Source organism: Plectropomus leopardus, chromosome 20 (genome assembly GCF_026936395.1).
Source record: "Plectropomus leopardus strain MGB_pleo_1.0 chromosome 20, ASM2693639v1, whole genome shotgun sequence".
NCBI lineage: Eukaryota > Metazoa > Chordata > Actinopteri > Perciformes > Serranidae > Plectropomus > Plectropomus leopardus.
In genome coordinates, this window is record NC_142195.1 from 24118730 (window position 1) to 24179182 (window position 60453).

The following is a 60453-nucleotide window of genomic DNA, read 5'->3' on the forward strand; positions in this document are numbered from 1 at the left end:
TATGCAAAAGACCTCACCACCTCTACATAGCTACATAGCTGGGAGACACAGAGATTTTGGGGTGATTTTGCATCTCTTATTATTCAAGATGCATCTTTTTGTTGTTGTTTTGCCCCTTTTGTGCCTATTTTGTGTGTTTTTGCAGTTAAATTGCATCTTTTTTTGGTCATTATGAGTCTTTTCCTGGTCGATTCACATTAATTTCAGTTACATTTTGCAAGCAAAGGCCGGAGGGACCGGGGGGGCCTGACCATTTAGGTACCTGGGCCTGTGCCAGGTAAACCCGTTCAGTAATGTATCCATGCCCGTATGCCTGATGTATGCAAACCAATGGGTCACACCTTGAGACATCAATCTCTTTATAGCCTGCATCAGAAAACCTGTGTCACAACTGTGTCTTTGGAGTATGAAAGCCATGTAGATTTACCAGGCATGAACTGGGAGTTGCACCATGGGAAATGTAGGATTTGGTGTTCTTGAAGCTTGGCCCTTATTCAAGACTAAAAGTCAGAATATTTCAGTCACTGCTGCTTGAATTATTTTTAAAAAATCAATTTCCTGTAATTTTCCAAACTTAACCGAAGTGCTATTCTACATCAGTTTTTTTTAAATTTTATTTTGAACATAAAACCCCCAAAGAAAACAGACAAATAAACGTAAACAAGTATTACCACCAAGTGCAATGAACAAAAACAAAACGTCAAAAAAAGACAGCCCATACAAAACCTATACATCAATCTCAATAAACAAATACTCAAGCCAATCAAACTCCATGTGCTGATGAAGATGTGGTACAGTTAGAAGCTCCACATTGATAGGAAATGAATCTATCATGCAGACAGGCCTATGTGCTTGCTTTTTGCTCCTCTCCTCTTCCTCTCTGCTTTGTGAACTCACTTCACTTATACAGGCCCGACATTACTGCCTGCTGCTCGTTCAACCAACAGATGTCAAAAATTTACATGTCAGTTGATTCAATATGTGTCGGGCAAATCTATCACCTGTCACCACCTAGAGCTCAGTCACTGGACGAGAGGCAGTCATTCAGCTTTATAGTGTGGCAAAGCCTTTAAGCATTATTCAGCAGACTATCTGTCATGATCTGATCTCCTCTTGGGGTCATGTTTTTTGTTTGTTTGTTTAATTCTTTTCTGCAGTGTAGTGACCACAATATCTTTTTGTTGAAGTCCTGTTGTGTAAGTCACTTTTCGGCTGACTGAGATTTCTTGTGTGGAATGACCAGAAGCGATTCAAAAATAAAAATATTTGTTTATTTGCCACTTGCTTTACACTGCTTGCAAAATCAAAACTGAAATATAAACAAAATTACATTGGCTGATACGTATTGCAAAATCAGATGATGCAAAAATAATAGGCGAGTGAGATGAAACATCAAGCTGCACAGGGTCTAAAGAATGTGAGCCACACCACCAGGAAGCAGCACTTGCTATCTATCACCTTATACTTTTCCCTAATTTATTTCAAATTTTGTGTAATTCTTTTTGAAGTTGCCTTCTTCACATGTTTTTGACAGAAATCAGGCTAGTTTCCTCAGGTTTTAAATGGTTAAAAATTTGTGGCATTTACATTTTGGGTCTTCAATATGCCAAACTCTAATCAGAGGTTAATGTAATGCGGATAGTCACATTAACAGAGTATTTGGGGGGTTTTGCTAAATCCAGCAGATTGCAAAGGATACAAAAATGAAAATGAGCCCCGTGAGTGACATGGAAAAGAGCTCAAGCACAATATTCAGAAGCTCCTTCAAAATGACTCATTATATATTCTGCTAAATTTAGCCTGTCAGAACAGGATTTCAGCAAAAATAGACTTTAAAAAAAAAGTTCATGTACAAAGAAAGTATAGGCCTCTGGTGACATTTCCATGCTTTTAGTTAGGCATTCAAATGAGGGTACAATTTGCAAGTCAGGTTTGGAGCTGCATCCATTCACATGCAAATACGAGACTAAAACAACAACCAGCTCTGCAGCTCCTTCACAGCCTACAATGTGGATCTGTGCCAGCCCAGGCCACCCCTTTTTTCCCCATTAATGATTGAATGAATATGAATCAAGTGATTTTCTCGTTCTGAGATAAACAAGGAAGTGATTAAGTGAAATTATACTGTAGCTTGAAGCCGGGTGCATCTGAATGAGTTTGTCCAGCAGCACGATAAAAACATTTTTCCCTCCATGGCAGCAGTAGCCTTGGAGCTGTTTCCATTCAGTGGCCGAGGAGGAGCAGGTTTCAGGCGCATGGAGGAGGACTTGGCTGCGCTCGGGACATAAATTCAGGTCTTTGCTATCTCGTGTGAAATGTAAAACAGGAGGCAGGCAGCAGGTGAAGCGTGAACCACGGGCGGCCAGCGGGAAGCCATAAGACACTTCTCCCACTTGGCCGCTATTAAAAGTGTGCGTTCCGACTTGCAGCCGGCGCAAAGACGAGCTGCATTTGACACTTTGGCTTCATGGCTCAGCGCGCAGCTCTCCCTGTCGTCCCCATCGCGCTGCTGGTGTTCGGACTTGTTGCCATCCTGCTCCTGACGATTCCCACTCAAGACGTCCAGGAGGCGCCGGGGTTCATGGTAAGGTCGGTTCCGTTGGGTATTTTTGGATCAGTGTTTGGCAGCGCGTGGAGTTGTAACCGAAGCCAGTGCGATTCAGACAGGGAGAAAAACGTGTTACGCTGAAATCGTTGGCACTGGAGGACTCTGTGGCAGTACTTGGAAGTTATTTACCAGTATTTGTTTGTATTTTGCATCCTATTCCATTTTCTGAATCACGTGTTCTTGTTTGAATTTCTCTGCACAGCTGTTTACCTGAAATGTATGGAAGTCCAAGTGTGACGAAAAGAAAACACCAAGTCTGCTTTAAAAAAATATATATTTTATTTGCCATGGCCTATTTAATACAGAGCTTAGGAGGTGTTTATAGTGCACTTATGTACTGTATCAGACTGGACAGTCTGTGGGGATTTTATTGTCACTGTTATGGTATTGTAGTCATTGTCATTGTAGTGACTATTTGTTGTTTATGTTGGTTGCTGTAGCAATGTGGCACGTTGGACTAAGGCGTGGATATATTTCAGGTTTTGGACCTTAAACACAAAACTGTGTTGTCTTTGAGATCCCTTGAAAATCTTTTACATGATGGCAAACTCTTTGGTCATAAAACCTTTTATGATCCAGTTTATAAAAAACAGGCTTTGAGCGCTTCACAAATGTCTTTTTTGTCATCATCTTCAAGCTTCCAGCTGACTGAATGTGACGCGCCATGGGGGGTTTGCTGTCACAAGATATTAAAACAACAAATTACTAAATGGTGCACACTAATTAGCTTTTTTTCCCCTCCATGACTCCTCCTGGGGTCTGCATTTTATGTGGGAAACATTTTAATATTGGGAAACACACCACAACCTTGTAAGCTCTGATATTTGGATGAGAAGATAACAAATCTCCAGTTTACACATGATTATTGTTTCAACAGAAGTTCAGTAATTATAGATCAATGTTTAAGTATGACCTCCTCATTCATAATCAGTAGTGGAAGAAGTACTCACTCCCTTTATTGTAGTAAAAGTACAAATATCACAGTCTGAAAATACTCTGTTAAAAGTAAAAGTCCTGGATTTAAATCTTACTCAAGTAAAAATACAGAAGTATTATGGGCAGAATGAACTTCAAGTATTAAAAGTAAAAGTACTCACTTCAAAACTGCTGCTTTCGCAGTGTTTTGTTATTATAGAATATAATATTATTCGGTTTCTGTCTTCATCACTAATAAATACATGTAAAAGTATTTTAATTAGTAGTGAATTTGCAGCCAATTATAGCCTATCCCTTGTATACTACTGTGTATATTGGTTTCATTGTACTAGGTCATGTTATTTTTTAATGTAAAAAGTAACTTATGTGAAAAATGAAGTGCAGTAAAAAGTACAATATTTCCTTCTGAGATGTCATATAAAGTATGTTAAAGTATGTCATGTCAAAATAGCACTTAAGTACAGTTTTTGAGTTAACTTTACTTACTTTTCACTGCTGTATATATCGAAATATAGCCATTTAAATAACAGTGGCATGAACCAATTTTTGGTCTTGTTTTAACACTTTTTACATGCAAATCACCACATCATATTGTGGATGCCAAAATTGAAACTGAAATTCAGATACAATATTGAAAAAGAAAAACAAACCCCAACCCCTTCTTATTCTCAGGTTATCAAATACCAGGCTCGGTCACGCCCCTCAATGTCTCATAGCGACGATACAAACTGTAGCATATCTATGTGACACACAGCTAAAACACACTGAAAAATGTGGTTAATGTTGTCAAATGGTCAAAATTTCCTGGTTAGCTGAAAATAGATCATGTTTTTGGTTTAATTAAGCACGTTTGTTACATAAATACGTCATGTGATTGACATCAGGGCACCAAGACTGTACGTAAATTGCGCAATGTTACGCCCCCCCAAACCTTAACCAGACTTTCTTGCTCTTTGCATTACGTGAGTTGGTCTTGATGTCAAGTTTTGCAATGTACAGGTTCACATCGGAGTTTGTTAAAAACCCAATGTGTCTCATCAAGACATTGAGGGCTGCTTTTGGCATCGATATTGCATGCTGAGGGTGGCAAAGCTGTGATATTTAACGTCTTCAGAGTAACAACAGGATGGAAAACCCCATCAGAATGAAATGTGAAATTGACTTTACATCCTAATTTTCAAACTGTCTGTTAAACATAATTTCTTTACCAGTCCTCTGTTTAGTTTCTCATCTGTATATTCTTGGTAACGGCTAAATGTCACTCTCCCCTCTCTAGCTGAAGTTCAGCTAAGGACAGCATGTTGTGTTGCCTAACACGAAACCGTCATCAGAGTTGACCTCAAGGCTTAAAGACTATTAGACTCTATAGTTTCCTCCTTGTAATAAAATGCATAAAATTAAAGCCTTTACCTGTGGAGCAACCTGCTGATTTAATAAGAGACTTCTTTTCTTTCAGAACGGAAATAAAAATTTAGTGGCATTCAGAGCAGGACTGCTGCACGTCACCTACTGTTCCCTTGTTTTTGTTAAAAAAAATACCCCATGGTTCCTTTTTTTAGTATAATGTAGCCACTCTTCGACTCAGTCTCAGTGTGATCACCCAGTCATAAAAAAGAATACAAAAGGCGTTTTCTCACATTTTGGAGGAAGAGAAGTACAGCAGTTCCCATAGTTGACCAAATGAATGGACAAAACAGTTCATTGGAGCTGCTCTGTGTCTTTGGCAAAGTGTTAGAGCGAGTCGTTTCAGCTCGCTGCACAGCAATAATGAGACAATATTATAAGCAATAACGAGGGGCACTTCCACATGATGCTGCTGTTCACCTGTTGGTCTGATTGTAGAAAATGTGTTTCCACAAATGCATGAGTGTGGAATAATGTGCATCTATTGCTGCACGTGGATTTATGTTTGTGTGTGTGTGGTCCCTTTTCCTTTGGATCTGCAGCCACATACCTTCTTGCACGACCGGATCTCTACACATTCTGAGTGTCTCCTTTTAATTAATCAGAGATTAAAGTTGCTACATGGTAGTGAAAGTGGAGGCACTGTCAGGGCAACAGTGTATTCATCACAGTGAGTCGTAGGCTGTTGCATTTGAGGAAGTATTTTATGGAGGACAGGTCACCCCAAAATAAAACAATATATATTTTTACTCTTACCTGTACTGCTTTTTATCAGTCTAGATTGTTTTTGGTGTGAGTTATCCAGTGTTGGAGATATCACTCATAGAGATGTCTGCCTTCTCTCCAATATAATGGAATTAGACGGTACTCGGCTTGCGGTGCTCAAAGCGTCAGAAAATACATTTGAAAAACTCAACAGCAATGTCTCCTTCCAGAAATCATGACCCGCTTACTCAAGATAGTCCACAGACCTTGTTGAGAGCAGTTTCATGTAGGAACTATTTTCTTTATATCGAACTTCATCCAACAACCGCACCACCACACAGAAGAAAGCGTGCAGCTACTCATGCTTATGACAGCGTGAGATGTAAACATTCATGGCATCCTTCTCGGCTGAGCTGTAAAATTAGCTTGATCAGTGGTGCTATACAGTAGGCAAGACATTACCATTTTTTAAAGTCTAATTTTAGGAGAATATCATATTATAAAGAATACACCATGATATGCATAAAACAGTTTGCCTTTTTATGCAATCAGAACAAGGCAATCTGTATTTGTATTCATCGCAGTCACTGTAACATCAAATATAACAGCACTACTTATCATTAATCTAAGCCTTTATCGGTAAAAAAATAAAATAAAAGTGCAAATTAAAACTGGTAGACCATTAAAAACCTTTGGGGTTTTTGAGAATCGATACAGTATCACAAAATATATATATATCTCGATACTCAAGTGTACTGATATTTTCTTACACTCCTAAGATGCACCTTATCTCTACAACCAAAATTTCCAAAACCTGGCAACTTACACCACAACAGCCTAGATTGATAAATAGCACTACAGGTAAAGAGGAAAAATATGTATTTTTGATTTGGGGGTGAACTGTCCCTTTGGCAAAACAAATTCTGGGTTGAATTCATAGTTGTTATTGCAATCAGGTTAAAGTACTGCAGTCAGTACTCTTCCATGCGTTCTTCTGAGAACTGTAACTTATTGCCTATAAGATCCTCAATGTGAAATTGAAAAACAAAATGCATGTTTTCATGATGATTGAGACTGATTTGTAGAAGGTTGAGAGTTACAGCAAAAATCCAGGATTTCAGTGCTCTCGTCTGGGCTTTGATATCGGGTGGTCAGGAGAGTTAACAAGTTCCAGATCCTCAAGGTTTCCACGTTAAGCTGATGTTTGCCCTCAAGCACAAACACATTTCATGAGCACTCCCACTCTTAACGTAATGTGCACATTTTGATTCTTTGCTAAATATTGATTTTTGCTAACTTTAGACAACAACAACATGATCATCACATTTTTAAAACACTAAGTTTACTTAAGCACACAAAATTGACTAGATAGAAGATGTGGAGTGAGATCTTAAAGGTCATTACTTTGCTTTAGAATTAATATTTCTATGTGGGGTCCAATAGAAATTTGTAAATTCTGTATAACAAAAGGAACACATGTAAGTGCTAAAATCTTAATCAGCTATGTCAATAACTGAAAATTTGCAGAGAACAAATATGCCAATATGCAAAAACTGTGATCACATAAGGAAACATGTTCTTTCTGCAAATATCAAATAGGTTAACATAAATGTCTTCAAGTTAAAAAAAAAAAAAAGTTTGTCAACTTTGTCTAAACTATCTTTGCATGGTGTCAGTGTCAGTTGAATTCCCCCTAACATGCTCTCATACACACACACACACACACACACACACACACACACACACACACACACACACACACACACACACACACAACTGGAATAACAAAATTAATTTTTTATTTTTTTTAATTCTTATCGTGAAAGTTAAGTCAAAAAACATTTTCTGCCACACAAAGGTGGTTATATACAACAGTAAAATGTTTTATAGACCGGAGTGTTTACAGATAAACAATCATTTTTGTTCCATTAAAAATGTATACTTGTGTAAAATAACATCCTGAGGGCTTTCTTTGAAGTGCCACAGTGCTAGTTAACCTTGCCAAATGCCTTCCAGATGCCAAAATTCAGGTCACACAACCGCGATCGTAAATGTCTTTCATGCTCTTCTGTTTTGGTAATTAAGGGACTGTTAGTTAATTGTGAGAGGAAGGGGCTGGCAGGGCCGTGACTTTGTTCCTAACTCTCACCTTTTTTTATTTTGACCCTCCTGGGAGCTACAAATGTTTTTTCTTGAGCCTCCCTGACTGACCGGGGGAGAGCAAACAGCAAGGGGAGTTATCTTCAAAACAAACAGATGTAAAATGCAAATTCTCTCTGCAAATTGCATCATAACACAAGCTGTGTTTGCACTTTAGCAGAATATGGGTACATGACAGACTACCGTCATTGGTTCTACTTTTTCTCAAATAAACCATAACACGCACAATAGTTGCAGCAGTGGCCAGAATGAGTGCTGAATTTATTTTTTTTAAAAAGTGTTTATTTACTGCAAAATTTTAAATGACACATGTAGATTAAAGTGATATTTATGAAACATAACTATTATGAGCTTAGATTTTGTTTCCTGACAGAAGCATTTTTCTCACATGATGTGTTCAAGGGCCATTGAAAATATGAAAATAATATAATGATAATTTCAGTTTTTAAAGCTTCTGGCCATGACAAGGCATTTTTATAAAAAGAAAACACGCTTTTCAATTTTGCTGATAGGTTTTGGAGTTCAAGGACATTTTTAAGAATGACATTTTATCAAATTTGATTTATATAGTATCTTTTAAACAAATTGAATTGAATTCAAAGTGCTTTACAGTTTGAAGAAAGAAACACAAGAACAACATATCAAATAAGCAAAAAAGGATCTTGAAAAATATTATGTCTCTCCAGTACTTAAATCTGATCTGACATGCCTCCCCCATTTGGTGCACCTCCTCCCCTCTCTTAAATGATGAACGGTCCCTAAGGAGTTAGAATTTAACCCTAACCCCAACTCCCATTTTTAATGCTGTCATAAGTACTGCTCTTGATGTTTTGTTTTTCTGCCTGCAGTATGGGATCGTTTTGGATGCTGGATCTTCGCACACGGCGTTGTACATATACAAGTGGCCAGCAGATAAGCAAAATGGCACAGGCGTGGTCACCCAGCACAGCGAATGCCATGTTAAGGGTAAGTAAGGACAGCACATTCCCACTCTAACAGCAACCAAGATTCACAATAAGGAAAAAAGTACAAAACTCTGTAGATATGTTTCATACTACTGCTAAAAAACTGTTGAAAAGTAAAAAAAACTACACATCTCAGTGTCCAGGGCAGTTGGTGGTGGGTCGAAGAAGTATCTTGCAAAGTAGATTTAAGGATAAGGTTTATTTGCACAAAATAGAACAACAGAAATGCAAAAAAAACAAAACCAAAAACAAAAACCAACCAAAAACAAAACAAACAAAAAAAACAACCCAAAAGAAGACAAGGTTGTGCAGATGAGATAAAGAAACCCTACAAGGAATCTTACCTCAATAAGGATATTAAATTTAAAAAATAATAAAATAAGATGCAAACATCATATTGTTAAGAACAGTAAACAAACAAGCAAATAAAGTGTCAAGCAAAAATAAAGTAAGCAACATAAATCAACCCAAAACAATTCAAAAATCAAAGAATGAATTGAATAAAATAGTGACGTGAAATGAAATGAACATCTGCAGGTAGTGCCTGTGAGAAGGATTTTAAACTTTACACAGCAGTAAAAGCCTTTAACGGGAGCTATTTGGTGTGCGACTGTTTTTGTTTCCACTCAAATTGCAAGAAATCTGGTTTTAAATTTGGTTATTAGTGTTTTTTTTAACCAAAAAAATCTGTTTGACCCGGTAGCTCCCTATTTGCATCACAGTAACCATTAGCAGGCAGCTAAAACCATAGCTACAAATGGAAACTGTACTGTATATTTTGGCATATTTTAGAAAGAGTGTTTGGAACATACAGTGTGCGCACATGAGCAACAAAGAAGAAAAAGTTTTACTCTTCAGCAAGAGTGGGTCAAAGCATTTTTGTAAACATTTTAGCACTTGGTAACTGCGCTAACCTCAGCTTGAAGTGGAAGATGTAGCCAAATGTTGGTAAATTGTGGTGGAAATGTGAATAAGATGTAGTAGAGAAGCTTTGAGATTAGTTAATTAGTTAATTGTGATGCTGCACTCACATCCCCACATCATGTGGAAGTAATCAAGGTGTAAAAACCTTTGATGTCCAACACTGAAGTCTAATTATGATGATTAAAATCTGTAGCTTAAGCTTATTTTGGGAAGTTGTAAAAGTGTTACAGCATATTGACCATGCACAGTGTCTTTGACGCCCTTATGGGTCCAGCTCTGCAGTTATGCAGCTCTTTTGAGTTGCCCAGTGAATGAATGGGTATCTTCTCCGTCTCTGCTTTCATCCCACATTAGCTGCATAACTGCTGTGAATCATCTGATTGCAGCTGACAGTCTTTGTAAAGAGCAAGCAAACATTTCAGCCTCAGTTCAAGCCTGCAGGGTGTGAACTTTTATATTCAAAACATAGCTTTTCAGTGGATTATAGCTTTAATCTTCTGATCATAAATTATACCGGGTATATGCACTTAGTTTAACCCTTCCACCCCTTTTGTAAGAACACTCTAATGTATGTTTTGGTCACTTTAAAACTGACAAAGTATACCTTAGAAAATTACTTTTCTCTGTGTATTCACCCGTAGGTGGGATGTGATGCTTCCTGTGAACAGATGATATTATCACAGCACAGTGCAGCAAGTGAATCAGGAGTGAGTCAGGGCTGAACTCTGTGCTTCGCCACTCCTGTCCTGCCAAAGGGGCTTTATATGTCTTGGCTTAGATAAACAAATGCTCTTTTCCCAATTAGTCATCAGCATGGTGTTTACTCTGTCATGTCTCATAATCGTAAAAATGTCACAGTTAGAAGTGAACTTTGAGCCTTAGATGGATGTCTGAGAATTATATATATATATACGTATATAAGATTTAGGGATATTTAGTTGTGTGGTGAGGATTGCAGATTGCAACCAACTGAAACTTCTGTTTATAATTCTTTCCATTTTCATTGTGCAAGAGATTTGTACTTTGAGCTGAACTATCCCCAGAGGTCCCTTCCTCTCCAAAACAAAAGGACTAGGTGATGATTTAAATCAGTAAAAAAATTGAAATAAAGCAGTTTCAGATGGGCTGTTTGCGTAGCGACTGCTAATGTGTGCTTGTCTTTTTTCTCTGATAACTTAATGTTCAAGAGGTTTTTACAATGAACCGAATTATCCGCAGAGGTCTCTTACTCTCCAAAGCAAACAAACCAAGTGATTTAAAACTGCAAAAACACTGAATAATGCAGTTTCATGTTACAAATCAGTTGTTTTCCAATGCTGTTTGGCAGGTATGAGAGGAAGTCTTTACTGGGAGACAAATTATCTGCAGATGTTTCTTCCTCTTCAGAACAAACAAACCAGGTCATTCAAACCAGTAAAAACAATGAATAAAACATTCTCACGTTAAAAACAATTGTGTTTCTCCAACATTGTTTGCCATTTCAGAGATTGGCCATAAGCTCTGCGAATGTGTACTCACCTTTTTCTTTGATAACGTAGGCTCCAGATGTTCAGGAGGTTTTCATTAGGACACAAGTTATGTACAGATGTGTCTTCCTCTTCAAAATGAAAAAAACAGGTGATTCAGACATAGAAAAAAAACATTTGCCTCTGATTGTGAGGAGGGGCTTCTAACTACAATGGCCTCTTTGGTAGCACTGAAAACGCGACAACACAAATAGCCCTAACCTGAGCCAGAATCATGGCGATGCAACATGGCGACCTCCATAGATCATGTGTATAGGGTTCCCCTGAATCCTTAAAATGTCTTCTAAGCTAAAAATAAGGCCTTAATTTGTATTAAAATGTCTTGAACAAATCTTTCAAAAATCTTAAAAATACTTACGTATCAAAGGTAGGATTTCTTTTTATGACGTTACTTTTCTAAAATCTCAAAATAATTAATTTTTTTTTACATTATATACTTGTTATTGTGAAATTGGTCTAAATTCCATCCAAGTGGCATTAAAAAAGTCTTAAATCTAACATAGCTCAAGACGACATGCTTAATGTATTACATTCAATTTCTGCCAGTACATTTCCACAAATCTTAAAAACTTGACCTTGAATTCCCTTATCAGTGTCGTCCTTATGTAACAGCATAGAATAACGATTATATGTTCTTCTATTTTTAAAAGTTCATGCTCATTTCTGAGTGGATTGGCAAGGAGTTTTTTTTCCTAGCTGGGAAAGCTCTCATCTAGTGGGCGTGATCGATGATTTGCATCATGATGCATGTGCAGCGATCACAGGAACAAGATTCTACATGTCGATCATGTAATGAGGTGTTCTTCTTTTTCATCCTGTAAATCGCTCGCTCAGGTGGAGGGATCTCCAGCTATGCGGGCCAACAGGGAGCAGCAGGGCAGAGCCTAGAGGCATGTCTGGACCAGGCGGTGAAGGACATCCCTAAAGAAAGACACCAGGTCACACCTGTGTACCTGGGAGCCACAGCTGGCATGAGGCTGCTGCGGTGAGTCACTGTGTGTGTGTGTGTGTCTGTGTGTGTGTGTGTGTGTGACCAGACTGTCTCTGCCTGTGTTGATTTGGAGTTATTCTATGTGAGACTTTGTTTGTCTGTCACATGCAGAACTTAATCTCCAATGTAGTTGAATGAATATAAGAATGCCCCATGCTAAGCCTTTTAAACACAGGGAAAATAAAAATAAAATCCAAAGTTCACCTACAATAATGTGCTTTTAAAAACATCATTAAACCTTGTGCAATATGTAACCAGCAGTAAAACATATGTCATATGCAGACATCCGGTGTCACAGGGATCATACTGACATGTGACAGTTACTTGCATATCTTATCTTGTATTACATACTTCCACATTTTGCATCCAGAGCTGTCTGTGGCCTTTTTAGATATGAGACCTGTAGATAGCTTAACATAAGCAAAACTATTCAAGACATCAGTTTACAAACTCTCACACAGCTCATGTAGTATAATCCAAGTCTTATTTATCCAGTAATATGCTTAACATTTCCCAAACAGACAGCCTTTTCCAATCGGGAACTGAACTGATAGTTGGCTTGTGTTATGTGTTACTTTGGGGTTTTTTTCAGCTTCAGCAAATAACACAAACGATTTAACTGATTGAGGCAGCAGTAGACTTGCAGCTCCTGTGTTCAGTGAGGTGAAATTACTGTTAATGTCAACAGAGTCTGGCTGTGATGAGAGCATTCATAGGTTTCACTTTGGTTCAGTCGGCTGTCGAGGAGGGCTGTCTGTTTGAGAAGTACTGAGCATACGACTGGTGAAATGAGACTTGGATTATACTGCATGAGCTTTGTCAGAGTCTGCAAATGGATGTTTTGATATAGTTGGGCTGTTGTTAAATGCAGCCCCTTTTTACTTTAATTCATCAAGAATTTTCTCCAGTTTTTGATTTTTAGTTCACTGTGAAGACAGCGAGGAGAAGGTTTTCTTCATGAATTCATGTAACACAGGATCATTTGGAGCCAGAAGTATCCATTTAACCAACATTTAGAAAGAAGAAAGGATGTTAACACTGCATATCACTGCTAGTGGTGCTGCATAGTGTTACTGTGTTGTGTAGAGTGAAGTTACAAATTCCTGTGCGTATCATATTTGGGGATGATGTCAATAAATTTGAATGAAATACAGACATCTTTTAACCCGTGTAAATGTGCCGCATGAAACACAGACATGGGGATATAATTTCTTAATTACATAAGATCTCCTGGTAACACTAGTCCCAGTAGTGTCCCGTGTGAATAGGGCTTAACCAGTTTGACTGCATGAAGCTTTTAGAGCACAAAGAAGCAGTGCTGTCAGCGCTCACATTGTCACCATCCCTCTCTGTGAGGTTTGACTTGAATATGCAGCAGAAAACAGCTGCAGGTTCGCTCAGTCGGAGGTGAATATGTAAATCATCTGCTGAGTGCAAACGTGTCCAAAAGCTTAAATTTGAATGAGAGGCGAATCGCAGCAGCCTGTCTATTTTTATTTGTCTGTGCACTCAAAACATCCCTCTGCATTCATGAAATGTTGCCACTAATGTAACTCAATACAGTGTAAATAAATCGATTTAACCCTTTGAAACCTGGCTAAATTGGCTAAATTTCTTTCAAATTCATAGGTAGCAGGCAATGAGCACCAAAACAAGAAATGGCCCCAAAAAATAACAGGATATTAGTAAGTAGTAAATGAAAATTAGAAGGAAAACAACATGCACAAGAACAAACAAACAAAAAGATTGAAAAAACTGCTGCTCAGATTTTTTTCTTTTTTTTAAACCGATGGAATTTTTAGGATGAAATTGTAAACAAAGTCTTAAAGTTTTTGATGTAACAAATGTTTGAATAGTTGCATACAAAGGAGGATGTGGAATTAAATAATTAAAAAGTTAAAAACTACAGATCTGGGATGAGTCCTTGGAGGCTTTTGTGCAGTCGTGTAAGCTGGTTGAAAGTGATATCTGTCTGGTGCATCTGGTCTTGCAGACAAACATATGTCCCTGATTTCACTTTGGCGTCTCCTTGAAACTTCAAGGAGTAAACTCCAACCTTAACATCTGGTTTGTTAGAAGCTTTATAGTGTCAAAGGTCACGAGTGAAGGCTGAAGCTTGGGGCAGTAAAACTAAGTGAGTTTGACGTTGCAATTTATTCATTCAACCTCTGAGTGAGCGTCCATGAACGTTACCTGCTGAAGCTGTAACCTCCTAACAAATATATTTAAGACTTTTTCTCTCAAACAGCATCTCGAGCCCAGAGCTGTCAGTTCAGATTCTGCAGGAAGTGGGCCACAAAATCCAGTCCTACCCTTTCAGCTACCAGGGGGCGGCCATACTGAGCGGGCAAGAGGAGGGGGCGTACGGCTGGGTCACCGTCAACTATCTCTTAGAGAACTTTATAAAGGTACCATAACCCAGCATACATTCAGACCTTGAATGTAATTTGTTTGAACACCCATTCAAAAGGTCCCGTTACGGTTCAGAAATAGTTGCAAAATGAAAGTTAGGCCAAAGCAATCTGCGATCCTTACTGTTAGGTGCCACTAAATCCCCTAAATCTTACACACTGGACCTTTGACACAGTGAGACAGGAATATAAATTACATGTAGATATACGGAGATGAAATAACAAGGTTTGAATATTTGAAGAGCATTTCATAACCAAACATAACAAAACAAAACAAAACAAAAAACAGTACATTTGTTTTTCATAGCAATGATTTAATCTGTATTTCCTTGTCTGTAACAACAAATCTGATTGAACCATTATTGGAAACATCATCCGTACCCAGCTGTTCATATCATTTATAATCACATTGCACTTTTTTGCATCCAACTAGAACCATTTTTGGCCAACTGCATACAGCTGATGTTTGCTGGGATCTTGTATGATGTGTGTTTTGTAATCTTTATGAAATATCTGCCAATATTTTAATCTAAATCCATTTTACTCAGAGTCAAATGATAATTGATAAATTATCATTTGATAATTGATGATAAAAATATCTCTCTGTTTTTGCCCTTTACTGTTGCAAAGCTTATGGGACTGGAGGTGTTGGTTTTATTTAGAAGGTGACTGATGACATCTAGTGGCCTCTCCAGCACTTATTATCATAATCTAAATCACTGTTATCTCCTATTTCTGCCTGTAATCAAAATGAAACAGACAGCTGTTCTTAAGATAGTGATCAAGAAAAGAGCTCATCGTCTCATCATCTCCTGCTTCTTTTTTCCTTGTTTCTTTGCAGTATGGTTTCGTGGGGCGCTGGTTCAGCCCCGGCAGGCCCACAGTAGGAGCGCTTGATTTCGGCGGGGCGTCCACCCAGATAACATTTGCGACTCACGAGGAAGTCGAGGACGAACATGACATGATAAAGCTGCGTCTTTACGGCCACGAGTACTCTCTGTACACACACAGCTTCCTGTGCTACGGGCAGGACCAGGTCCTCAAGAGACTGCTGGCTCATATAGTGAAGGTGAGCGTGCCACACTCACTAAAACAGAAATTTAACAACCAGGTATTTATCATCATATATTTTTATGTAGTGGTTGTGTTTATAACACAGTAGAGTAACAGAGTGGAAATGTTTAATCTGAAACACTTATACCAGAACCACAAAGTTGCATGTTTTGAAGATATTGTGCCAAAATTTGTTACAGTAATATTTCCAACATGCTGGCAATCATGTGATGTGTTGCATACAGGAGATGGTGACAATGCTTGTTTTTTCTGGTCAGGATACAGACATTAACTGACATTGTTTTTTATATAACACACACACACACACACACACACACACACACACACACACACATATATATATATATATATATTTTTTTTTTTTTAATTTAACACCACATAAGTTCATATCTTTGAAAAAAATAGACATATGTTGTTGTTTTTTTATTTTTTAAAAACATATGAACTTATCTGGTGTTAAATAAGAATACATATAAACAATTTATCACATTAAAAACTCTTACTATTAGAGTTTGACCAATAACTAGGCCTACTAGATTTTTTTTTTGACCAGTTGTTTTCATCTATTTTCAACAAAACTTGTAGATATACATCAACCGATGTCTGCTGTCAATAACGCAACATACAAATATCAGGGCAATGAAAGACAGGTTAAATAATAACAACAGCAACAGGACACTAACAAATGACATACATATTTGACATTCTCTTAACATATAAGATAAACTGGAGATTTAATATTGGTGTAATTTCACAATAGTTGTATGACTGTATATACTGGTGCATTTTAAAAATAATTCTAATAGTCTTTTAATGGGTTTTCACGGGAATATGTTGTATGACTTTAAATGTCTCTGTCTCTCTCAGTCTCAGGGTTACTCTGCGTCCGTCACACACCCCTGCTATCCTGCAGGCTACAGCACAGTTTCATCGCTGAGCAGTATATTCAACTCTCCGTGCACAGAAAAGTACAAACCCAGCTCCTACAACTCTCAGGACTCTCTGACAATAAAAGGCAACGGACATCATGAGCACTGTCTGAGCAACGTGTCCGAGATCTTCTCCTTCGACAGCTGCCCCTTCTCCCAGTGCTCCTTTGATAAAGTCTTCCAGCCAAATGTCAGCGGCAGCTTCATGGTAAAAAAGGCTGGAGGCAGTGTGTGACACAGAGAGGGGTTATACACACTAAAGGTCAGCCTGTACAGAGATGCACACAGTGTTAGAGATGCTCACAAAGTTTTCATTTTCTGAACCACAGGCAGCCATACTGTGGTCTCTCAAAGGTTAAAGCTAACATAGCTGTACTGCACATAAATTGAAAATAAGAAAGCATACACGTAGATCAGCAGTATCTACACTTGCATCCTTTGAATGGAAACCTTTTAAAACACACAATGTGATAGTTTTTCTTCAGTAAAACAAGCAACAACACAAAATTAATCAAAAATATTCAATAAAAGTCCTGCATGTGAAAATATAGTCAGTTGAAAGTATTTGCAAAAAACACAATTAAAAATTTATGTTGGTGTTACGTGTGAAACTAATGAAATGCTGTATTTTTTTTCATGTCTTTATTTAAACAAGGGCCATGTATAAAAAACAAGACATGATTCATGCCAGATTTAGGGATTGGTTAGTTTACATGTGCAGTCCCCGGGCAGGTACAAAACAGGACAAATACCTAACACTAAAAAACACTTATCACACATGAAAAAAACATTAAATACAACAGACAATACAAACAAATACAAGCGCATCAACATACAAACCAACTTACACAACTCAACAAGTTAATGAATGAATATACTAAGGTGGCAAATTTATTTATTTGCTTAGACCAGGCTGCATACGAGTAAAGAGCCAACCTGAACACAATAACTGCACCAAAACTTGTGTTGTGACTTTGTACAATCATATTGAAAACCTACAGATTCTCACAAAAGACTACGCACTTCAATAAACACATTAGGGCCTTAATATATTAAGAAAAACATAGAAAAAGGCTGTTAACATTATTTTTGTCTATATGTGTTGTATTTCTCTCATAAGTAAATTATTTGTCATGAGCTGTTAACTACAGTCTTGAGTTTAATGATTTTTTTCTTCTTTCTGTTTCGTCAGGCGTTCTCTGCGTTCTACTACATTCACTCCTTCCTGCAGCGAACCACCAGCATCACTGTGAGCACTCCTTCACTACTGGAGGAGGCGGCCAAAACTGTGTGCAGCTTGACTTACGATCAGGTAATGTTCTTTTTTAAATTTATGTTCCATTTGTGTCATTTTTCTAAGGCCAAATATCTGCAAAACTATCAACACATCCACCAGCCTCGAGCGTACTATGTGTTCAGTGCTATTTTTTTTTATTTTAACTCAGTCTTGTTTTTTTGTTGCAGATGCTGCTTCTTGCTCCACAACAAAAGTCTCGTTTGCAGAACTACTGCGCTTCCTCTGCGTTTCTCGAGATCCTCATGTTGAGAGGATACGGCTTCGACGAGACGTCATTCCCGCGCATTTCCTTCCAAAAGAAGGTGAGAACTTCATCGTCATTTCACAACAAAGTATATTCTCAAGACCCATTTTCCTCTAACTTGCAGTAATGATTTTCTTATCTTCCAGGCAGGGGACGCCTCGGTGGGTTGGGCGTTGGGCTACATGCTGATTTTAAGCAATTTGCTGCCGGCAGAGACAGTGGGGCTGAGAAAGGCCCTGACCCCGGGAGCATGGGGGACGCTGATCTTTCTCTTTGTGCTCCTGCTCACAGCAGTCCTAGTCTTTATCATACTTCGAGCTCGTGATGGGAAGAAGAAAGGAGGCAGTGAAAGCACCATCTAAAATACTACGGCGCAGTCATAAAACAGTAAAACAGTAACAAGTCTGTGTTGGCTCTGCACTCTAGTACATCTGATCTAAACTGTAACTATGAAGTCATCAGGACAATAATCCTAAACATGGAAACTGCAGTCTATAATCACTGATTGCAAAGGATTTCACAGCAATTTTGAAGCTAGAATAACTTTTTTTGAAGACATCTTATACCTAAAATTGTAGAACTATGTTAAAAAATGACTGCAAATCATAATCATCATATTTTTTTGTTTTCATTACATATCCAGTGGACTGGAGTAAAGAGCAACACAATGAAAAACATGCCACTGACTCAAATACTGCGCCATAGGTTTAAGAACACATCACTCCACGAGTGGCACTGGCACTACACAGGAGGTATGAATGTAATTTTTATTCTTGAAAAGTCAAAACATCTTTTATTGTATAGAATGTAAAAAAAAAATAATGAAAAAATCCACCTTTTTGGGTTTTGTCGAAAGTATGACTGTGTTCTGAAGCACTGTTCAAGTAAAATGAAGTGCACTGTGGAGATAAGAGCCAATTTAATATGTAGTCACTATTTAATATTTTTGTATTCAAAGATTATTTTTTAGGTGGCAATTTTTTTTCACAGTTTAGTCTGCCTATGTTAACGTGAAATATTAACACACAAGTGTGAACAGCAGGCGTTTGCATAAAAATTAATAAATCAATTTAAAAAACAAATAAATTAAAAAATTGCTGACTTATACAAACTCTTTAAAGGCTCTTCAGAAACTGTCACTGTGAGGCAGATATATTTTTTGTAAAACATTGTGTCACACAGAGGAGTTTATTTTAAAAATTGTAGTCTGAAAGGACAGAAAATGGGATCTTTCAACAAACAGTATAATAAAACTTGTATTTTCATAATTCAGGTTTATGTTTGATAGAAAAGTGAGTCACTCACACACACGTTTTGTTTTCTTGATGTCTGTTATAAAAATGTAGGATGACGCAGTCATTTAAGATAAACCAGAATACCAAACTTACCTCTGAAAATACAGTAAAGAATGACACATCAAGTTACTGAACAAAACCTGCATCTGACTTTTTTCTTTTTTGACAGTAACTCATGTTTTAGTCATGAATTAACTTTAGACAATAGTCAGTTTTAGTCTACGTGTCAAACAGATGTTAATTCAACTCAGTGGTTGTTTTTGAATTTGATGTAGGTAATAATGTTGTATTGTATTATATTTAAGGGGAATATTTTTCACCATCAGACTAGTGATTTAATGTTGCTTTATTGGATTAATTATATACTAACTGTGTTATTATTGAGCACACCTCCTCTGCATAATAGGCTGAGATAAAACACGAAAACAGTTTAACCCTCCAAAAAATATTTGCATGCAAACGTGATCATTATGAAAAGATTCATTATGAAAAAGACATTCTAATATGTACTCAGGCGTGCTGAGATAAAAAGCTAAAGACAACTCTAAATTTGAATATTGGTGTCAATATTTCAGTGTCTGTGTACATTTTTAAGAACTTCCGAGACTCTTTCAAATCAATAAAAGTCCCTGCATGTTGAAATTTTTATGTTTGTTGTATCATCTTTCAAACTACTCTTGTGCCATTATATGTTTTTTTTTCTGAACAGAAATGATTGATTAATCCTGGTGAAAATTGGTGCTGTTAACTGTAAGTGGCTGTCAACCTATTCAATCAATGTTAGAGTAAACAAGTGTGACAAATAGATTTAATTCTTATTATTTTGTTTACCTTTAACAACAATTTCTCTCGCCTAATTATCCATCTTAAATGCTTAGTTAATATTAAGTCATTGTGATTTTTTAATTATAATAACAGTACATTGTGGTCGCATTGTATGTCTTACAATACACAACAAAATAAATATTTTGTTTTTTCCTCTGTACAACGAGTTTATAGTATTTGGGTCCTTTTCATTCTTGAGCGTCTTTCGTTTCTTGGTCTGCTTTGGACTTCAACTACCAGAATGCTTTGCTTTGTTGTTAGTTCTTATGACTTCCTGTATAGTCGTATTGCCTTCAAAATTAAAGCGAGGATTTAAATTTTATTTCACATTGTTTAGCAGTGATGTGATTTTTAATGTAATTTGCTGTTCAGTTATCCTACCAAGCTTCACCTCAGTGAATTCACAGATCAGTAATCCAAATCAGCAAAACAATTAAAATATTATATGGAACAAGTCAAGACTGCAAAAAATTGCTATAAAAATATTATTAGGTCTTTTGTTTGAATTATTAGCCTGCATAATAAAAATTGTAGAATATGATTAAATAAGCGGATACAGGGAAGGAAGCTAGCCAAAAGTTAAAAGATAAGTAAATCTAAGGTTCAATCGAGTGTAACTATATCAAATTAGAGAACAAAACAAAACAAAAAAGAATGACAAGGGCTGGCTAAAGTAAAGTGGCTAAGAGTATTTGGATAATGTTGTTTGCATGCTGTGAATTAGCCTTTATACTATTCGTTACTTCAAATGAAATTTGAAGACATACAGGAGACTGTAAAAGCTTTATTTATTAAGGTGTACTCCAGGACCTCATCGCTGTTGGTTTCATCACAGGTGCAACAGAGGACTCTTCTGACTTTGTTGAAACACATAGGTTAAACATTGCTGATATTTTGAACCAGAAAGGGTTGTAAACACTGCTTTACAAAAGCAGCTTTAAAAAGTTACAGAATGAGTCAAAAGCCAAAATGACGATCCTTTTATTTTGAAGCGTGTGACCGGATGTTCCTTAGTTGTTGCTGCATGGCGGAACAGGTGTGACTGTCGGAGCTGTGGAGCAAATGTTTTTAGTTGTAACCAGTTCATGTTGGCTCATTTACGTCTAAAATAGTGAAATAGAAACTCTCTGTAAAGCTGTTGTAGCTCTCTGCGTCGACAAACACGGAGTTAATTCATAAAATACGGGCGTTTTGTCTGTTAGCTTGTGTGCTAGCGTGGTCGGTGAGCAGTCTGGAGATGTGCACTCAGACGAAGGCTGCAGCTCTGATGATGAACATCCCGCAGGCTGACATCGACCCCTCCGGTGTCTTTAAGTATGTCCTGATCAGAGTTCACAGCAGAGAGCCGGGAGACGACTCGGAGGTCGACATAGTCCGAGGATACGGCTGGGCGGAGTACCACGGTGAGTCAGGAGCACTGAAACAAAGAGGGCTAACGAAAGTCCTCCTCAAAATATGACACCTGGAAGTTATATATATATATATATATATATATATATATATATATATTTACTAGATCCACCTGGAGAGAGACATTGGTTACATGAGTGTCTTCGGGGTAAAAGGCAATGTACAATTTGGAAAAAAGTGTTCCACAAATTGCAAGAACTTAGTAGCTTTGACAATGTTTTTTTTTTAAATATAGGAAAAAATGTCCAAAAAACTGCATATATATAATTTTAAGCCCCCCTTTCTCAGGTCATTTCCTTGTTTTGCTTTTTTTTCTGTCTTTCTTTCTTTTTTCTTCTTTCTTTTTTTTTTTTTTTTTTTTTCAATTTACTGCTATTTTTTTTGGCTTTTTTTCCCCAGAAATTGCCCTTTTCCAGTGGTTTTGATAGAAATCAAGCCCATTTTTTCAGGTTTCAAAGGGTCCTGCAATCAAACCTTCTGTTCTCGAGAGGTGATGATTAAACTTTACTGTCATTTTGGAGGATGTTGTTATTGAATTGTTTTCTTGAAGTGTTTTAAACATTCAGTCTACTCTCATGGTTATAAATGAGGTGGAGAAAATATTATGAACACTTCTCAATATAATGTCCTGCCTTCAAAGTGATCATGAAGTTAAAGCATTACCTCTCAAAAACTGTTACAGTCAGACCTGCAAATTTTGGAGTTACAGCATGTTTCAATTCTGCATTTTGACTTTTATTGCAAGCTAGCTTTAGTTTAGATATAAATGAGACATTATGTATTTAAATGTCCAAAATAAGGATTTAGTGGCATCTAGCGTGTGAGATTTCACAACAGAAATGTCTCCCTCCCTGTGCCAAGCTGGTGGGAAACTGTGGCAACTGAGCCAGGCCCCCAGGAAGTGCTGAATTTTTATGGTGGCTAAACAGTGGAAGTACAGCTTTGAAGACCGTTATGTGTTGTCTTTGAGCCCCAAAAGATTTTTTCCGATAACTTAACATTGTGAAAGAAAACCTCTAAATGAGTGACTCTGTATGCTGTTATCAATGAAAGGTAAATACAGCAAGGTGATTATTAACTAATGAAAACATAATTATAGAAATTATCTACCATCTCTGCTACTAGATGCATGTAAATCCTACACACTGTATCTTTTAAGTAATGATTTCATACTTTCATGGTTAGATATGGTAAATATGATGAAATAGTTACATACTACTATAAATGTACTTCCAGCAGGTTTACACTGCTCTCTGCTGGTCAACACTGAAGTAATACTCTTTATTTTCTGTGTTGTGATTTGCATGGAAACAATTGCAACAAATGCAAAATGATTGTCATTCAACAAATATTTTCATTTAATTGTGACAAAGTAAATGCACACATAAAAATTAAACACCCATAACAAGTTTCTATCTGACGCAGAGAACGTGCAGGTTTATATAACAAGTCAACAACCTCTTATCAACACCAGATGGAGGCTGCAGTTTGTGATTATGCATGAAAATATGTTATGGACAGTTGGTGACTGAATCACCAGCAGCTTCATTCACAACTTTATTACAAACAAATGTGTTCAAGCCAATATCTAATTCATGGTTGTTATTTATAAAAGTACACATTGGATGCCAAAATCTGTGGTTCTAATATCTGTAAGTGCTGAACCTACTGTATTTTCGATCTTGATAGATTCTATTTAGAAATGAAATATATTAGAAAGCACAGTGTTTATATGTTGCTCACTTTTTAACTGGTTTTCCTGTCAGCTGATATCTATGAAAAGGTTGCTGAGGAGCTGGAAGAGGGCGGCCTCCTGGACTGTGAGTGTGTGGGAGGAGGGAGGATCAAACATGATCCCCAAGATAAGAAGATTCACGTCTATGGATACTCCATGGTGAGAGAGAGCTGAATATAAACTAAATTTAGACAGTGACAGTTCATAAAGTAAATGAGCCATAAAACCAAAACTCTGAGATGAAAGCCTAAAAAGGTTTGTCACTGCAAGTAATCTATTGATTATTTGAGCTAAAATACCTGTGTTTTTTGTACCCTAACCCTCATGCAACTATTGATACATTTTTTAATTCTTTTTTTTAACTTTCATTTTTGGCTAATTTTGGTTGTGTTAATGCATACTGCATGCATTTTGGCAAAGGTGTTTCTTTTGTTTTTTTCCTTTAGATTTCAGCCTCAGTTCATATAATATGTCTATAATTCACTGTATAAATGAAAAACTCCCTCTTACCAATATTGGTACATTTTTTGTACCATTGAAACCCATAAAAACTACTTTTATCTTCTTTTACTTTTTATCTCACTGTCATTCCAGCATAAAAGTATGCATCCCATAATATCAGCCTTTCATGCTGTGGTCCTAGATAAGTTTTTGTAAATTTTACTGTTTTTTACCAGATTGGGTAATTTACCTGTATTTTTTAAAATCCTAAAAATGAATGAATATTTGGTAGTTATTATAAGGACTGATGTTGGTTGACAAATGTAATGCAGTGAAAGTTGAAAAAAATATTGATAGATAGTATTTATATTGCACTTTTTGACAGGGTACATTTGTCCCAAACATGTTAAGAGTGAAGTTTGAAAAAAAACAAAAACTGACATAACACAAAAAATATTAATGCAAAAAAATCAATATTACCACTAATTATTGACCTATCAGATACTGATAATCATATATATATATATATGTATATGGAAAATAACCATTTTTTTGTGTGTTTTTTTTTTTTCATTTTAAAAAAAAGTGTCATTGTGTAAACAAACTGGTATTTAAGGGGTCAAAATCTTGAAAATGAATAAATATTTGGTAGTTAGTATCAGGACTGATGTTGGTCGACAAATGTACTGCAATGAACGTTGAAAAAATATTGATTAACAGTATTTTTATGGCACTTTTCAACAGGGTACATTTTTGGTACCAAATGTGTCTGAAAATGTAAATGAGGGTTAATTGATTCTTATGGTACTTTTCGTTCCAGGGATATGGAAGAGCAAACCACGCAGTGACCACTGAGAAACTGAAGGTTCGGTATCCAGACTATGAGGTGACCTGGGACAATGAAGGATACTGAACTGAACTAAGACCAGACTCTGCTGGACACTCAGGACTGACATGGCACTTACCTGTAATTGCAAAATTTAGAACCATACAAAGTCCACTAAGGAGCTTTTGATACTAAATTACTAATCCGGGACTAAGACTGACATACAACACCAAGTCTTAAAAAAATAGAAAATATTATAATAATAATTGATATTTTTTACTCTGTTTGGACCTAAAGAAATTCATGATTATCTTTAGTTAGTGTGAATTACAGTTTGAATAATTGGACATGCCATGCAATCACTCACTGACTTGTTTTAGAGTCATATAGCCTCAAATCTTGGACAAATTACTAAGATATATGGAAAATTTAACCATAAATGATTTGTCATGATGTATGTTTCATAAATGTTTCCTGAAATCTGCTTTTTAGTTGTGTGAATACTGTGTTCCTGATTTGCTGATCTCCGTTTTGGCCAGCAGGATTAGTTTACAGTCTTGTCAGACACTGACAGGACCGTAAACTGACCGTAAACTGCACTTGAATTTTGCAACCTTTATTTGACCTTTATTTGATACAGATAGATAAGACTAAATAGACTTGATGATCTTCCAAGAGTAGTGCTGTGCTTAGGTATTTGGAAATCATGACACACTAGTAATGTTGCCAGATACAGGATACTGCAGTTAATATAGTTAATGTGTTAGTGAACAGTCTCCAGCAGAAATTTAAGTAATTGGGTAACTTTAATTTAAAGCAACTTGATGGAAAATTTAAGAGTGTATGCCTTGTATGGACATTATCCTCTTCATGAAGGTGGCTGAACCAGCAGCTAGCAGCTAAAGGTGCTAACTCCATAAACAGTGCTAGCAAAGGCAGCAGTGCTGACATAGTTTAGGGTGTTAACCAGGGGGGATACCAGAGGGTGGGCACTAGACTTCTGTGATGACGCCGTCCTGATATCAGCTGTAACTCCTGCATGAGTGCAGTGCAAAGTGGAAGCAATGAACTAACTAGTGGATGCACACATGCACGTACAGCCAGACTGGCTCACCAAAACAAACCACAGAGAAGCTCAGATTACAACACACACAGAAGGAGCTTCATTCTCTGCTCGGGAAGCCATGACTCCACTATATATTAACAGCAGACAGTTATTTACTGCTTTATTAATGTTCTTAATGGCACATACAAAAGAGCCTTTAAAGTCTTTAAATATTCTTAAAACAGCTGTCTGCAGCAACGGGAAACAACAATGTTAAGTAAAAAGTTTATTAAAATGGTCAAAAGCAAAACAATTACCTGAAAAATGTGGTCTGAGTGATCGAATCTCAAAATGCATTTAGAATACACCTGTATTTGGAGCTGTCCACATGTAATCTGATCACCTATTACACATTTTCCAGATGTACACATGGCCTAAGAATATATAACATGCTGTAAATATCCAATGATAGCTAATCTTCCAATTATCTAGTGTTAAGATCATGTTGACATAATGAATGAGTAACTCTTTTCTGTATTTTTTCCCACAAACATGGCTTGAATGCACCATGAAACAATCTAAAAGTCTGAGCTAAATTGAGTTCCTTTAAGTATGGCACTTTACTCAAAGTCAGTAAACTCATAACTGGAGCTAACAAAGCTAAAATTAAAGCATACTGTAGCATAAAGTGTGATTTTTGTGTAGACTACTCTGCAGTTTGCATGTCTGTCGCCAGCTGTTGTTATTGTGCAATACACGGATGTACATTCTGCAAAAAAATGTCATTTGGAGGAAATTGTTTTATGATGGTTTGTTGCAGTTGCATGCTGGGAGAATTTAAAGTCCAGATGTTATCTCTAAGAAATGGTGAAGAGGTCAGAGTCAACTAGCAAAGACTCTCCAGGTTGGGTTCAGACCTCTGCGCTGATCTGGTGGAAGAGGAGAACAGAAGATGTTGCTCTGGAGGAGCTCGGCGCCGATTCTGCTGTTGACTCTGCAGTTTGGTAAGAACACATTCAGCCAGACTCAAGTCAAACTTTGTGTGTTTTAGTTACACTTTAATGTAGAAATAATGCCGGTGGTGGCTGTTAGGCTAAACTTAGCTTGTGGTGTCACAGAGAGAAGTATACAACACATAGTGTTAAGAAAAGTCTCTAACAAGCCCCAAAAGTTTAACAAAAAATCTCATTGTCCACCTAATAGCTTTTTCTGAAACTCTCAACCACTTTAAAAAAAAAAAAAAAATTACTGCTGAAACCAAATCACTGAACCGACTGTCATCCAGGTCAAAAAAAGCTTTTCACACTCAAGCTGCAAAAGTGCTAAAAAAAAGTGTTTTCTCTGTTGAAGCCGATCACTCACATTTTGTCTCATATATTTATATATGAATTATGTCGATATTTTGATAAAGGCCTTGATAATGTCTTAGATTTTTGGATATTATAATGTGGTGTTGTCTTTTCCTGGTTTAAAGGCTGCATTGTGGGCCAGTGATGTAATTTTCTGAACTTAAACTGTTGTAGCTTTTCTATTATTTGCTTTTACCCTTAGTCACTACATCCGCATTACTGATGATGAATTATCAAAAATCTTTAGTCAAAGCATCAATAGTCAATCATGAAATATTGTTATAATATCAAGGTATTTGGTAGAAAATAGAGATATTTGATATTCTCCATGTCACCCAGCCATAACTACATGTCAGTCAATGATAAGTAAGTTACATAGATTAATTAACAGTTTCATTTTTGAGAATATTGAAAAACATGATGTAGACTTTAATGTCTAGAAAGCAAATTTACTGAAGCTGTAACTCGACAGTTAAAAACTAAAGACTGTCTTTTGTTTGGTATCCTTTTTGTTGCACCACTTATGTTCCATATCGTTAACAACATGTGTTCTTGCAACTTCCATTTACAGTGTCATGACAGTGTTATTGGATCTTGGATTGGTTGTATCATATAATGTTTTATTTGGGGTTTTTTTTGGTTTGAAGTCAAAGAAAAAGAGGAATTTAAAAAATAAATGGTCGCAAACGCAGTATATATGTTAAAAAATAAAAAATAAAGGTATTACCAAAACCGCAGTGATGTTAAATTCAATTATTAAATACTTTTAAGACAATTTAGGGAAAAAAAATACATAAACTAGATCATTACTCGATAATTCATATTGGCAAGAAACAAAACCATTTCAACATTGAAAAATATGCTTTGAAAAGCATTAATTTAATTGGCTCAGTAATGTGGGATTCCACTATTGCTGCTATTACAACATGCTCATATGTGATATAACTAAACGTTTTCGTCCGATGAAGCGTGCAGCGATGCGTGTTTCTACTCTGTGTCACGTCTGGTTTCCAGCTGTCAGATCGCTGAAGCTCAAAGTCTTGATTCTTAATCAGAGACCTTTGGATGGACGGATGGCATTTAGCTGGCGTTAACCTGATTGCTTCTGTCCGGCCTTTGAGCCTGTTGGCATGAGCTGTGCTATAAAACTTTGACTCTTAATCTTTGAGTGATTAGTCCTGATAAGAGAGTTTGGGCTTGAGTCAGATTTCATACAGCTGTCAAACAGAAAAAAATAGTTTTTAAGTACAACTACTTGTACTGTTTTGATGCTTTAGGTATTTGAATAATGAGACCTAAATTTTGATTTTTATTTCAGAGGATTATTTTGTACTTTATATTCCAGCACTAAATTTATCTGAGGGCTGTAGTGACTGGGTACTTTTCACTATTAGTCTGACAATTAATTTTCAACTTTGGAATCAGCAATCGACAAAACAATCTCCACTCAACGTCCACTTCCTCACTTGTTCTTGAGCTTTCCACCGTTGTACTCGGTCTTCATCAGCAGACAGTGTTTCAGTTTGTCCTTTTTGTTTTGTGATTTTAATATAGGTTTTTTGGAGACCAGCCTTGATCTAAAATAGACAAAAATATGCACGAAAAAGTCAGAAAATCAAAAAATCTGCATTTTATTTTAATTGAGCAGATGTCTGATGAAAAAGTGTATGATTCAGTGAAAAGTGCCAAGAACTGAGTAAGTGGACTTTAAGTGAAGACGTGAAAATGTTAATGCCACCCAGACTATCTGCGATATTTAAATACAGTGTACAGTTTACAGGTATTTATTTATTCATATTTGATACATGCTTTTTTTATGTGGTTAACATTGTGTGGTTTTTCGCACAGCGGCAGTCTCCTGGGCTCATCAGTGTCAGACTCCAGAGTGGAAATGTGACTTTGTGTGCGACTGTTCTGACTGCAGCGATGAGGAAAACTGTGGTAAGTTTAACCCTTTCCCGGGCATTGTAACCACACAGTTGACGTGCTTTGCAACATAATTGCTTCACTAAAAACTTGGCAAAACCCATTTTCATTTGAAACAGATGTTTTTATTCAATAAATTTAAGTCTTTTGATTAATTCTATTCAATTAAGTTTTTATCATATTAAATTGACTTTTTTTTCTAACATACATTTAAAACAGATTTTGTTACTAGATTAAGTTACCTTTATTTCAATTTTATTATTATTATCTTATTTTTATTACATAACATTGACACTTTTTGCCATATATATTTTATACAGATTTTGTTTCACAAGATGTATTTTTATTTTAATCCTTTTATTTTGGTTTATTTTATTTTTATATGCTTATTGTATAAAGTTACTTTTATTTACAGATTTCTATTACATTAGATTGACAGTTGCCCTTTTTCCTATAAATTGATGCATTTTGTTAATATATTCAATGTTGTATAATTTTTTTGCAAAGGCATTTCTTAGTTTAACTTAAAGATGCTATTTAAAGGGACTGATCGCCTCAAAATCAAATCTTCAAATTTTTCCCCGTACCTGAATAGTTATTTATCAGTCTAGAATGTCTTTTTGTCAGTTGCCGAGTTTTGGAGATATTGGCCGTAGTGATGTCTGCCTTCTCTCCAGTACAGCAGAACTCGATGACGCTCCACATTACGTCAGAAAAACTCAACAGCAGTGTCTCTTTCCAGAAATCATGACTTTGTCACTCAAGATAATCCACAGATCTTGTTGTCTTCTACCGAACTACACCTCACTGCATCACTGCACAGAGGGAGGCGTGCGTGCGTCTAAGAGACTAACTGTTAAAGTTATCGAGCTTGCTGTCGTTAGCAGTAGATGCACACCTCTTCTGCGCAATAACTCAGAAGGTGGTTGTAGCTCAGTAGAAAGAAAAAACTCCTCACAACAAAGTCTGTGGATTACCTTGAGTTACTGAGTCATGATTTCTTGAAAGAGGCATTGCTGCAGTTTTTTGGTGCTTTGAGCAACACAAGTCGAGTGCCATCTATTTCCATTATATTGGAGAGAAGGCAGACATCTCTACGGCCGATATCTCCAACACACTGCAACTCACACCAAAACAATCTACACTGATAAATAGCACTATAGATGACAGGAAAAATGTATATTTTTGATTTTGGAGTGATCTGCCCTTTGTAAATAAAATTGCTTTCAACTGAATTCTCAATTGTTAATCGTAAATACTCTCAGGTTTGCTTACTGAGATCTGCTTGCATGTAATTAATATTATATATAACAGTGCAACAGTTAACTATTTCTTTCACATCTCCAAAGGTTACAGCACGAAAGAATTTGAGTGTAACTTTGAGGATTCGGGAATGTGTGGATGGACTGATGCGTCCATCAATAAAGCAGAATACAGCTGGGAGAGAAGTCAGAGAGAAGCAAACACGCTGCCTGAAAGCGGACCGTCCTCTGACTACACCACTGGGACAGCTACAGGTAAAGTTCGACACTTAACCCTTTTTATTTTGTTGTGCCCTCATTTGTATATAGGCCCCACATGTCTGTAAGGGTATGTGGCACTTTTTGTTCAAATTATAAATACATTTAGTACAGTATTTCATTTATACTAGTAGAGTACATTAGTACAATAAGCTAAAAGTCTCACATTTTATTGTGTGTAGCAAATGGGACCACTGTAACCAAGAAGGCAGTAAATGTTAGAAATGAATTTTAATGGTATTTATATGTTTGTGTTTATATATTTTATGCTTTAAATGTAAACAGTCAGTGACTAAGGCTTTCTGCACAGGCTAACAGCACCATGCAGATATGAAATGTACTGAAAGAATGAGTAATAATGTAATTTTCACAGCCAGCTGCGACAGCCAGTCATTTCTCTGCAGCTGTGAGTCTAACAGTGATCTCTCCCAAGCAGTTAAATTCTCATTAGAGTCATCATTTAACAGGGGGACGTGTGTTGAACACAGATTCAGCTCATCTTCTCGGCAATATCAGATCATAACATGTCAAAAAAAGGGCAGAGGAACTGAGAATTATGAATTTCTGAAGTGTGATTATCAGGCTAATATAAAGCAGTACTCCACTCTAAACTGTGAGGTTAATAACATGAAATAAAACACTGAATGTGTCCCATCACACAGGTTGGTTTATGGGAGTGAGTGCAGTTAAGACAGAGTATCTCAGCTCTGCAGTTTTAATCTCCCCGAAGATGAAACAGACTTCACCGACATGTCGCCTCCATCTCAGATACTTCCTGTGGGACTCAGGTAATGACTGTTAATGACTACAACTTACATATTTAATCCTTTGAAACCTGAGTAAATTGGCTTTATTTTTTTATTTTATTTTTAAAGTAATGTCTGTGACTCTGTGACATGGAGCTACATGCTGACATAAGGGAAACATGGAATCTTGGGTGCTGATGTTGTAAATTTCTACCAAATATTGGATCATATTCCTGCAGGGACATGTGAGATTGTGAAGATTTTGGTTAAGGAGCTTTTATTGGTGATTTTTCACAACAGAAAATTAGGTTACTCACCGACACACTCATTCCTTGGCTGCTACGTTGCTGCATGTAGCTATTAATGTTAACGTCAATGAAACGTCCTGATTTGCCAGTGTTTATTTTTTCCTGATTTGGGATCATATTCTGTCAACATGTCTGGTTGTGAAGATTTGGTATAGAAAGTGCTACTATACTTAGTCATTCCCAGGCTGCAATGACGAGATCGAAGACTCTAAAATGCTGATTAATCAGAACAGACCAGGCTTTTTTGGGAGGGGGGCTTTAAAAGAAAGTGTTTTGTACATATATGAACCTGAAAAAGAGCATAATAGATCCCCATTTAAACACAGTTTCATAGAGGATTTCATATTATCTTCTACTTTTATTAGCAGTGTAGTATGCATATGTTTGTTTTTTTGTCATATATCCTTGTTTATAATTTATGTTTTGCATTTTTTCTCATAATTTGTTTGAGATTTGTTTCAACATGGGATTTTTGTTCTCCTGCAGCTGACCTACTAATGAAAGTATTTCACCTTTAGGTCACAAAGGTTTAGGCTTCACACCCTTGTGGGTGTCCATCCTTCGCCAGGACTCTGAAGAGTCCGTAGTCTGGCGACCTGAGGTCAACAGCGTCCGTGGCTGGAAGGAGGCGGACATCTTTCTGGGCCGTATTCCCGCAACCTTCCAAATCCGTCTTCACTCGCAGCGCTCCCAGGGGCTGAGAGGAGATGTGGCGGTGGACCAGCTGCAGTTTCTGGACTGTGCTCTGCCCTGTGAGTGATTCAGAATATCTTATGTCATGTCATGATGAGCATAACTATTATTCTGATGTTGTTTTTCTCTCATTATGTCATAAGTGCCATTCCCAGGTAAAGAGTGTCCATGGGGGATGATCGAGTGTAAGCGTGAAGGCTGTGTTGAATTGCGGCAGGTCTGTGACGGCAGCGACGACTGTGGTGACGGGACTGATGAGGAGAACTGTGGTAAGAAATCATCTGAGTTATAACACAGACCCCTCTGACAGAGCTGGACAATAAATATGTTGGAATTTTTCTAGGAAGAGATGACTCACTATACAAACGGACAAAGTACAAAACATAATAGTCTGTGATAGCGAAGCAGGAGATAGTGCAGAAGTTTTCAACCAAGGTTATTAAACTAAAAAATGATTTGAAAAAAAAAAACTTAAAATAACTGAAACAAAAATAAAAACTAGATTAAAAAAAGCAAACTAACACATAATATTATTTACAAAACTAACAAAATTAAAATAAAAATATGCACTAATAACTTTAGTTTTAGTCTTTGTTGATTTGTTTAAATTTCTCCACATAAGCATGAAGACACAAAAAAAAACTTATGCTGAAAGTAATAAGAACTAAACTTAAGATTTTTAAACTATAAAAACTAAACATAAAACGTATTATATGCAATGATCACCAGTTAATGTGAGTGGTGTGTGTTCATTGTGTCTCCAAAAGGGTACCAGCGCTGCGACTTTGAGAAGGACCTGTGTGACCTGTGGGACCTGAGCTCACTGTCCGACCTGAAATGGGTGAGGACCAATCAGCAGAATATCTCCGTCACGGACCCTCTGAAAGGACCAGGCAGGGATCACTCCAAAAACAGCGTGACAGGTATCATAGCGATGAATTTAAGTCTTTATTTTGGATGTGCTTAGTGTTACTCTGTTGAGTGTAAGTAACTTTGTTTTGTAATATTACTACACACATAAAATAATTTGCTTAAAGGATATTATAATGATCATCGCAGGTCACTTCCTGTATGTCACCGTCCCCGAGGGTGGTCTCAAAAACGACTGGGCCGCTTTCCAAAGTCACCGCCTTCAGCCCACCAATAGTTCAGCTCCTTGCAAGGTGAGTCCCAAACTGATTCCCTCTTTTTTGTTTTACTATCGTGCTTCAATTTCACAGTCATTTTCTCACAGTCTGACATTTTTACTCCATGATTTTAATATAATCTTAAATTAGAAAGAAACAGCAGATATTTCCGAAGCTCATTTGAACCTTATTTTCTCTGTCGACCTGCTGTAGATGGTGATGTACACTCACCAGTTTGGGCCAAGGTCCGGCGGTCTGACGGTGCTGGTGGCAGATCAGGAGATCTACCCGGTATGGGAGAGGGGCGGCGCTCTCGGCGATGTTTGGGTGAAGGCAGAGGTGGAGATTGTCACCAACTCCACCTTCCAAGTGAGTAGCTACTTTAACCAAGTTTGTAGCCACAATAATGAAGCTAGCTGTGGTGAATAATCTTTAAAACAGGGATATTCATACTGAAGATCCATAAATAAAAACATTGTAAAAGTACCTTCTTTAGGGTTTCTATCACAAATTTAAATGCTGGTTTAATTTACACAGACAGGCTACATGCAAATTCACACATTCATCTGGTACTTGAGGCTAGCTCATTTGTTTTGGTGTTTGTTTTTTTTTAGGCCAGAACTGATATTAATATTCGAGAGTTTATTTTGATACCAGTCAAAATTCATTTTTGTGCCTCTGCGATGGCCAAGGCCTAAGACAGAAAAAATAAATAAATCCACATACAAAACAAACCCATATTTCTGCATGGATGTGCACCACAATCTACTCTGATCTACAAGCAACCGATTAGCCCTCAGACACCCAAAAAATATGTAAGTGAGTCTTGTGCACAAAGTGTGTAAGTGAGTGTCATGCACGTTATGTTATTTGCTTCAATTGTGTTTTCAAATTCTCACCCATTACAGATTTTAATAATGGCAGCAATCAGGGATTTTCACTATGGAGGTATCGCCGTCGACAGCATCTTGTTGTCTCCTGAATGCCGTTTGTCATCTGGTAATCTTTTTTTTTTTTTACTGACTTTTTAAATAATTAATTCTTCATCTGCACAGGATGAGAGTAAATATCCTCTGTGATGGGATAAATCTGCTTCATTCTCATCTTGAACAGTAAATGATACCTGGGCAAAATTCCCGAAGCCCCCTAAACACCCGTGCACTGTACCGGAGAAGATGTGTGATTTTCAAAAGGACTGTAAAGGAGCAGAGGATGAAGCCAAATGTGGTGAGTCTTTTCATTCTGTTGGATCACTTTAACCTTTTCAACAAGACTGCAAAGGTGGAGAAGATATTAAACTTTATTAGAGCCAATGGAAGCACAAATGAAGCTGCTGAAGCAGGAGCCACCAGGGGGCCCCCTAAAGTAGAAACGGACATAGTGCTGCTGTCAGGTCACAGGCAACAAAGTTATATGTCTTAAATGTTGACTATTTAGGAACTAAAACCAACAGACTTGTTATAGAAGGGTTTTTAAGCACTTTGTGAAGGAAACACAAGCTGTTTTGCAAACAAGAAAAATAAACAGAAATTGTTGTTTGATCAAACATTAAAAGTTCCTCTAACGAGCCACGCCTTCAGGCCGTAATGATCTTTATGTTTGAGAAGCAAAGGAGGGAGCAGAGTGATAGCACCAGAGGACCTCTTATAGATGTTATTTAAAGTTAGATAATTTAGGTAATATGATCTGTTTTTTGTTTTTTTTACAATTTTAATACGTGCAATTAAAATCAAAGAAAGTAGGCAGAATAATTACATTAATCGTCTTTTATTTAATTTTTAGAATAAAAATGCTTTAGAAGGCCCTGACCTTTATGACATATTTCCATGCTTGCCTTTTGTCTGCAGCTGTCTCATGCGCTGAGCTTGTGCCACACAAGAATAATGCAAGTCATCAAAATAAAGTTGTTATTTGTGTGTGAGCGAGATTTCTCGATGAATCCTCTCTGCAGGGGATTTTTCGTACGCTGAGGGCAGCTCAGGTTGGACTGACAGTAGCATTGGGAGTCAAGGTTGGGTGCTGTATGAAAATACCACATCTGGAGGTACGACTACAACACTAAACTACTGGTTTACTGATAATTTGTGATTGAAAATATAACAATATATTTCATATTTCTCAGAGGACTACCTGTATGTAGCCGAGGCTCCAGGCCAGCAGCTGACAGAGGCCCAGACACGGACCCCCCTCCTGGGCCCCTCGGGCCCCGCCTGCACTCTGAGCTTTGAATATGAACTCACTGGGAATGCAGATCATATTGGTAACTATATAAACTGTTACATCACGTGTCATCTTGATACTACAAACCTTTTCCCAGGACAAATGACTTAGATCTTTAAATTTGATTCTGTTTATGTCTTTGCAGGTGAGCTGTCCGTCAGGGTGATGGACAGCTTTCTAGGTATGCAGCCTAAGCTGTGGGAGTTCAGTGGGAAGACTGGAGCAGGGGAGGGGGCGTGGCGACATGCCGACATCCCTATTGGAGTCAGAAAACATCGCTTCCAGGTCAGCTGTTTTTTTCCACAATAAATCAATTTTACATTTGAAATATTTGCATGTAATTATAATAATTATAAAAAATAATTGCATTTGACGAGATGATAGAGGACAAACTGAAAAAATTGTGACATTTGATATATATCCCCAAACTGACTTTCTATCCAGCAAGGACAAAAAATAAACAAAGGTTTCCACCTGTTTATTTTTTGTCCTTGGTACCCGATCATCAGTTTTATGTTTAAGTCTTGTCACTTATCAGGGCTCCTCTGTTTCTTTTGTTTTTGCCAGCTGGCCTTTGAAGCTCATGCTGTGAAACTTTGTTGCTGCACTAAAATTAAAGTGAAAAATGTTCGCTTCATCGGCTGTCACGCTAACTATTTCCCATCCTCTCCAACAGGTAACTCTCATAACTATTTACAGTATGCACACATAATATTACATAACGCATAGTTTCATATTTACCTGGAAATGTCTCACTTCTTTGATTTATATTTTATTTTATTTTATTTTATTTTTGTCCAGCACTGTCATGTAATTTTGAAGAAGGACTGTGTGGATGGTATCAGGACAACACTGACAACTTCGACTGGACGGTAATCGATGGGACAGATCACACCATTGGGATTGGTATGCTCATTAAAAAAAACCTAAAAAAATAGAGCCATGAAATTTGCAAGAACAAGTCCTCCAAAATACTAAAAATACATTGTTTATTAATGTTGATGTCTTTTCTCTTAAACTTAACACTTTCCTTATTCCTTATTATTGTGTGACAATAATAACACTTCTATTTACACCTTAACATTTGCTTTTGAATCCTATAAAGGAATAAATACTAAATTAATAATAATTTGTTTATTACTATATTATTCTATTACCCTGTCTATTTGTTGTAAAATGTAAAATGATGTTTATTTAAGAGAAGTGCAAATAGGACTCAAAAACCAAAGTTTAGGTTTTTCGACCTGTCTTAAAACTTGTTGATCCAAATTAGAGACTTGACTCGAGACCTCAAGGCCAAAACTTGAGATTTACGTTTTGACCAACACTCTTGGCAATAATGAGGTTTATCCGGTTTAAAAATAATTTTAAATCTTTAGAAACACTTTTATTCTTGTTAAGTGAGTATTTTTTAACATAGCTGAAGTGACAAGTTGCAGTAAATATGTTTAAATGAATATGTTCCTCACTAGTTGTATAACTTGTAATCACTATACATCATAAAGTCTATTATGAGACAGCTACAGTACTTGTGATGGCTTAAAAGTAAATTAAATTCCCGCCTGTTTTCTTGTTGATATCCAGGCAGAAGCCTTGTCGTTGACATGTGGAGTCCTTCTCTGCGAGGTGCTTTTGGACGCTTGGTTTCATACACACAGTCACCAAGTAATACAGATTACTGCCTGTCCTTCTTCTACAAACTCTACGGGCCCAACGCAGGTGAGAATGACAACAATGGAAAGCATTTTAGAGTAAAAGAATGAAGCATCCGTTTCTTGCCAGTGAGCCAGTGAATATGAAGTCAATGATTTAGTCCAAATGTAACAGGATCCAGTCTTACAAGTCTTAATCTGTCTGTTGAAATAGCTTTTTATTAGTAACTGTCTCAAAGTGGCACACGTGTTGGTTTGATGTGAAACATTACACTCGATAGAAGCTGGAAATCACCAGAAAGTTTGATAATTTCTTAAAATTACTGCTCCATCCTCTACCATTGATCCCGTCCAGGTGCTCTGAATGTGAAGCTGTTGCATAACGACGGTTTTGAGACCGTCCTCTGGACCCGCAGTGCAGCTCATGGCAATTTTTGGCACGAGGCGCACTGCCCGGTACCACACCAGCTCACTAACTTCCAGGTATGAAACGACTGCAGTCAGCCTGAAATCACGAAGCAATGTCAAAGAGTTTCATACATTTTTCATATTTAAAAATGAGCAACAATAAGGGAAAAAGAGACTGAAATTGATTTTTTTGTCACCTATTTATCACAAAGACACCAAAATTAATATTTTGACATTATCTTACACTATCTTTCTGACCTTTGACATACCACCAGCTGATATTTGAAGCAGTTCGCTCCGGTTTTGACGGGCGCGTAGCCATTGACGACGTGGCATTCGGGGGCGGTCCGTGCACCGTGCCGAGGATGTGTTCCTTCGAAGGCCAGCAGTGCGGGTACAGCAGCTCTGGTAGCATTAAATGGCTCCACCGCAGCGGACGCACCGCCACAGTGACGGGACCCAAAACTGACCACACTCTGGAGACTGAACTGGGTGAGAGAGAGAATCACATTAATTCATTTTTAACATACATGCAGAAAACTGAGAGACGGCAGACTGTGATCTTCCTCCTCCCTGTTCAGGTTACTACATGATGGTGAACACCGGAGCAAACATCCTTTCATCTGGTGACGCCGTAGTCCTCACCTCCCCTTTTCGCCAAGGAGTCGTCAAGACTGAGTGTGTCAGTTTCTGGTATCACATGGATGGAGTGAATCCTGGTGAGGCACCTACACACACTTAAACACATTCATAAAAATGACCAAAAAAACAAAAATAAAACCACATTAGGACTGCGTGTGCTTCACAGGTTCTCTGACATTGTATATGAAGCCAGTCAAGGGAGAAAGGGTGAAGATCTTCTCTGACAGTCTGAACCAGGGAGACGTCTGGCGCCATGGCAACGGCAACGTCTCGAGTACCCTTGTGGACTGGCAGGTACTGTGTGGAGGCTGGAGAGGGCTGCTGGAGCACTTCTAGTACTATAATGCCACAAGTATTACGTACAAAGTAATGAAACTTACAATCAGATGCTCCCTTATAGGTCATAATTCTGTGTCGCTGTCTTGTTTCTGTTACCTCTTTAATTCATGAACGTCGTATTAGTGATAGTTTGGATCTTTTTAGATGGGTTTTTATGAGGCTTTAGTCAGTGTTTGACCTACATTGCATGTCAATTGCCCCCCCCTCCCCAGACTGAAGTATAGCCATAAAAGCTAAGCGGACTTGGGCAGCAGCAAAATTTATTTTAATCATCTTTAAATAATACCTCCTTTAAAAAAAACTATATTAGTTCAAGTGTGTGCTATTTGTTTTAATCATTTTACTATTTCACTTACCTCAGACAGCTCTTCCCATCCAATCAGAAAGCTCTTTACAGCTTCAGTTCCTTATTTATGCTTTTGTTAAAGACACCAGACTTCATTGAGAAAAACAGTCATTTTAGCTCGCTGAACATGACAGTTGCTTGTCTACTGCTGCCTTAATCTCTAAGTTTGTTTGTGTTATTGTGTGACTTTGGTGAATCTTAATGAAGTACTTTTAAATGCCAAAGTCACACAATAACACAAACTATCTTAACTGTTGGAGGCAGCAGTAGACCAGCAGCTACTGTGTCCATAATGTTAAATTTCTGCTTTTCTCAATGGAGTTTGGCTCTAAGCTTTTTGAAACCTAGAGTGACATCATTTTCCTTGTGCTGCTTTCAGATGCCTTTCGCAAGTATTTAAATCTGGTGCGATTTCTTTCAAAAGAAATGGGAAAAAGGCAATAAGCAACTTGGTAATAAATGTTTTATAAATTGCAAGAAATGAGTTGATTTAGATTTTTTTTAAAGCTAGGGATAAACTGTTCATTTAAAATTGTAAAACAAAAATTATTATAATTTTTAAACACTTTTTCTAGGTCATCTCTGCGTTGTTGCTTGACACTGACTTTGAATTAATACCTCATAAAACTTCAACTTCAGCCTTAAAATCCACACTCTAACTGTAGTTTTTAAGGAAAAACAGCAAGTTAGACTTTCTATCTTATTACTAGTAAACCTCTTTGTGTACGATCTTGTGTTTGTCATCTAAACTAAGATGCTGATGTTTGTTCGGCTCTGCAGCTGGAGTTTGAGGTGGTCGGAGCCGGAGGCAAAGACACTCACGTTGCAGTTGATGACATCTTAATCTCAGCTCACCCATGTCAAGATCTAGGTTTGTATCCGCCTCAGCAACATTAACGAAAAACAAACCAGACTTTTAGACCAGTGAACAGTATCATCTAAAAATGATGGTGCAAAAACGGCAGTTTAACAGCCACTAAGTTCATGTTTGGTTTCACCTGAACGCACTGCTGCTGCTGAGCTCTTTAAAGGAGCACTCCACCATTTTTTTTCTCTTAAATATCTCAGGTTCGAAGTGCAGTCTGGAGAGAGGCATGTGTAGCTGGAGCAACACTCAAAACGTCAAAGAGGACAAACTGGACTGGGAGCTGACGAGTCAGGAGGCGGAGAGCCATTACCCCACTCCACTTGAAGACCACAGTCTGGGAACAGAGAAAGGTAAAACAGAGAGAGACAAACGGGGACGGAGTTACTTTGACTGTGGACATTGTGGAAGAAGAAACATGATAATGCAAGATGTGTTAATGTTATTATCACCAGATTTTCACACTGACAGTAAGGAAGCTGGAAACATGTATATAAATGCGTATATGTGTGGTGTATATATATATATATATATATATATATATATACACAATCTTATTTTATTTGCCATGTTCGAAATACAGATATCCATCTAATCTATCCTTTCTTTTTAAAGCAATAGCAATAATCCGTACCAAAAGTCTAAAATAGACTTTTGTCCCTTTCGTGTCTGGCAGGTCACTTCCTGTTTTTACCGAGCAGCAACCGGACGGCAGACTATCAAAACGCGAAGTTGCTGAGCCCTCACCTGCCCCCGACCAAGGGCACCTGCCTCAAATTCTGGGCTTACAAGCAGTACTCATGTAAGGATTAATCACACTGTGAAACCCTGTCAGATGTAGCCAGGAAACTTGTGATGTTTAATTTAAAAATAAACAAAAAACAATCCACTCTTTTTTTAAAATGTATCTAGCGGACAGCGAGCTGAGGGTATGGAGGCTGTCTGAAGGTCGTCTCCTTGAGCTGCTGGTGGTGAGAGATCTGGGAGAACCATGGAGACGCTTCGATGTCAACATCACATCTACAAAAGAATACCAGGTCGGACTGTCATTGCCAGATAAATAAATATACTACAGTGTCTCTAACACTCAAATCGTTTGTACGGTACTATATTAAAAGCCTGTTTTGCAGCACAGCAGTACATCAAATTCTGCTCAGAGCTAAATGTCTTATTTAGGACAGTTTTGACGTCTCTGCTGTTGTCTTGTTCTCACTGTTTACAGATTGTATTTGACGGAATCAAAGGCACAAAAGGCTTTTTAGCTCTGGATGACATTGAGTACACCGTTGGAGTAAACTGTGCTAAACAAGTCACAGATACACAGACACGTAAGACTGGACAGTGGTTTTACACTCTTTTTTTAAAGCACTTTCTTGGAGTCATTTTCTTTTTTTCCAGGTAATTTTTTACTATTTCATTGTTCATTTTTGACCACTTCTCGTTAAGTTGCCAATTTGGTCAGGTTTCCAAGGGTTAAATCTATTCTAAAATGAAAAATATATGACAAATTGTGGTTTACCAATACAAAAAAAGAAATTATCTTGCAATTTTGAACATGTTCTTCAGATTTGGAGAAACACTGAGCAATACAAGAGTTTGTCTTACTGCCAGCAGTTTGTCAGATTGTTTAAACGCCAAAACGAACCACATTATCTTCAGCATAATCTCTGGTAGAACTGGAAACCAACTGTCTTTCATGTTTCCTGCAGACTCAAAACAGCGAGACAACTCAGGAGGGATCGCAGCGTCCATCATCGTGGTCCTGCTGCTGATTGCCACATTGATCGCCCTGCTGATTTACTACCTCCGAATCCAACAGAGAATCAGTACTCTGACTGGTCCATCATCACCACCTTCTTCCTCAGCTGGTGCTGGATTTAGTAATGAGACATATGAACCAGACCTCACAGTAAGTTAACATTTAAAACTCTGACACCTAAAAAGACCCACAGACGAGTTTGTGTGTGAGTATCATTCTGCTTTATTACAATTTGGATCTTATGTTTGGAGTTGTACCATTATGACCAGTTGTGATATTAATTTCCTCAATGGTTTGTTAGTTTTCGAAGTGGTAAAAACAAACTCTGAAATGTGTCTGATCAAAGATTAACTGTAATTTCAGCAGGATCATGTGAGAGTTCCCCCAGTGCAAAACCATCCGATGGAAGCTGGTTTCAATGATGTCTCTGTGAGTGCACACTGATCTATACTTTATACGACTTATGATTTATGTTATTTGGTGGGAAGATATTATACTCATCTCTATTCACATGGACTCTGTAACACAGAAGAACAAATAACAGTAGCTTTAATCTGCACTAATATATCTTTTTCTCTTGTTGTGTTCCTGCAGGTCCCTGATGGTGTCAGAGAGACGGAGGTGGCGTGAGGAAGGAGGAGCGATGGTCCTGCCACCAAGAGGTGGCTTTGTGAAATTAAGGCGATATCACAGCAGCAGAACTGCTTGTGTCGTCTTTACATGTAACACACACACATACACACACACAAAACATACACATTGCATACACTAAACACAAGCACAACGCACACACTTGAAACGCTGATTAAGGCCCTATGTTCAGCTGCCTCAGATCTGATGGAGCCCTCCATGGTCGCAGCTTTGTGCCTGCAGACGGATGCATGGAAGTCAGACAGCGCACGTCTGAGGTGTCGCGGACGGAAATGAAACTTCCTTTAAACCGAGAGAGAATCGAGATTTAGGATCCATATTTGATCCGCAAGAAAGCATCAGCTGGGGTTGTGGAGCTAGAAAGACGTGAGTTTACTAAGTACGAAGGGTGTAATGGAAAACACTTTAGAGTTGCATTCTGGGATTAAGTCTTGACTCACATTAAGGACTCAAGGCCCAGACACACCAAACTGACAAAAAGGACTAGTGGCAGTGAAAGCTGACTTGTGTCGCCTCATGTCGCCTGTGTTTCGGCCGAAAAGTTGCTCTTGAACACCCCGCAAAGACTACAGCTAACCAGCTCGTATGTTCTGCGTCAGCAGACGGCGGTCGTCTATAATTGTCATTCAAAAAGAAAAACCAGAAGACCGTCATGACGCCAGTTAGCCAGTTAACATGAACAACACAATGTGATGTTGAAAGAACAAAGCATATTTACCATGGAGCAGTAAGCAGTTATGCAAACCATCGGGAAATGTTGCTGCTAAAGAGCTCAATGTTTAAAGAACAATCTAACCTCATATGTTAAGTTTCAGTCTCGCTGCCTCTCGACTTCGGCTCTTTATTTACTTTCCTCACTTCAGTTCTTTGCTCGTGCACTGAGCTCAACTGCTGCCGCCTCAGGTGCCAAATCAACATGCTGAATTGTTATCAATAATGGTTGGCATGTGCCAACAGTGCGGGACACACCGCAGCAGCTGAGGCAACAGACGTTCCCCAACAGCCAACACTGATCGATGGCCAACCATTAGTTTGGTGTGTCAGGGCCTTAAAAAAAGCCAAAATATCTCCACCTTAATCTGTCTCGTGAATGCCTTTAAGCTTCATAAGAAGTTGTGGAGTGCCCCTTTAAGACACAGAAAATCTTTATTAAACTGACAAGTTCAACCATAAAAAAGATAAAGACTACAGAGGAACTTGTTGGATGAATAGAATTTTTTTTTTGGCTGTGTTGGACAGTTTAATCTGCTCCGCTTTAAAAAAGAAAAAAGCTCTAACTGAGCTCTAATGATGAATTAAATGAAACATGGGCATTGAAATACTATGTCAGTATGCCTTTTCACTGTGAGAGTAAATTGATTGTAGGGCAATTAAATATGAATCATATGAAAAGTGAAATCCTTATGAAAATGTGGCTCAGTGTGTTTTATGGTTGCACTTTGGATTTGACTTGAACCCACCACACTAAATTTTGTGTTGTGTGCAAGTCAAATCCAACTGGTCATTCTTAATAAATATATATATAGTATATATATAGTATTGTATGATTGTGTGATATGTATGATGTTTAATTAGACAAAAGTTAAGATTAATTTGTGCATTACAGCCCAAGTAAGACAAAACTGAGTGAAAACTGTCAAAGGTGAAAAACTGATGTAGCTTCTGGGATTATATTAGGTTTTTTGGTCTTAAATTGTCAAATATACTTAAAATATACAACAAAAAAGGGACAAGTCATTGCACAAATAAACACAAAAAACATCTAAACAAAACCGAGCACATCCATCATAATATAACATCAAGCGTCTGATAAAACACAAAGATAACTTTTCAGAACAAAAGTCTAATCAGCCACCCAGGCCGAGTTATCGTGTGTGATTTTAACATGAATACCGATCGTCACCAGAGGATAACGTAACAGATCAACAAGTCACTGAGCTCAGCGGAACTGAATTCTTTATTTTTCCTTCCTGGAATATGAGTCAACACATGCCAGAAACGTCATGATTGAAGTTAAGGAAACTAAATATACTTAATAGTTTCCTCTGTAGAAGTGTGTCAGAGCACCGGACATGTAGGAGGTATTTATTTAATTAAACATTGGCTACACCCTCCATTTTTCAAATCAGTAGTCACTGTGCAACAACACACCAGATTCCTCGTTCCTTTGTGATAACAAATGTTGTCAGCTGTTTCTCATTCAGGATTATTATATCTGTGAGAACTTCCGACCATGGAGCCTGTGACAGATTTGAGTCTGTCACCAAAACCTTATGTGTTTCTGTAACATAATGAGACTCTTTTTAAAAGTCTTTGTGGGGTGCTGATTATTTTTTACGATAGCTTTAGATTTTTAATTTGCATTTATAAACAGGAAAGATGTTTTGCTGATAGATAGACAGATGACATTTATTAAATATGTTTTAGTGTCTCTTCAGCATTAACTGCCGCAGGGAAGATGTGTATAAATGTTTTCCACAGACATGAATGTAAACTGTAAATGCAGCTTGACTGGACTGCAGAGGCATACAACTGCAAGGTCGAATTTTTAGGCGAAAAAAATGTACACTCTAAAATGCCTCAGTGTTTAGGTTTGAAGAAGGTGCAATAGTAAATAGTAAAAAACAAAAACAAGGTGCAAAAGTAAATAGTAAAAAACAAAAACAAGGTGCAATAGTAAAAAAAAAAAAAAGGTGCAAACTCAACAGTTAAAAAATATTTATTTCAGCTGCACATGGAAGATAACTGCACTTGTGAAAAATAGAACATAGAAATAAAATAGATAAATAAAGTCACAGCTGTGCCACTTCCCTCCTCTGATAGATATCATATTTGTTAATTAGTGGTGGTTTTTAAAGTAACATTTAAAAGTGCCTGCTCAATTTTAGTAGCCACAGATATATAATATATACAGTATAATGACAATCAACAACATTGCTAACTCAGTAACCTTTTAACTGATCATTTCAAAATATCTTTTATTTTGGCTTCTCTCTAAAATGTAATGATTGTCTTTCTTTTCTGTTCTAATAACATGTTGATATGTAGTTTACAGATTTTTTAATATATAGGCTACATTGATAAAAAAAAAAAAAAAAAGAGAAATTCATTGATAATGCAAAGAATCAATGGTCACCGCCCACGTCAGAGGATGAATGGTAACCTCCAGCAGCCATTGGTAGCTCCCTGCATGGCTCTGCTGTGGTCAAATGCCTCGTTCATCTTTAGGAAGAGGGGATGACGACATCATGTCCTTAGCAACGGTCGCGTCTCTACGGCAACATCCTCCGATGTCCCCTCTCCGCTGCTGTCACCGTGACTCTCATCTGTTGTCAGTGAGACAGACGGAAAAAAAACACCATCTTCTCTCGGGTGAACTGGTGATTTTGGAGGATGCTGTGTTGTCATGGGTGTAGTGCGAGCGCCCACCGCAGCAGCAGCCGTTTGTGTCTCGCGACTTGAGTGCCTAAAGTTGGAGTGGACACGGGGCAACTTGGCCACTAGGACCCTCTCCCCGCCAGTCATCGTTGCTTTGTCCTACACAAGACTGCCAGCGCGCGCCGCCTGCAGCCCGGTGCTGTTTGTGCTCATCTGGACCGATTTTATTTTTTGCACCAGCTGGGAGTCATCCAGCGGCGCGTGCAGCTGAATGGATCCCGCCGTGCTCATCTTCCTGCTGTACGTGATGATCGCGCACGAGCTGGTCTGCGGCTGGATGCAGTGGCGGAGACAAAGTGCCAAACCCCGCAAACGAGCATCTGGACCTCTGCTGCACTCAAGGTGCGTGTGTTTGCGTGTGCGTGCGTGTATATGCGTGTGCATGTATGTCTGTGCATGCATGTGTTTTACTCTATTTAAAAAAATGCATAAATGTAAATTTGGATATGTTTTTAAAGCTGTAATTTTAGTTCCAAAGAGCATCAAGATATACATATTTTACTTTATATTGTACTGTTTTGCTTCAGTAAAAACCTCCTGAATATCAACACCGAGGCAGGTTTCAGCTGGTTGCAATCTGCAGTCCTCACCACAAGGTGCCGCCATATCCCCCAAAATCTGACACACTAAATCTTCAACGGATCTTGTTGGAGGGTCTTGCATAAAACATTAAACTTTTGTTGCGGTTTGGTCTTTCGTTCACACGGCAATGGCGTTTTGGGGGCCTGAAAACACAGACTTTTAAAACTTGGGTTCCAGAGTGTGACCTTTTGTCGCTGTGTAAACTGGAATTGCACAGATCTTGACGTCACAGCCGCACGTCACACATAGTGTTATATGGTGTGTCATGACAAAGTTACTCTACCGACAACTGGCCTAGCATGCATCCGGCAGCGTTTTTGGTTGTTTTTGCAGATCTGTGTACACAAGGATTGTTTTCACAGTGTTACCATATAAATGGATTTTTTCAAAAACACAGAAGACAAACTTTTACGGTTTTAGTAGGGCCATTCTCGTCTAAATGTGGCCTCGATCTCTTAAGAGCGTGCACTGTTTGGCCACGTTTTCCAGAGTGAACGACACGTTTCTTGGAAATGAAGTGAAAGGGTGTGCACTTTCAAACAACTTGGGATTTAACATTCCAGTTTTTTATCTAAGTCACATCTTTTGAACATCTTGGGTTTTTGTAATTAGTCACCCATCCTAAAGCTGTTTTTTTTTTAGGTGCTTCCGCAAATGCTTCCAGTAAGAGTAAGACAGTATTTCCTCATAAAACCGTATGGTATGGACCTGGCTTTGTGCATGGGGGTACTGTCAGCACAAAAAAAACCAAAGCTTTTGTCATACTCCTGTCTAAAATATCGTTGTATACTGAAGCATTACGATTTCTCTTAAGTGAGGTAACAAACAAAAGGTATGTAGACAGGTTTAGGAAAGTGAACTTGACGGAAATGTTGTTGAAATGTGGACACTGCTTCGAGTTTTAATAACCTGTACTTCCTCCTCAGTGCCCGGGTGTGTCAGGGAGCTTGGAGGGTGAGCAGCCAGTCAGTCAGGCCCGACAGAGGAGGGCGGGACCTGAGGAAGAGCGGACGCATTGTGAGGAAAGCTTAAGATGGAGAGACACCAGACATTGGTGGACACTTGTTGAAGAATAACTTGAATGGCAGCAAACAGGACCAAGAGCACAGCAGAATTTGCTTGCTGAGTGGCAGAAAGCGATGTGAATATGGCTCTGCTGTCCTTTCAAACACGCAGACGTGAAGTTTGGGATTCCAGCAGATGTAAATGTAAATGCATTTTTTCATATTGCCTTGAGGCTCAAATTCTCCTTGTGAGCTCTCTGTCTTATAGTCTCAATAAAATCTGTTCAGGTTTGCTGATTACATAATGTATCTGTGACCTTATTTAAAAAAAAAAAAAAAAAAAAAAAAACACATTACAAAGGTATAGGCAGCACAAACACAATTAAGTCCCCTCAATTTTTTTTTATTGTGGATGTAGAAGTTTCAAAGGTAGATATCCCAACACCTCTATACAACCAAAACCAGAACTGCTCTACTAGATACCTTTTATTTGATGAGAATGCTTTTTTTGTTTGTTTTTTTTAGGATTATGGTGAACTTACTTTGCTTTTCTTGGGGGCCACTTTGCACAAAGGCAGGAGGATTTTAGGATGTTTCAAGGAATTTGGGATTTTCCTAGGATTTTAGCATAGTTCTAGGATTTTAGTATGTTTCTGGATTCTAGGACATATGAATTTTAGGGCATTTTTCAGATTTTAGATTATTTTGGGATTTTAGTACATTTCTAGGATTTTAGCATTCTAGGAATTTAGGATGCTTCTGAGATTTGAGCATTTTTTCAAATCTTTAAATTTCAATTTTAGGAAATTTCTCTGATTATAGGACATTCTCTGAATATGACATTTTTACACATTTTTCACATTTTTGGGATATTTCTCAGATTTTAGGATGTTTGTAGGATTTTTAGGATGTTTCTAAGATTTTTAAGACATTCCTGGATTTTAGAACATTGGAGTATTTTTGGACATTTCAAAGTTTCTTGAATTTTAGACATTTCTAACATTAAGAATATTTCTATGATTTCAGCACATCTCTAGGATTTTAGGATATTAGGGGAATTTTGATAAACAAGCTCTATTTTCATGCTGTTTTATGCACTCTGGTACATTATGTATTCTAAAAGAACAAAAACAATTCCCAGTGTGAATCACTTCATTTTTATTGTGAATTAGAAAAAGTTGTGTGGGGCCACGCAGCACCCAATCAGTCAAGATTGTCAGATTTGGCCCGTAGGCTGTAGGTTGAGTATCACTGCTCTACTGGTGATATAATTGTCTAAGTAGGTAATCTGTTTCTTTTGTACTTATTCGTCACTGTTGAGAGCAGTCCTGAAAACAACTGGAATGTTGCTCAACAAGGAACAGAAAAAAAACATGCAAAAGAATGTCGCGCATCAAGTCGGTTGTTTGTTGTGATTGTGGGTTGAAAAAAAATTATGATGATAAAAGAAATTCACATAACTCAAGCTGCACTTAATTACTGTAAACCACTGTCATTACAGGGAGGGAACCGAGGTTGTTGACTGTAGTCAGATAAACCAGAGATACTACTTCTCAGATATGCTCAGAAAGATTCCTACTTGTGTGATTCTCCCAATTATTATAAGTGTACAGCACACACTCCCCGAAACAGACACACACCCAAGTACTGAACAAAGAGAAACAGAGCTTTGTGTTGATGCTTTGAACTCGTAAAGGTTTTAATTAGTATGACCTTTAGCTGTTGGCCTTTTGTAAATCCATCTCCAGATTCAAGAGTGCAAACAAAACTCTCTCAAACAAAACTTAAATAGGAAAACAGAATCAGATTTTAGTCTAAATCCAACTAAAGATAAAATTAAAAAAAACACTCATTTAATTCAACTCATTTTATCATGAGGTTTGGCACACACACAGGTCATCCAATCAAAGGTAACTTAGGAATCAAAAATCAAGTCAACGTTTTTTGTGTACACAATCATAAACAGTGCAGAGTTGTGAAATTCTTTTTAAGCCAGCTCCAACAACTACTACATAAAGAAAGAAGGAATACAATATAATACTCTGGAATAAATTAAAATACATGACAAAAATAAAATTTAGAAAAATATATGACAACAAGAAACAATAAAGCAATATAACGGTGCATAACACAGGGAAACAATGAAAAGGAATGAGTTTCAGAAAAATCTAAACAACAAAACCTCTACATATGACATATGGGATGAAAGACAGATGGATAGATTATATTTCTGAGTTATAAATCCGAACTTTATTTCGGCTGGTAGCTGACTGCCCAAAGAAGGTCTTACGATGTGTGATTTTAATATTGCCACTTGCTGTGCCCTCAATGTTCCTACCATTATTTTGCCTGCTGAATTTGCATAAAAATATCTGTTGCTAAGTTTTGAAGGCATTTTAAAGCCAGTTTGAGGGAAAGGAATTTTAGAAAATTATCAAAACTCAGGAAATTGTGCAGCTTTAGTATGTGACAGTGATGCTATCTCATAGGTTTTATATCCATTATTTTTAAAGCTTGGTTATACAGAGATGCAACCAGGGTGTCAAAAAACACCACTTAGCGTCTGTGTGAGACGCTCCAGGCTTTCCACTAACTCCAATGTAAACCCATCCAGCTCATTACTAGAGGCTTGGAGCATTTGACCTAGTTTAAACAGCGTGAAAGTTTGCTTAGGGCCTGTGGGAGGGAAGTAGACGGTTTCAACAAACACTGAACTTTAACAAAAGTGACCAGCATTTGAGAATTGCAGTGTTCACATCACTGCGTTTCCAGCCATGTTTGTGCCAATCACCACGTTTTGAAGTGAAAATCACAACTTTGTACAAACAATAACCAAATAGTTTTGTTTCATTAACCTAATTGCCAACCCCTCTCTTACCGCCAGCCCCTTCTGCATCAAGAAACAATGCAAATGTGCGCCTCGAGTGTCATTTCAGAAACTTCCACGGCTTCAGCCCGAGCGGCAAAATGTGACGAGTAGGACTGAGATCAGGCTGATTTCTTGGTGTAAACGTGTTGTGGGACTAAGAGTTCACATCTCCACCCTGTGAAGGTCCAGGTAGTCCCTCATAGTGCTGCTCCCAAACTAGGCAGTAATGTCATCAGGTGATCTGCTCAAGGCTTTACAGTTCTGGTGTAAAAGCAATTGCGCACCTTTAGAAGAAGTACAAATCAGGTCAATCACCATAACAGATGCGATTTACTGCCTTCTGCTAGTTACAGCAGCCATCAATCGTTCCAAACTTAAATTACATAGTTGTAAGACTTGTATGGTAAACATCAGCGAAGACACCAAAATGCCTCTTAATTCAGTGATGACAAACCACGCCAGAGATGCATGTAGTTACAATAAGAACCGCACCCATCCTTTGTCATCCAGATCACACCCAAAAATACAGTGTACTAAGAACATTGAGAAGTACTTAAATATACCTGATATCTAACAACCAAAGCTTTCCGAATGGAGGTTTTTGAAGTTGAATCTTATCAAATCAGGGTCTAATTGGGGTCTAACCGGGCTCTAACCGGGGTCTAACCGGGGTCCCTAAAGGTCCAGAAACACTAAACCAACATAGAACGAACTCTCTGCCAAAAAGTTGCTCATGAACACTGGAAATAACTCTTCACAACTGAACTTTGACACAGAAGATTCATTTTCAAAATCAACAAGCAATATCGGTTGCAGTGGTTTCTCAGCAACATACATGACTCTCCAGTCGTCATTTGTGCTAGTCAAATCCCCTTTTTTTATCAACCCAGTCTCACTCCAAAGTCGCCACATGGTAACAGTCAGTCAGTGACCTTCTATGTCAGCCTATGACGTTTTAGGTATCCTTGCCGCGTCAAGCTATGACTTTAGAATGAGAACGGGTTGGTAAACCACGTAATATAGGGAGCATGAGGGCAGGCGGGTGGGGAGGTGGATTTGTCCCACAAACAACCAATTTCATGCGAGAGACTGGAGTTCGCGTGACGTGGAAGGTCATTGACCGACCGTCACTATGTGATAAGTTCGGGATGAGACTGTGTTGGTATGTCAGTTGCCAAAATTAGGCAACCTAGCAATACAGTATCCACAACAACGCTGTAGTAATGACTAAAACATTGTTATTTTTATGAATATTTTTATCAATATTTGACAGAAATTCCAATCTTTTCCTAACCTCTTAATGCATTTGCTGCCTAAACCTCAGAGCCTGAAAGCAAAACCTGAAATTCTGGTTCTTAAATCCTGCACTTTAGAGTCTTATCATCATTCAACATGCTGAATTAACTGAAAAAATGCCAACAAGGGCTGTAGACTGTCAACAGTGTGGGACACACCACAAAAACTAGGATGATAGACACTCACTAACAACCGACCATTGGTTTGGTGTTTTAGGGCCCAAATGTATTTTAATTTTAGGGCTCTTTGACACAAAACAGGTTAAAAGGCCTGAGGCAGACTAACATGAAAGAGAAAATAACCAGCATAGTTAGAAGACTGAGAAATTATTTGCCTCGTGGGTTCAGAAAACCTCTTCCTTTTGTAACCTTTTGTACACCAAAAATACTGTTGTCCGGTCAAAACAGGACTTTTTTGTTGCTTCTTGAAAAGTTGACCCTTTTTTCTTTTTTTTGCAGAATACAGCACCTTGAAGGCCTTTTCCGCAGCTTGTCTTGGATACGTTTTTATCCAGCTCTGAGCACACATCACACACTTAACACACACCATCACATTGTCTCACGTGACCGGTCCTGTTTCTGTCAGAGTTGTTGAATTTCTGCCCTCCTGCCTGATCTCAGGACAGCTAACCTGACGGAAACTGGACAAACGAGCAGCTTCTAATTGTGTTCAGTGAGCTGCAAGACTCTCAGCTCAGCAAACAGCAGTCAGACACCATCAGCAGATGGCCTCTCTGTCACAGGTGGGTGTTCATTATAATTTCTCATGGGAGTGTATGTACGCCTCGGCTATGATATGCATTGTTTGATTTTTTGTTTTTGTTTACGTTACTACATAGGGAACAGCTGATTTTGTCAGAAGAGGTGAGTCTAAATGTTTTACATGTCTTAACAATGTGTCATGTACTGCTGAAGTAGTCTCTTTTCCAGTAAAGAGAGGTATTTCAAACACTGTCACAGATTTGCATAAAGTCAGAGGCATGAAGGATTTCATTCTGTTTGATGAATAATTTTATGCCATGGAACTCTAAATCAGACACACATAAACACACACCTAGTGACAGAAATATCATGTGACGTGAAGGACATGTGAGCCTGTGTCATCATCATCTGGGTAATTTGCATTACGGATAAATACCTCACACAGGTTCAGACACGCCACACTCTGAAGTTGACTTGAAGTTGTCCCCTGACTGCCGCTGACTGCACCTGTAACACAGTAAGTATAAATATTTTAATCTATTGTATTTAATATGTTTTGTTGAACAACATTTTGTAATCATTATAAATACAAGTCTCATCATTTGAGTTAAGCCGTCAAATATTGTTTTGTTTTGTTTTGTTTCTTTGGTTTGTCTGTTTCTTATTACCAGAAGTGATGCAGAGTCAAGTACAACTTGTTGGACAACTTTGTTCATTCTTTAGTTGCGATTCAACTGCCTGAGTTTTTAAATGATATAAGCAAGATTTTGAGGAGAAGTTTTTGTGTTTCAATTCTCAGGTTTCAGCTACAGTGTAAATATCAGCCCAAAGTTCTTTGCTAGTTGAACGAAACAGGAGGGACGAAAAAGCAACTTTTTAATTTTTTCCATGTATATGGAACTTTAAAAAAGCATAATATTATAATATGATAAACATATCTTACTTATCCACAACTGGATCTGTTAATAGATACATTTTTGCACATTTTAAAGAGGAAAAAATAAAATAAAATCAGTCAATTGATGAGGTGCAAATGGGAAACTCGCAGTACGTTTGTTAAAAGTTGATCATATTATATTTATATAAAATGTTTGACCCATAGATCTCTTAAATTTTACTATTAATGAGCTCAAAAGTGAAATGAAACTCCCATATGTTCTGAACAAAAAAGTAAAACTACAGACGAAGAAAGTCAGAGACAAGAAGTCAAATGTTACTGTTTGTTTTTTTTTAACCCTATTTTATATTTATTTACAGTAATTCTCCTTTATAAAGAAATCAGCACAGAAAAAAAGAAAAGAAAAAAAGTGCATTAGTTCCCTTTAAAATGTACTGCATAAGTGCAAGGGCTAACATGTCATTTAATATAATTTTTAAATGTATTCTGTCTCTCTGATTAAAGGCGAACATGGCATCGGTGTCGCTGAGCTCCCGCCTCAACAAGGCCGTGCGCCAGCAGTACATGAACCTGCCGCAGGGAGAGAAGTGCCAGGTCACCTACATCTGGATCGACGGCACCGGAGCGGGTCTACGCAACAAGACCCGAACTCTGGACAGTGAGCCACAGAGCATTGAGGGTAAATGTCCTCTTTTTATGGTCTAATACTTTAGGTATATTTGGCCTTTAAACCTGAATCAATATCTGTTTTCTTGTGCTGCATTCAGATGCCTTTAACAAGCATTTAAGACCTTTGACACCTGAGTAACAACCTACTCACAACCTTGCATATGAGAGCAAATATGAGGCACTAAATTCAGAGATTATGGATTACAGGTTTGGGTTGGTAATCAAGGAGCAAAGGAATAATTCAGAAATATAAAAATAATACAACTCTGTTGTTAGGGAGAAACTCCATGGGAGTACACACCTACATTGTAAACAACACAGAGCATCCTGGTGCAGCCTCACAGATGAGACATCTCAGCTCGAGAACAAATATTTGTTGTTGCTGTTTATTTTTCCTAGTTTAGACATGGTGTACTTGACAGGCTATGAGCAAATTTACATGTTGCCTAAATTGTTAATTTGCATTATTGGATATTGCTGTTCTCCTTCTCCTAAAAGTGAGAGTGAGTATTGAGCTAACATTCATAAGATGGACACAAACTAAAATCCAAACCTTTTTTTGCATCTCTCCAGCTGACTTTGCTGATATTACTTGTCCTTTGGCGCTCATGGTTTCTGTAAAATGAACTGAATGATTCAATTGTAGAGAAGCTTACCAAGCTAACCGTGTGTAGTATGTCCATATTGACAAAAGTTTAAACAATTATATTTGTATGCGTTATCTAAGCAGCTAACTAACATTATCTACTGGCTAAGTTAACAACCCGGTGTTATATATCTAAAGGACCTCTATGAAAATTAGCTGCATGGTGAGCGGGCCTCTAATTGAGACAGGCCTTTATTTGTCAAAATGTATAGCCACACCGGACCAGTAAAAGGGACTGGGCGTCTCTTCAGGACTAAGCTTTTATTTGAAATTTTACATTATTTAGCGTGTGTTTGCTCACATGATTGCAGGAGGATACATGGGTAACAGTTAGCATATTCAGAGCTGTGTACTGCGAATCAAATTATTTGTTTTTCCTTTTTATGAACAGGCCAATTTATCTTTGGTAAAAAAAAATATTAAAACTCTTATTATTTTTTAAAACTTAATTTGCAAATCCCCCAAACTATTATTGTTTTCTCTGACAGAAAATCCTCCTCCTTGTGATTCTGCACATTTTACTGCTAATAATTTGTAATGGAGTGTAATATAATATAATAATATCATTGAGTGCGGTTATGCATTTGAATGACCCGTTTATGATGCTCACCCCGGTTAAGATCATATTTGGGATATGGTGTCCAGCTAGCATGTTTGACTTTCTCATAAATGGAATATGGTGTTTACATGCTCAAACATAAACAGGAGACTCAAAAACCCAATCATAAACTGGTTATTGGTGTCTATGTAAACAAACTCAATGGACTTAATAACTAAGGAATGAAATTGTACAAAGTACCCACCAATAGAAATTTGTTTTGGTGAGTTCAGAGCTAAAACAGTCTGTGATATTGTCAGATTTCATAGTGGAGCTTGATCGTGTAAGGAATGTTTTGATGATAATCATTTTGGTTATGTTTTCTTATCAGATGTCCCCGAATGGAACTTTGATGGCTCGAGCACGTACCAGGCCGAAGGCTCGAACAGTGACATGTACCTGGTTCCAGTCTGTATGTTCAGGGATCCATTCACCCTCGACCCCAACAAACTGGTCCTCTGTGAGGTCCTCAAATACAACCGCCTACCTGCAGGTACATTTTTCACATTCCTGTTTATGTTTTACTGGCTAGTAAGGTCAAGAGGACAAATTCAGCCGTACTCATGAACTGTTGTTCACTGTTTTTCTACAGAAACAAACCATCGAACAAGCTGCAAAAAAGTGATGGAGCAGGTTAAAGAGCACTGCATCTGGTTTGGGATGGAGCAGGAGTACACACTTTTAGGAATCGATGGACATCCTTTTAGCTGGCCCATGAATGGATTTCCGGCACCCCAAGGTAAATGAGTACTAATGTTCTCTGGGTATGCATACTTCAAAAAGGGTTTGATATTTAATAAGTAATTACTTAAATTGGTAATAAGCCAACAAAAAGATTAGAAATTAGTGTAATAAGCCATTTATTCTGCAGATAAAAGTCTCTGATAAATAATTCTGAATAATCAAATCTGTACTTTTACATATTAATAATGTAAATAAATTTTGATGTGGATATTCTTCAGCTCATGATTTTATTCAAATACCAGGGATTTCACAACCGGGCCACCCAAAAGCTCCCTGTCCTGGTAAATTTAGGAGCTAGAAAGTTTTCTTGTACAAATTGGCAACCCAAAAATTAAAATTAATAATGTTATAAAACTGATTTATATTTAATAAAAATAATGCATTTAGTTTATTTGTCTATATTATCTATTTACTATATATTGTTTGTCTCAATAATATATACATATATATTTTTTGTCATCATTATTCCTATTCTATGTCTTATTTTTCACTCAGTATGGTACAATCAGTAGGGAAAAGAACAAAACAAAGTCTTTATTCTCTCACCCCTTACTCTAACCCAGGTTAAATCATAAATAATATAAATAATAATAATAAACTTTATTTATAAAGTGCTTTACATGGTCGAGCCCGGATTTAAAACAATTCAGGATTTAGGCAAATACAAAAAGTAAAAAAATATTATATATATATATATATATATATATATATATATATATAATATAGTATATATAACATACACATTTTGTCCTAACAAGCTTCTCATCATGTCACCCACTTTAAGGACCCTACTACTGTGGAGTGGGTGCAGACAACGCTTACGGACGGGACATTGTAGAGTGCCACTACAAGGCCTGCCTCTATGCAGGAATCAAAATCTATGGCACCAATGCTGAAGTCATGCCTTCTCAGGCGAGTATTGACAATATTTTAATGTACGGTAGATAGAAAATGCCTTTAATATGCATTAAACTGGAAAAAATGTATTTAGTTTGGCGCTGCCCCTCTACAGTTTCTTTACTTTCCTTTTTTCTTTGCCTTTGCTTCTTCAGTGGGAGTTCCAGGTGGGACCGTGTGAGGGCATTGAGATGGGCGACCAGCTGTGGATTGCACGCTTCCTGCTGCATCGTGTGTGTGAAGATTTTGGGGTTGTTGCAACACTGGATCCCAAACCAATGACAGGCAACTGGAACGGTGCTGGATGCCACACAAATGTCAGCACCAAGCAGATGAGGGAAGAAAATGGACTGACGTGAGTAATTATGTACTTTGAAACGTGTGACAGCAGTAATTCATGCATTAAAGGGTAGCTTTGGTATTTTTTTCAGCCTGAGCCCTATGTTTCATGTTTAAATGACTAATAAGGAACAACAATTTTTGAAACTGGTTTAGCAATGAGTGAGAGTGCTGCAGCCAGTGGCGATGAGGGTGGTAGAGATTATTATGTCCAAAAAACTATGTTATGAATGGAGCAAGCCTTAGGTATTTAGTTGTTTTTCCTAAAATCAGTGCTTAGCTCCTTTGTTTTTGACACTAAGGTCTTCAGGACTTGGTGGAGACCCAAAAAACTGAGCAAATACTGGACTTACAAACATCAGGTGGCCACAAACATGACTATAAGTCTGTGTTATTTTGTATTTTCTGGATTCTGTAAATAATTATTTGCACAGAAGTTCACAGTATCAACTAAAAAGTGGTGTAAGTGGTGTGTTTACAACTTGTTTCTGCTGCCTCCAAGTGGCAAAATTATATTATTCTTGTAGCTTTAAGCAGACTGTGGGGTGTTGTTACACAAACAGGAACATTTTGAATTTTGTTTGTCAATATACACTGAAAATATTAAGTTACATCTACTTTTCAGTCACTTGTTGAGAAATTTGCATCCTTTGCATGTCACTGCATCAACCTCTCATATCTCACCTGAATCTCTCTGGTGACAGATACATCGAGCAGGCCATCGAGAAGCTGAGCAAAAAACACGCCGAGCACATCCGAGAGTATGACCCACGTGGAGGGAAGGACAACATGAGGCGTCTCACAGGCCTCCATGAAACCTCCAGAATCGAGGACTTCTCTGCCGGAGTGGCCAACCGAGGCGCCAGCATCCGCATCCCTCGCCAGGTGGGCCATGAAAAGAAGGGCTACTTCGAGGACCGTCGGCCTGCAGCAAACTGTGACCCGTACGCTGTGACCAGGGCCATCGCGAGCACCTGCCTGCTTGATCTAGAAGACACCAAAGAAAGCGAGTAGGATATATTACAGGCTGTTAAATAGAAATATACATATACCTGCCTGTTAGTTCACCTGATTTGGACACTTGAAGAAGACGTGAGTGTGATGTTTATTGTTACTTCTGTATTATTTATCTAATTATTATGTGCACAGGCAGCACTGTTAATGTCTTTAGAAATAAGAAAAATGATAAAATATGTTGTACAGCAGCTCTGCAGTGACTGGAAATAACACTTTTTTCCCCTTTTCTGAGCCCACGTGCACATTATGAGGCATTAATATACATTATTGTTTCTTAAAACTTGTCCTGCATGTGTTTGGATGAAATGAATTAAATACACAATGGTGCTGTACTTGTTTGTCTTGCTTGGTTTTTGTTTGCACCCCCCCCCCCCCCAAAACATAACAAATTAAAACTAGGTTTAGGCAATAAATCAATATAATATTTAAAAATCTGATTTAATACTGCCTGAGAAGCTATTATTGTAATATTGAGTTATATTTAAATTATTGCTTTTAAAGGTTTAACAAGTTGCTTAACAAGCCAAAGCCCAAAAATTCAGAAAAAAAGTAAACAAATTGCAAGAAAATTACCGAAAGATAAGGAAAAAGCAAGCCAAAAACAAACCAGAAAATGACTTAGAAATAGTTCTGAAAATAAAAGAAATATATATATTTATTTTATTATTTTTTTCTGTAACATAATTTTAAATATAAAATTGTTAGTTTTTTTTCCTTTTTTTAAAAGATTATTATCTAATAATCCTCCTCTCCTTTTTTCAGGTATGATTTCTTGCAAATAGGACATTTCTTGACAAGTTGGTCATATAAATATATAAGTATATATACATATGACTTTTAGCATTATGAGACCTTGAAAATATCACAATATTTAAGTTTGTCAGTATCACACAGTTTTATTTCCATCTTGTTACAATGCGTATATAATATAATTCTCTATAGATTTGCAGTAAAATTACTTCAGACAACAATAATCACAGTTACAGATATAAATTGTCTTCTGACAATTGTCCACAAGGTGGAGCCACTAGTATGGTTCTCATCTCTGTGTCTCAGCATGTCTGCACATCTAAACAATTGTAATTCACCAGTCAGAGCCACCTGATGAAAGGTCAGTGTGTCACAACACAGCAGAGCTGTCTGTGTTGCACTAAAAAAAAGCAGACTGGTGAGACTTGATTTGGAGCTTTAAACCACAACAATAACACATAAGATATTTGTAGGCATTAAAGACATGAATGATGCTGCCTTGTCATTATATTCTCATCACTGGCATGGCGTCACTTCAGCCTGATGCTCAGTGCACCTGACATATGGCGTCAACATCCCATCCTGCTACTTCCTGACACGCGATCCTCCTCGCTGTGTCAAAATGACTCATTACCAAGCTGTTTGAAGGGAGCTCTCTGCAACATGAGTAAACAAAAAAATGAAAAGAGGGATTCTTTAGACCAGATCAGATGCCAGCGCATACCAGATTTCCATGGATACAGGCAGTAACTTGGCAACCATGGTGTTTGTCTGTCGTCATGGAAACATCTGTCTTGGAGCAGTTACCAGGAATACTAGCAGCCTGGTGAAGTGATGCCATGGAGAGAGAGAAGAGAAATGTATCTGTGTTTTGGATTATCTTTATTTTGGTACATGCAACATAATAAAGCTCCATGATTATATGTGAAGATAGTACATATCCTGTATTTTGGGATTTTTTTCTGCAGCAGCCATCACAACTTTCACATCTGCTCCTGCCGCTGATGCTGCACATTCAGACAGGAAGTACAGTTATAGACAGGAAGTGCTTTCAGAGACAGGAAGTGCACGCAGAAATGCAAAGTGTGTGACCCATGGGAAGTTTTGTGTGACATTTTCATGCTAATTCATGCATGGTGATTTCTTGTCTCCTAAAAGCAAAAAATATGCTCCTAACATTAACAAACAGGAACTGTGACACTGCTAATCTGCATTCAGAAGCAGCTTTTTTGTGTCGGTGTTCCTGTTTTTTTTGGGGGATATTATTGTTATAATGTAAACTGAGACAGCTGTTTGACTGAGTGAACTTCCACACTAACATATTTCCACTCTGCTGAATGTTCTGGATTCGAGCTGTATGCACCCATAGGAACTTAAAGTTAAGAAAAGGGGCTACATTTTCTATTTTCTATTATGATAGCCTACTAGTTCCCCTTAAGAATAAATAAATAAATAAGAGGTTTACAAATTTAAAGAAAAGAAAAATAAATAAGCTGTTTGTAAAATGTGAAAAAAAATATTCTAAAACAGTGTTTGGTAGTGATATCTTGAGCACATTTCTCATTGTTTTTTTAAATAATTAATTTATTCATTTATAAACAAAGAGGAATCAGTCGAACCAAAAAATAAAATAAAATAAGACACAGCAGCTCAAGAGTCAGAAGCAGGAGTAAAAAAAGGTTATTGAAAGCTAAATAAGGATT

General features: G+C 37.6%; 4 protein-coding genes and 1 long non-coding RNA gene across 6 annotated transcripts; all 5 read left to right on the plus strand.

The window, feature by feature from the left end:
• The first annotated feature begins 1395 nt into the window (after positions 1–1395).
• Positions 1396–20111, plus strand: entpd2b (ectonucleoside triphosphate diphosphohydrolase 2b). Its single transcript, XM_042509275.2, has 9 exons — positions 1396–2584; positions 8662–8779; positions 12063–12213; positions 14468–14627; positions 15472–15699; positions 16572–16841; positions 17826–17945; positions 18098–18232; positions 18321–20111. Exons 1-9 carry the CDS (start codon positions 2468–2470, stop codon positions 18534–18536), a joined length of 1515 nt encoding a protein of 504 aa, XP_042365209.1. The 5' UTR covers positions 1396–2467; the 3' UTR covers positions 18537–20111.
• A 1187-nt stretch (positions 20112–21298) lies between these two features.
• On the plus strand, positions 21299–25190 carry phpt1 (phosphohistidine phosphatase 1). Its single transcript, XM_042509626.2, has 3 exons — positions 21299–21697; positions 23471–23598; positions 24701–25190. The coding sequence occupies exons 1-3, from the start codon at positions 21532–21534 to the stop codon at positions 24791–24793; spliced, it is 387 nt and encodes a 128-aa protein (XP_042365560.1). The 5' UTR covers positions 21299–21531; the 3' UTR covers positions 24794–25190.
• A 139-nt stretch (positions 25191–25329) lies between these two features.
• mamdc4 (MAM domain containing 4) lies at positions 25330–43832 on the plus strand. 2 transcript variants are annotated; one of them, XM_042509884.2, is made up of 29 exons: positions 25330–26755; positions 28949–29041; positions 30376–30543; positions 31209–31334; positions 32119–32352; positions 32437–32562; positions 33061–33216; positions 33353–33456; positions 33634–33789; positions 34329–34419; positions 34534–34647; positions 35372–35464; positions 35543–35680; positions 35786–35925; positions 36208–36316; positions 36442–36546; positions 37225–37359; positions 37648–37775; positions 37976–38192; positions 38282–38419; positions 38509–38636; positions 39808–39898; positions 40096–40245; positions 40569–40694; positions 40805–40929; positions 41115–41220; positions 41602–41801; positions 42015–42080; positions 42246–43832. In XM_042509884.2, the coding sequence occupies exons 1-29, from the start codon at positions 26704–26706 to the stop codon at positions 42279–42281; spliced, it is 3651 nt and encodes a 1216-aa protein (XP_042365818.2). In that variant the 5' UTR covers positions 25330–26703; the 3' UTR covers positions 42282–43832. The 2 variants fall into 2 exon arrangements, with proteins under 2 accessions (XP_042365818.2, XP_087927090.1); XM_088070964.1 differs by having other exon boundaries at positions 26689–26755; positions 42018–42080.
• A 1592-nt stretch (positions 43833–45424) lies between these two features.
• LOC148186222 (uncharacterized) lies at positions 45425–47631 on the plus strand. The gene is made up of 2 exons (XR_015775131.1): positions 45425–46082; positions 47249–47631. It is a non-coding gene; the product is annotated as an uncharacterized LOC148186222 (long non-coding RNA).
• A 4971-nt stretch (positions 47632–52602) lies between these two features.
• LOC121959432 (glutamine synthetase-like) lies at positions 52603–58332 on the plus strand. Its single transcript, XM_042508701.2, has 7 exons — positions 52603–52709; positions 53595–53769; positions 55335–55496; positions 55596–55742; positions 56532–56659; positions 56800–56999; positions 57688–58332. The coding sequence occupies exons 2-7, from the start codon at positions 53601–53603 to the stop codon at positions 57995–57997; spliced, it is 1116 nt and encodes a 371-aa protein (XP_042364635.1). The 5' UTR covers positions 52603–52709; positions 53595–53600; the 3' UTR covers positions 57998–58332.
• Positions 58333–60453: the final 2121 nt, after the last annotated feature.

Coding starts and splice junctions, on each gene's coding strand:
- entpd2b (XM_042509275.2), top strand. CDS start 2,468: ATGGCTCAGCGCGCAGCTCTCCCTGTCGTCCCCATCGCGCTGCTGGTG. Junction 8,780..12,062: donor CAGCGAATGCCATGTTAAGG/GTAAGTAAGGAC, acceptor TCGCTCGCTCAG/GTGGAGGGATCTCCAGCTAT. Junction 14,628..15,471: donor TCTTAGAGAACTTTATAAAG/GTACCATAACCC, acceptor GTTTCTTTGCAG/TATGGTTTCGTGGGGCGCTG.
- phpt1 (XM_042509626.2), top strand. CDS start 21,532: ATGTGCACTCAGACGAAGGCTGCAGCTCTGATGATGAACATCCCGCAG. Junction 21,698..23,470: donor CGGCTGGGCGGAGTACCACG/GTGAGTCAGGAG, acceptor TTTTCCTGTCAG/CTGATATCTATGAAAAGGTT. Junction 23,599..24,700: donor ACGTCTATGGATACTCCATG/GTGAGAGAGAGC, acceptor TTTTCGTTCCAG/GGATATGGAAGAGCAAACCA.
- mamdc4 (XM_042509884.2), top strand. CDS start 26,704: ATGTTGCTCTGGAGGAGCTCGGCGCCGATTCTGCTGTTGACTCTGCAG. Junction 30,544..31,208: donor CACCACTGGGACAGCTACAG/GTAAAGTTCGAC, acceptor CCCATCACACAG/GTTGGTTTATGGGAGTGAGT. Junction 35,926..36,207: donor TCAGAAAACATCGCTTCCAG/GTCAGCTGTTTT, acceptor TGTTTTTGCCAG/CTGGCCTTTGAAGCTCATGC.
- LOC121959432 (XM_042508701.2), top strand. CDS start 53,601: ATGGCATCGGTGTCGCTGAGCTCCCGCCTCAACAAGGCCGTGCGCCAG. Junction 53,770..55,334: donor TGAGCCACAGAGCATTGAGG/GTAAATGTCCTC, acceptor TTTTCTTATCAG/ATGTCCCCGAATGGAACTTT. Junction 57,000..57,687: donor AGGGAAGAAAATGGACTGAC/GTGAGTAATTAT, acceptor CTCTGGTGACAG/ATACATCGAGCAGGCCATCG.